We start from the raw sequence: 72,089 nt of genomic DNA on the forward strand, positions 1-72,089 counted from the left end.
GACCTGGGAGGATATAGTTTAAGGTCATATCCAGGACTTGGAGAATATTGCATTAATAGTAAATAATAGATTCCCAACAAATAAAGCAGATTCCATAACCAGATATTGAAACTGAAATCTTGGGATATTCAATATATGATGCTTTATTAACTGATCTAATCTGACTTTTTGTTTATAAATAGAACTTTTTTTGTTTATAAATAGAACTTTTTGTTTATAAATAGAACTTTTTGTTTATAAATAGAACTTTTTGTTTATAAATAGAACTTTTTGTTTATAAATAGAACTTTTTGTTTATAAATAGAACTTTTTTGTTTATAAATAGAACTTTTTTGTTTATAAATAGAACTTTTTGTTTATAAATAGAGCTAAAAACATGACATTAACAAAATAATTATAGCTTCTGATTTGACGACATGGATTTATGATTTTACATCGTGTTTTAAAACATGTAATCAAACATAAGCAATAATAAAAAATACATAAATGAATGCGTAAACATTACCAATAACGTTGGAAATTATTTTAATCGTCCCAAATAATTTATTTTGCTTTAACTGCATATTGTATGTAGTTCTTTCATAATTATATAATTCTCCCAGCCTAGCAAGGAATGTATATTTGTTAGTACTTAAATAAACAAAACGAATATGTTTTTCTTTATTCATTCATTTATAATTATAACCATTTGATTCTTTTTAAAAAACTTAATGTTCTATGCATTTTCAACATAAAATTAATTTTGAACTAAATATTTTTTCAAATCAATAAAATAAATCTCACTTTTTGAAATGTATTTATTTAAAATTGTACTGATTTAGTCGACAGGATGGCATAATTTGATTTTGGAACAATTCTTTTTAAAATATGTAAAGTCAAAATTAGTTTGCTAATCAGACGGTTTCAAATTTTTTATGTATGATTTAATATATGAACATGAAGCTTAGCATAACAATATGGAAATAGAAATAATATGTTGAATAGATGTTATTCTGTTTTAAAATTCTGTCTTAAAATATAGCTTTAATATTTGTTGTATTTTGTAGCGGTCTAAGGTATAGAAGGAAATGCGTGTTCCTTTCGCGTTCGGGTGTCACCAATTTGTGGTGGTAGTGCAAAATAGGGAAGATGAATTACATAGAGAAAGGAAAAATGAATTGCTTTGAGGAAGGAACGAACAACGCGTTTACTTGAATTAAACGAACTAGGATTTATTTTGTGAAGAAACAAGTGAAAGAAAAGGGTACTACACATGTTTAGTTTGGCGTGCATCTCTCGCTGTTTACTGGTGAGAAGGAAAGTCTATTGTCATAGAGAGAGAAAGAGAGAAAGTCAATCCAGTTTGGTGTGCGTCTCTCTGGTGAGGAGGAAAGTCTATTGTAGTATAGAGAGAGAATGAGAAAAAGTCAATCCAGGCCATGAAGATAGAAAACGTATAAAGTGTACATACTGTCTGTTAGCTCATGCCCCATACATAGTGACGCGTGCAAGCGCGTGCCTTCCGAAAGGGAGGCGGCTGGTTCACTGAACCTCTCAGCTTGAGAGCTGGTTCGAAAAGAAAGATGCTGCTTATTGCTCTTGCTTTTATAATTGTTTCCGGTGGTCTTTTGCGCATGTGTGGATTTCCTTTGAAAGGGGAAGTGACGTTGCCCATGTGTGCGTACGTGTGCACGTATGTGAGTATGTTAGCGTGTGTGTATACACGTGAATGTAAGTGTATATACGCGAACGTGAATATATCTACTTGTGTGTACATGTGCACGTATGTTTGTGTGCGCGTATGTATATGACAAGAAATATGGCTTGAGATGTGAACACGTGTTTTTGTGTGAGACTAGGAAAGGCTCCCACAGAACACAGAAAATTCACCTTCTCTTTTGCTACAGTTCTGACCACTGATGAACACATCTTACTAGAATGTTTGTGCTGTACACTTCGTGTTTCCTTCAACACACACACACACACACACACACGCACACACACACGCACACACACACACGCACGCACACACGCACACACACACACACACACACACACACACACACACACACACACTTTTTTCAGACTTTATTGTACATGTTCACATAAGCATATTTTCAAAGCAAACCCTATCAGATTTGTGATGAATAAATGTTTTTTTGCATACATCTGTAATATTTGTTTATTGGTTGTTATAACTGACAAAGTGGATACAAATATTAGCTTCATGGTAGTAGTATGTGGCCTGAAGTCACTTAGGTTCACTCCTACACATCTTTTCTGTGGTGTTGTTTTTTTTTTAATCATTTCTAAATGCTTGTCATAGGAACATGTAATAACAGAACTGATGCAGTCCAAGAGTTGAATAATCCTCTCTTATTTCATCAAATTTAAGCCTATCTTTAAAACTCACATTACACATCCATCACATGATTCTTATATCATTTCTTTTCAATGAAAGCATATCCTCATCCCTCACTAACCAGATTTCACTTCCATAAATCATCACACTGCACACACATGCCTCATAGACTCTTCCCATCGTCGACAGTGGTAATTCTCTGCTGATTAGTAATGGCAAAAGTTCTTGGAATTTAATCCATGCATTCTTAATTCTTGCTATTACATTAAAACCTACTCCACCCTGTGCTCCAAGGTAATAAAATTTCTGAATAACCTCAGTTACTTCGTCATCTACATATTTTTTTTTCCAAATCTGAATTCTCATTTATCTCCATTGTCTCACACTTCTTGCATGTGAACTGGTTATCATTCATTAACCTTAGAGTAATTCCATTGCACAACGCTTGCATGTATCACAAAAAATTGTATTATTACAAAAAATTGTATTATTAATTGAGAATGAGAATTTTCACCTTTCTGAGGGAATTTCCAACACTCCAATCATTGATCATGAGTTAGTGAAATTCACTCTCAGGCCTTAATTTTCCATATCATTTTTCGAAGTTTCGGATTTTATATTCTCCAAGAAAAGAAATCAAATCATAAATGTCTAAGATTATCAACATTTATATAGTACACACTTAAACGTTATCGCATATAGATGTGAGTGAACCAACTTGGAGATAAGGTGAAATTTTAGGTGAAAAGGCCTATTATTTATTTCCCACCAGATAGAACTGTAACTGTTTTAGATTTTGCTACATTGGGAATAATAGCAAACTTTATGGTACTTTTAGATAACAATCTATTCGATTTCAGTTTTTATGTTATGTTGAATTGTTAATGCATATAAATGTAATATTTTAAGTTTTAATGAAAACAAATAAATTGTTTTTCAATTAAGATTTTCAAATGGGATCAAATTTTGAATCAAAGGAATCGATCAGCTATTTTGAAGAAATATAGGTTACTACTTAAATTTGGGTTTGCATCATCATCGTCGTCATCATCATCATCATCATTGTCATCGTCATTATCATCATTGTGATATCTGTTTTATATGTTGGTATGCATGGGACAAGCCAGGGAGAAAATGGATTTCAAATCTCGAGCCGTGAGAATTAGCTCCTGCCTGTGATTGTAGCAAGTTTCGGCTGCTACAGTTTCATGTGAGCATTATCTGAAGATAGCAGTTTCAATCCTACCCAAGCAAGCCAGATGTTGACCAAAACATGATGACACAACAACTATGGAAGACAGTTATTACTGGGGATACAGTTACAAGACTCAGCATTCCTATCTTGTCGCGGTTAATCACCTGAAGAATGCCAGAGGATAAGTTGCCAAAACATGGTGAAACAGCAACAACTATGAAGACAAAGATAGCAGTCTACAAAAAGAATAAATACACAAATTATGAAGTCTCATCTCAAAGGATTACGCCCCCCCTCCGAAAACAGAAAATGACAAATAAAAAACATATAATAGCGTTATTGTTTAGAAATCCATTCTTAATATGAGGAGGGGATTTTGTTGATTATTCTATACCTTCAATTAATTTAATAATTAATTTCCAGATAACTTTAATATTTAACTAAGTCTTATTAATAGGGCCATGACAACAGCATATTCTTTTCATTGTTTTGACTCTCGAGGCGACACAGTTAATCAACCGATCACTCGATATAAAAGCATATAAGATATCAACTGATACACACTCGAGAGTCAAAACAATGAAAAGAGTATGATGTTGTCCTAGCTCTGCTTATTAATTACAATATCTATATTATGTATTTGTTAAATTTTCTGTGGTTCCTTGTTACCCTCTCCTTTCCGCATTGTACAAATTTGACCTTGTGGCCCCTGAATTCATGCCAGCCGCCAGGAGCAAAGTGTTACAGAGTGATCTCCCCTGTTACTCTTTTTTCACGTGAGACTGAAAAACTATATTGTTATGGCGGTCGTCTCTCAATTTTAATATCTCCATAAAGTTTATCCTATCTCAATTTAAACTATATTATTTTCATTATTTGTTGTTAGAATCAATTCCAAGGGTAAACCATGGCGATGCTTACCCAAGAAAAACTCAAGGAAATGGAGGAGGAGATGGATCGGTAAGTTATTTTGTATATTTATACGTACTTAAAAAGTGCATTTCATCACATGTTGTGTGTGCATTTTTTATTTTATTTATTTTTTGAGACGAAAAAAGTAATTTTTATGTTTATTTTACGGATATTTAAAAAAAAAAATCCGGTCCTCGTGTTGTGCTTTATTTATTTTAAATTAAATCAAAATATTTATTTATTATAAAAAGTGGTGTTTGTACAAAGAAAGCGACATAAAACAAGCGAGATAAATCGTGAAATAAGGGCGATTTTTTTTTTTTTTATTAAATTGGGTACTAGTGCAGGCAGAGAGTGATCCGGACGTAAATAATGTTATTATTAAAAAAGCCATTCTTAACATGGGGAGAGGAGGGTGTTTTGTACCTATTCTATACTTCAACTTTACAATTGAATAAAAAAAACATATTATAAAGCTTTAATTAAACTTGGAAATACGATTTAAAAAATAGCGCGGATCACTCTCTACACTAGCACCACCTTAAATTGTTAGATGAAAGTACAGAATAGTTACAAAACATCCTCCCCTCCCCATGTTAAAATGGTTTTCTAAATAATAACGTTATTATTTCAGCGCGTTACAATAAGTGCATAAGTACTAATTTAGTAAATAACAAACAGCAAACACAGTACTACTTTAATTAAATTAATGGTGCTAGTGCAAAGAGTGATCTGCGCTATTTTTTTAAATCATATTTCCAAGTTTAATTAAAGCTTTATATGTTTGTTTTTTTTTATTCAATTGTAAGGTTGAAGTATAGAATAGGTACAAAACACCCTCCCCATGTTAAGAATATATGTCAACCTATGTCACGGTAACATATATTGAGCGGGTTTTTAATAGTATTTTGTCTAGTTTTTTATTTATAACACCTTTTCCATAATTTACCGTGTTAAAGAGAGAGACAGGCGCCATCTTGAATTTTCCAATACATCGGTAAACACTGTATGGTTTTCGAGCTGAATAAACATGTTACATTGAATAAAAACACGAAAAATGTGTCCAGTTAGGTAGAAAAGTAACTTATCTTGCCTTTGATAGCATTTATTTGTTATATATTTGTTTTTTGACAACTTTCTCGAATCTATGTGTACAGTATACAACCCCAAATGTTTAATTCCTATTTTAATTACGGAAATTATTTAGGCAGTTAAAATGGATTTTAGCAATCCCCCCCTAAACCATTAAAGTTTAATAGTTATTTTAATTTTTTTATTGCTTAAACATGAATTAAACCTACTTGAACATGTTTTAAAGAAAAAATAGCATTAAAAACACTAAGCCATATTTGTAAACAAGGCGAGGAAGGGCAATAACTCATAAACTCAAGTTGGCGATTGATAATTTTAAGGTCTTAAAATTCTCATCCGATTCTATATTTAAGCATATGTGGATCTTATTTATAATTCAACCTAATAAAAAATAATTTAAAAAAAAAAAACGCCGAAAAATCTTTGATGTACGTATCCGTCATATTCCAAAAATTACGTAAATTGATCAAGTAGTTTTATTTTTTTAGAAAGCGATAGCATTACAAAGCTGATCCTACAAGTTTAAATTATTGTGGATTTATCTGTTTTTTTTTTGTTTTTTTTTTCCAAATCGAAATTTAAAAAATATTACTAATAACTGTCACCAACCGGCAAATAGTTCATTTTCCACTGATCTGTATATTTTTAACTTATTGAAACTGTTTTTAAGTTCTTCATTTCAAAATGTTTTGCACTACCGAACCATCCAAATGGTCGACATGCCTTTACAAGTCTTCTAAATGTTTGTTGTTGTATATGTTTATTTTAGATTTCTAAGCTTTTAATTTTTGCCGAAATATTTTTCATATTCCATTTAATTGTCTGTTTGACAAGCTGGCATGTTTTAGGCGTCTTTTAGAAATTGACTTACAAACGAATCCAATGCCAAGTCATTAAAGTTATATGGGTTTGTTTTACAATATGCAGAAGCTAAAAAATTGGTACAAAACAAGTGTTATCAAAGGCAAGATAAGTTACTCTTCTACCTATCTGCAAAAAGGTTTTAGTGGTTTTGCTCGCGTTAAAACGTTTATTCCATTTGTAAAACAAACATATAGGTGCTAATGCAGAGCGTGATCCGCGTTATTTTTTAAAATCGTATTTCCACGTTTAATTAAAATTTTATTGTTTTTTATTCAATTGTAAGGTTAAAGTACAGAATAGGTATAAAACACCCTCCCCGCCCCATGTTCAGAATGGCTTTTTAAATAACGTTATTATTTCAGCATGGATCACTCTCTGCATGAGTACCAACATATACAGGGTGGTAATCGTGAAGAAAGAGAGAGCCTGTTTCCTCCGTTACTCTCTGTCCACCCTGTTACGGAAGCACAAAATGTATATAATGGCACCCTTGAAATAAAAATGTTTTTGTTATATTTTAATTTTAAACACGTTTTTTTTTTTTTTTTTTTTTTTTTTTTGCAAACATATTTAAGTTTTATTTTTCCAAACATCTACGTTTTGATGCTTGTTTATTTTCAAACATTTACGTTTTTTTTTTGTTTTTTGCAAGCATAAACTAAATGTTTTTGCTATGTTTTTCTTTTAAACATATTTATAGGTACAACCGTTTTTCCGCGAGTATTTTTTACGCTCTTATAATAAAAAAAGAATTCACGTTCTTTTCTTTTATCTTTTTTTTTATGGACCCTCCCCCTTTTTTTCTTAATTTTTCTGCACTTATTTTACCTTTTCCGCGAGTATTTATATATATATATTTGAAAAAGGATATTGTAAAACCTGAATCTTACTTGAAACTACCATAAAAAAATAGTGCGGCACAATAAGTGCATAAGCAAACTTTTCAAAAATATTTAGTTTATGCTTGCAAAAAAAAAAAAAAAAAACCCCAAAATAAACCGTAAATGTTTGAAAATAAACAAGCAACAACACGTAAATGTTTGGAAAAATAAAACTTAAATATGTTTGCAAAAACAAACAAAAAAAAAACGTAAATATGTTTGAAAAAAATAAAACTTAAATATGTTTGCAAAAAAACAAAAAAAAACATATTTAAAATTAAAATATATCAAAAATATTTATTTTTATTTCAAGGGTGCCATTATATACATTTTGTGCTTCCGTAGCTGGGTGGACAGACAGTAACGCCACCGATAGTCAAACAGAGGAAACAGGCTCTCTCTTTCTTTACGATTACCTACAGGGTGACCCCCCAAAAGGAGGCCCCAACTCTAATTAGGCCCCGTTTCTTAGTGTTTTGTCTGAATGGAATGAAACTTTGGTCATAACTAGTTTATTATATTCAAAACATTACATCAAAACACTAGGGTCTTTGGTCTTTTTTTCTCCGTTCTACAGCATATGTTCTAGATGGCCTCCATTTAGCTTTTATTTTTTTGGGGGTCACCCTGTATTATCGAATGTTAGGTGAGAACAAGAAAAATGGCCGCTAATTGACACCTAAATATTTAAGGTTTTGATAATGACTTAAAAATAAAAAATTATACAAAATACTGTTAGAAACTCACCTAATCTATGTAACCGTGACATTTATTGAGTTTATAGGGATTGCCAAACGAATGTAAAAAAAAATATGCATGATTCTGTAACGTCAGATTTGTGTTAACGCTACGAACTATGGAAAAGCAGAAGCGATTTTTTAAAACCTTTGTTTATCTTCTTCAAACTGCAATTAATAATTAATCTTTGTTATAATTTTGTTAGGTTTTAAGATTTACACAGTTTAATGATTAATAATATTATAAACATTTGTATATTAAATATGAAATACGGTTTTACTGAATGTTCATTTGGTTAACTACCGGTTTCCATATTTTGTTAGGTAAAAAGAGACAAACAAGATATGAGGGGGGGGGATTACAAAATGCTTAATATTTGTGCAATAATATTTTCAAATCGGTTTTAATCTGGCAATAAAATAGCTGACAAGAGCCATGTTTATATTAAAACTTAATATTTAAAAAAAAATTTAAACACAATTAAAAATCTATGTTGTAACGGAACATTTTGAAATAATGGAGTTTTAATCTTTTAAAAATTAATTAACTTTTAGGAAGTTTCTTTTTCTTGGCAATTCAACTGATTATGGTATATATTAATTCGAAAAAACGCTATCTTTAAAAAAAACATAATATTAAATTTATATAATTTTTTTAATTTTAACTTCAAGGTAAGTTTTTGTTCAATACGTGTATTTAAATTTAAAAACAAATAAATATGTTTTACTTATTTGAATTCTTATGTTTCATAATAAATAGAAATTTCGATAGATTTAAATATATTTTGTTCAAATTTCGAAAAAATATATATGGGGGTGGGGGTGGACGCACTAAAAAAAAATATTTCCCCTTGTATATTTTACGGAAACATTTTATATGTAATTTCATTCTAAAATGGATAAGTATCGCAAATTTCATGAAAATCTGACCATTAGTTGATTTTTGCTAGATTTATTAAACACGGGTATGTTTTCACGAAATGCTTACTACATGGGAACGTTATTTTAAAGCGCTAATTATGTAAACACAATTTTTGTCTCGCAATTTCATTATTTTCATATGATGAAAAACATTTTTTAAAATTATTAGTAGTTTATTTTGCCCTTCTTCTTTTAAATGGTACAAAAGTTATATTGATAATATTAATCTGTATATATAAAAGCGAAAATGTATGTATGTATGTATGCTTTTCCTCGATGTCCACAAAAGGCTTCTTTCAGAGAAGCGCTTGCTCGGTTCACAACTTCTTAAAACTTTTTATATCATCTATAAATTGTAATATCTCAGAGTTACCCACGGAGCTCGCCTGTCTATTTAATTTTATTGACTTTCAAACGTTAATTATTCGACATTTCCCGCATCAGCACGCATTACATTCGGTTTTCGGTATAAAAAAAAGCGAAACTCAACTCTAATCACAGGCCGAAAGCCAGTTGTCTCAAGAGAGCTAAGTAACGTTTGTTCAATGTCGACTTCATCATATCAGACTGCAGCTTTCATTTCGCTCCTTCTAATAAACAGGGAGCGGGATTTTAAAAACAAACCGATTTATTCACCTCGTTCAAAACTGTCCCGCACAAAATGCTTACTGCTGAATATCTATCGCCGTCACGTCAATCAAAAACGCGCACCTGTTTTTTTTTTTTTTAACACTTTACTATTTTCCAACTGCGCATCGTGAAGGCTTCGTTTTTTTTTCACGGGCACCTGTTTTTTTTTCACATACCCCGAAAAACACCCGGGCAACGCCGGGTACCCCTGGCTAGTTTATAATAAAGTTACATTGTTTTACATATGGGGGGGGGTAATTCTGTGGTGACTTTTGGAGATGCCTAAGTTTCTAACAGTATTTTGCATAATATGAAAATATTGCAGATTGCATCAAATTTGATCCATAGTTATTAAGCACCAGTTAAATAAGATTCACTGAATATTAATTTCTTCTTAAGCCTACTTAAGCTTTAAATTTTAGAATTTATGAATTTTAATCACAATTGCAATTCTAGGCATATATTTAAGTATTATATCTTTATTTAAATTTTTGGAAAGACATAAAAGTGGTGCAAACTGTTCAGAGAATTATTTTTACTCATCCTTAAATGGGTATTCTTTTAGTAAGTCACCAAGTAATAGAACTGCTGGGTTTGTATTACTATACACATAGATTCGAAAAAGTTGTCAAAAAACAAATAACAAATAAATGTTATCAAAGGCAAGATAAGTTACTTTTCTACCTAACTGGATAATTTTTTAGTGTTTTATTTAAGATAAAATGTTTATTCAGCTCGAAAAATATAGTGTTTACCGATGTATTGGAAAATGTAAAATGACGTCAAACTCTCTGTTGAACATGGTAAGTTTGATAAAATGAGTTAAAAATCAAAAAATATAAAAACTACTATTAAAAACTCACTCAATATATGTTACTGTGACATAGGCGGACATATATGCGGTGGGTTTTTAACAGTTTTGTATATTTTTTATTTTTTATTCATTTTGCCAAACTTACCGCGTTCAACAGAGTCTGGCGCCATTTTACATTTTCCAATACATCGGTAAACACTGTATGTTTTTTGAGCTGAATAAACATGTTACATTAAATAAAACACTAAAAAATTATCCAGTTAGGTAGAAAAGTAACCTATCTTGCCTTTGATAACATTTATTTGTTATTTGTTTTTTGACAACTTTTACGAATCTATGTGTATAGTAAAACATACCTGAAGTTCTCTTTACATATTAGAAAACAAAAGGAAAACAGGTTTTATCGAAATGTTGAGTCTGTTTTACTATACTTATAGATTCGAAAAAGTTGTCAAATAACAAATAAATGTTATTAAAGGCAAGATAAGTTACTTTTCTACCTAACTGGATAAGCTTTTGGTGTTTTTATTTCTTGTAAAATGTTTAATCGGTTCGAAAATCATACAGTGTTTCGCTAATCTTTCACGAGAAACACCCGTCTGGCTGAAACTACTGTCAATAATTCTCCCCACTCTTTATCTGTGCCTAAATCCAAACGTAGATTCCATGAGCAAAGCTTCTTTCTTAGAACTGCACGCCAGTGGAACTCTCTGCCGCTTGCCTGTTTCCCACCTGACTACAACTTGGATGTCTTCAAGTCCAACATAAACAAACTCCTGACAAACCGCCCCCTTAAGTAAGGCACTCTATTAAAACCCCCAATACTAATGATTACTACAATACTATCTCATTGATTACTGTACATGCAATAACCCTTATCCCTGAGTGGCCTTCGGGCCTTGATAAGTGCTAATACCTATGTAAAAAAACAAAAAAAACACACAAATGGTGATGAGGTCTCTGTTGAATACGTTAAGTAAAGGAAAATTAGTTCAAACTAAAAAATTATATAAAATACTGTTAGAAACTCACTCAATATATGTCAGCCTATGTTATGGTAACATATATTGAGTGAGTTTCTAACAGTATTTTGTATAATTTTTTAGTTTGAACTCATTTTCCCAAACTTAGCATATTCAACAGAGACCTTGCAGCCATTTGTGTTTTTCACATATCCCGATAAACACTGTATGATTTTTTAACTGAATAAACATTTTACATTAAATAAAAACACTAAAAAGTTATCTAGTAAGGTAGAAAAGTAACTTATCTTGCCTTTGATAAGATTTATTTGTTATATATTTGTTTTTTGTTTTTTTGACAACTTTTTCGAATCTGGGTGTAGTAAAACAAACCCGAAATGTTTATTAAAATAATTGAAAATGCAAAAGTTGAAAACATTTTATTCCATTATCCTTAATACTCAGACACTCAATTATTTTTATGGTGAATTTTATCGTATATTTTCAAAAATCAAATAATAATTTCCATCCATGAATTCCTTGTAAAATCTTTCCCCCTGGAAAAGCTATTTAATTTTATTACAGGACTTAAAATTTTTTTTTTTGTTTTAATAATGTAAAGTGAAATGTTGTTATACCATCATTGAATTCGTCATTAATTTTTATTTGAAAAAAGTTGTTTGATCTTGTTTAAACTTGGTTATTTATTTGTTTCTCACAAAACAAAATGTGACACAAGGTCAGTTTAATGTAGAAGATAACCAGCTCCCCTCAAAAGGGGATTCTGCAAAAATAAAATTGCCTTAGTATAGAAGGGTTTCCCCCCTCTATTGACTAAGGACAATTAATTTGAGTGCAGCATCTGTGCAGACACCACACTTCAGCCATAGTACAGTACGAGTACTGGAGATCGGCTGTTTAAACTTTATTTTCAATTATATCATCAGACAGACACCAAATTTATAAAATATTTTTTAGTTTTCTTGTCTAATGTAATTTTGTTTTGGTTAATTTTGAGTTTTATATTTGTATAGTGCTATCTTATTTTCTTTACTTTAAAGAATAAAATCAAGACATATTTTTTTTTTCTTTTTGTACATTTGTAGATTAAGATCCTCTTTTTAGGCAACTATTTTTATTTAAGAATTTATCCTGGGAGTCAATTTCCTATATAAATTTAAAATAAATTGATCCTACCACTTATTTTGCGGCTATACAAGTGTTTTAGAGCAATTAACATTAATTTTTGCCACTAATCCTAAGGCCAAATAGCTGCCAGTTAGGATTAGGTCAGGAAACTAATAATAGTTTTGAAAAATAATTTATTGAAATGGTCGACATCACAAATTCAGCTGTATGAAAAATACCAATTACTTGCAGGAATTTTTTAGCTCCTGCTTTCTTTCTCACACAGTCATTCAATATGAATATGATTGCACTAAACAAATAGGGATAAAAAAGTAATATTGGTCATGAAAGAATTAAAAATATCTATTACAAATGATTGTTCTCTAAGTGTTATTAGGTGCAATATTATAATATCCATGAGATAATACAAAGCAGAATAATTGAAACAAAATTGATCCAATCAAGAAAGTTCAATGGCACCAGTTATAGTAGAAGATTGATTATATTTATAGCAACTTTTTCTATTTTTACTTTACTTCAGATTTTTGATGTTCGGTTTATTTCAGATTTTTTATGCTCTTTTCTTTTTTTTTATAACTTTTAGGTTTGAACAAGAAATTCTTGCCCCTTCTGATGAGCCACGGATGATTATTGGTGCAAATACTTATACCAAAGTTCAGGCCCGTTTAAAAATGGCATCTCATTCTGAAGATTACCATGAACATTCACCTCCTCATGTGCCGAATGAAACACATAGGCAGCCCCCAGTTCCAAACATGGAAATCCCACTTTCAGGTTTGTCCCCTTTGCATCTTCCTTTGTCTTTCTCTCTTTCTCCTGCAACATGATGGATTTCCAAAAGTAATTGTTGAGTCAAGCCACTTTGTCAAGCAAACGTGGTGGATTGTTAGCGATAAAATAATTGTTGATTGACACCAAACTTTAGCATCGAAAGGTAATATCCCATTGCTAAATAACTGCCCGAGGGACATAGTTACATTGGCACCAAAGGCGAAATCACACAGTAGGCTCTTGCAAGTGGATACATATCAAAAACTGTTGTATAATATCACCTCAAAATTGATATCTTTGGTTGATTGGTAATTTATTCTTGAGAAAACCACCCTGTTAGATTCCTCTGCACGCATTCTCTTTCCTCACTAACCCTCACTCGTTTACCATCACTGACAATAAAGATATACTAGCGGGACCTGTAGAAATTCCACAGGTGACTGATTCATATGTAATATATTGATGTTAGCATTCTGTAGATATTCAGTGTAAATCGAGATGCTCTAATATTATTGTAGCTATTTTGTTAAAACTGCAAAAGTATTTATCCAAGCTTGCAGGGACACTCAGCATAGCCAGATCGTAAAATATGCTTGAATATGATATTTTAATTCTTGAAAATTTTGTATATATTATTATAGAGTTAATGTTCTATCGATTTTTATATATTATAAAGTTGCGATTTCAAAAAGAAAAAATAAATCTATATGACTTAGATTTATCAACTTGAATTGAAATCGAATCCCAAACTTATGGATTTTAGTATATATATAAATAAATTATAAATGTCAACTGAATTTGGAATATAGTTTTTTGTCATTTATTCACTGTATATATATATTCATATATATATATAAACTTTAGTTCCGTCAGCTACGCTATAACCGAAACAAAAACTTATGAAAAATTCTTGATAAAATTATTTATAAAAATAATAGATTACTGAGGTGCCATTAGCTAAAACCAAAACCCAGACTTATGAAGAATTCTTGATAAAATTATTTAAAAAAAATAGATTATTGGAGTGCCATTAGCTATAAAACTTATGAGGAATTCTTGGTAAAATTATTTATAAAAAAAAAATAGATGACTTAAGTGCCATCTACTATAATCAAAACCGAAACCAAAATTATGAAGAATTCTTAGTAAAATCATTTATAAAAAACATTAAATGACTTGAGTGCCATCAGCTATAATTGAAACCGAAACCAAAACTTATGAAGAATTCTTGGTAAAATTATTTATCACAAGAAATGGAAGTACATAACAATTAAACGACCCGGATGTAAGTGTGACACAGAAAATAACACACATGCCGATAATATTAATATAGCAATACACATGAAAAAATTGAAATAGCTTAAAATATTTCGATATTGGTATACATAGAAAGAGCTTGATGAGTTAAGAAAGAATCTTTTTAAATTTTAAACATCTGATTAAAATTAAGGAAGTTATGACGATTTTTGTGCCTCACACGTTTGGATATTTTCCCCTCTTTAAGACCATATGCGTTTCCTCACATTTTTTACACTACTTTTTCAGTAAAAATGTCATATCTTTGTTAAAATACAAGACTAAGTAATGAAATTTACCATATAAGTGTATTTTTGTACAAGGAATCAGAATATGCAACTGAAAATATCCAAAAGTTCATGGTTTCCAAATAATCTGCAGTAAATGTGCATAAATATGCTGCAATTCCTTAAAAATGCCGGCCCTGTCGGTGGGGCATTAGAATACACCGACTGCCCCCCTGCATAGGGTAAAAGTCCCTCAATGGGATTTCTGGATATGACCTTAAACTATATCCAGTGGTGAGGCCCCAGCTTGCGGGCTTTGGGGAGTGTGGAGCCACCCTTTAATTACCATTGCTCCCAGTTCCACTCTGACCCGGAGTGGTAGTACCTGTTAGGGTTCCAACTATGGGTTAAATAGAAACCGACTTGAAAACAACAAATATATTCTATTAAAAATTTTTTCTTCAAAATCTTTGGATTCGGCATTAAATAACCCGAAAAGGGTTGATATGCTGTAAAACAAAAACAACCAACCAACCAATCCTTAAAAATGTCATATATCCATAAACAGAAAAGAAGTTGGAGAAGTCAAAGTTGAATTGTAATGTGCTTTATGTACAAAACACATAAATCTAAACATAGGATCATTTAAAAATGAATATATTGCTATATGTCTTTGGTATTATTGTAGATTAACACCTTCTGTTTAACCCCACCCAACCCCTTCTGACCACCCCTCCAAAATGTGATTCTACCTTTTTAGGCAATTATGTATGAAATGCCATGAAAAACTTTAATGAAAGATAAACAAATTATTTTAGAATTTAATGTAAAATAATTCCCCATTACGGGTCATTCTAGCGTTTTAGGGCAGTTAACTGGGATTTTTTTTTATGGGAGATAAATCCTGTATGCTTTTTGTTTTATGTTTTTAAAGACGATTATGTGTGGTTTTAAGAGGGTTTCTATGCAATGAGAATATGGGGAGGGTTGCCATTCGGACTTTGAATTAATTGTAGGGCTAAGGAAAATTATGTGTGAACATACTGAAGACTTGACAGAAACAAAAACAATTTTAGGGGGGGGCGGTTATTTCGCAAAAATTTAATGTAAAATAATTCACCATTTCCAGCATTTTAGGACAGTTAACCAATTTATTTTTTATATGCATTTTTCTTTAAGGAAGGATCTATTTTTTGTTTGTTTTAGATGCTTATATATGGCTTACTGAGGTATTTTGTTGGGGGGGGTTGCCACTCGAACTTAGTGTTATTGTTAGGGTTAAAGAGTGTTTTAGGAGGAGACTTGCCACATATAACTTTAGTAGGTGGTGTGCTAACAGTATTTTGTTTTACTATTTATTTTTAAGTCATTATCAAGACTTCAAATATTTAAGTGTCAACTAACTGACATTTGTCTTGTTCTCAGGAAATGCTTAACAGTCAACACTATTTGTGCATTTGTATTACTTGCCATAGAGGTACGAAAAAGTTGTCCAAAAAATAAAAAAAATAAAATAACAAATAAATGTTATGCAAAGCATGTTTTTATTTAATGTAACATGTTTATTCAGCTCGAAAAACATACAGTGCTTACCGATGTATTGGAAAGTTAAAAATGGCGGTCGACTATCTCTTTCACACGGTAAGTTTGGGAAAATGAGTTAAAAATAAAAAACTAGACAAAATGTTGTTAAAAACCTGCTGAATATATATCTGCCTATGTCACGGTAACATATATTGAGCGAGTTTCTAATAGTATTTTGTCTGGTTTTTTATTTATAACTCATTTTCCTAAACTTACCGCCTCAAAGAGAGAGTCGGCCGCCATTTTAAATTTTCGAATACATCGGTAAACACTGTTTTTCGAGCTGAATAAACATGTTACATTAAATATAAACACTAAAAACATATCCAGTTAGGTAGAAAAGTAACTTATCTTGCCTTTGATAACATTTATTTGATATATATTTGTTTTGACAACTTTTTCAAATCTATGTGTATAGTAATACAAATGAGATTTTCATACATCTTTTGATTTTGAAAAAAACATTTGTGGCTGTTCGCAGTAAAACATTGTTTTAATTCGCTGTTCAAAACTAATGCAATGAATAAAAGTGCATGCAAGCTATATATCTACAAAAGTTTATTTTTAACCATGTTTTTAAATTTGACACGAAATGTGAGAAATTATAATGGATTCATAATGCCGAATTGGTTGGGATTGTTGTTATTATACATTCTGAAAACCGAATAGTTCTAAACTAATGTTATTCTAATAACAAATTAAACATATCAGAACATTTATATTCATATTTTCATGTTTTTCTTAATTCGTTCGTGAATAAAAATTAAAGAACGCGTGTTTGTACTGTGCTATGACTAATACTACAACTGCTGCAGTGCTGCTGCTACTAATACTAACTTAATTTGACCAAACTCGAAAAATAAACATTTTTTTCAGGTAGGTCCTTTTAAATTATTATCAATTACCGCGGTCCTACTCAAAATAAAATAATACTTTTAATTGATAAAGATAGTAAAAAGAATGATTTATTTACTAGTGGGTGTCTGATGAAATTTTTTTTCAAAATGTTCGATACTCATCATATTAAAGTCTTATTTTTAACACAACAAAAAAAGAAATGGTCAAAAATATTTTGGACACCTGACAGTATTAAGATTAATACCTCTTCTGATTGGTTTCCAAATTTCATAACGAAATTCTTCATACAATCATGGTACGGACCTTTAGAAAACAGGGAGGGTCATTATAAAACCTTACCGAAAATGCCATTTTATGACGTTCACATTTTTATCACTTTATTTGCTTAAAACTCTTAAAATATATAATGCACATTCATATTTATTAATTCATTTGAAAGTATATTCATTTCTGAACAAAACAGTAGTAATTTGAAGACTTGAAGTGCTTTGGTTTAAAAAATATGGCTATTTTAGTAAACCTACCTTGAAATCTGTAAATATCCAAAACGTTTTTTTCGTCCGTGTGTATTACTAATTAATATATAGATTATTTTTATACATCACTGCTATTCTTTTAAGCATGATAGAAATATAATACATTTTTTATGATTTTCTAAAATATTGAGAGGTGGATTAATTATTACTGTTATCTATATATTAATATGACAGTATGTGTTATTTTGTGTGTCACGCTTACATTTTTTTTCCGAGTGACTGTCGTTGAATTGGTTTGACCTTCCATTTCTTGTAATAAATTATTTTACCAAAAATTCTTCATAAGTTTTGGTTTTGATTATAACTGATGAAACTCAAGTTATATATATAATTATTTTTTTTTGCTATAATGATTAAATACCTACAGACACTAGTGTTTCATCCTTTCGGGAATCTTCAGTGCAGGGTGTCACGATTAACACCAGTCGACAGATTTGAACTCGGCAACATGAGCCATCTCTGGCTCGATTAACAAAGACCGTATCCATTCGGCTACCATTAATCGCATGAAATAAAGTTGAATTTAAACATTTTAATTTTATGTTCTTTACATCAGTTATGTATATATGTGTGTGTGTGTATATATATATATATATATATATATATATATATATTTCTTCATAAGTTTTTGTTTTGGTTTCAATTCAAGCTAATATACCCAAGGCATATGGATATATTTTTTTGTTTTTGAAATCAGTTTTATAATATACAAGAAATGATAGAAAATTGACTCTATAATAATATATACGAAATCTGCATGAATTAAAATATATTCAAGCGTATTTTACTACTGGGCTGTGCCAGGCGTCCCTGCTAGCTTAGATAAATACTTTTGCGTTTTAAACAAAAGAGCTACAATAATATCAGGGTGTTTCCATTTACCCTGAACATCTACAGAATGCCAACATCAATATATTGCATATGAAAGAGTCCGCTGTAGAATTTCCACAGGTCCTGCTAGTTTGGATTATTCCAACAACTATTCTCGTCTTAAGTGTTCTCAAACAATGTTTTAGCCGATGTTTTGTAAAACTCAGGGATTTTTCAGTCAAACCTGGGAATCTGGATAGAATTTTTAATCACCATTCAAGATGAAAACAATAGTCCGAATAATCTAAATAACACATTTTGTGTTATCTTTTCCTTCTGTTAGTTTCTCCCCGTTTAGAGTTTTCTTTCTATTTTTCCTTCTTCTGCATTTATAATCTTATTGTCACATATTTAAATCTATATTTTATAATACGCTTATTACATTATATCACATATTTAAATCTATATTTTATAATACGCTTATTACATTATATCACATATTTAAATCTATATTTTATAATACGCTTATTACATTATGTGCCATATTTAAATCTATATTTTATAATACGCTTATTACATTATATCACTATTTAAATCTATATTTTATAATACGCTTATTACATTATATCACATATTTAAATCTATATTTTATAATACGCTTATTACATTATATCACATATTTAAATCTATATTTTATAATACGCTTATTACATTATGTGCCATATTTAAATCTATATTTTATAATACGCTTATTACATTATATCACTATTTAAATCTATATTTTATAATACGCTTATTACATTATATCACATATTTAAATCTATATTTTATAATATGCTTATTACATTATGTCCCATATTAAAATCTATATTTTATAATACGCTTATTTCATTATGTCCCATATTTAAATCTATATTTTATAATATGCTTTTTACATTATATCACATATTTAAATCTATATTTTATAATACGCTTATTACATTATGTCCCATATTTAAATCTATATTTTATAATACGCTTATTACATTATGTCCCATATTAAAATCTTTATTTTATAATACGCTTTTTACATTATATCACATATTTAAATCTATATTTTATAATATGCTTATTACATTATGTCCCATATTTAAATCTATATTTTATAATACGCTTATTACATTATGTCCCATATTTAAATCTATATTTTATAATACGCTTATTACATTATGTGCCATATTTAAATCTATATTTTATAATACGCTTATTACATTATATCACATATTTAAATCTATATTTTATAATACGCTTATTACATTATATTACATATTTAAATCTATATTTTATAATACGCTTATTACATTATGTCCCATATTTTAATCTATATTTTATAATATGCTTATTACATTATGTCCCATATTTAAATCTATATTTTATAATACGCTTATTACATTATGTGCCATATTTAAATCTATATTTTATAATACGCTTATTACATTATATCACATATTTAAATCTATATTTTATAATATGCTTATTACATTATATTACATATTTAAATCTATATTTTATAATACGCTTATTACATTATGTGCCATATTTAAATCTATATTTTATAATACGCTTATTACATTATATCACTATTTAAATCTATATTTTATAATACGCTTATTACATTATATCACATATTTAAATCTATATTTTATAATACGCTTATTACATTATATCACACATTTAAATCTATATTTTATAATACGCTTATTACATTATGTCCCATATTTAAATCTATATTTTATAATACGCTTATTTCATTATATCACATATTCAAATCTATATTTTATAATACGCTTATTACATTATATCACATATTTAAATCTATATTTTATAATACGCTTATTTCATTATATCACATATTTAAATCTATATTTTATAATATGCTTATTACATTATATCACATATTTAAATCTATATTTTATAATATGCTTATTACATTATGTCCCATATTTAAATCTATATTTTATAATACGCTTATTACATTATATCACATATTTAAATCTATATTTTATAATATGCTTATTACATTATATCACATATTTTAATCTATATTTTTTATTTCGGAACAAAATGGTGGTATTTTGAGGACTTACAATGTTTGAGTTTTTAAAATACAACTATTTTAATAGAACTACCTTGAAATCTAATTATCCAAAACATTTTATGGTTGATGGACATTATTTAAAATTAACAAATTATTTTTTGTATTGTTTATTTTTTTTCTAGTGCTGTCTGCTCCTCCACCACCGCCACCACCATCAGGCCAACGTCCACTTGAAAATCAGTTCACACGTTTGCCTCCACCTCCGCCTCCTCCACAGATGCCACCAATGGCCCGACCAACCACAGCCTTCCTGCCTCCTCAGCTCCGGCACAGGCCTCCTATGCCATTACGTCACCCAATGCATATGGCTCCCCGTTTGCCTTCAAATGCTGGACCTATGCCCCACTTTCAACCTCCCCCACCTCCACCGATGATGGGAGGTCCGGGACCAGGAGGCCCACCACCTCATCACATGCCTGGACCCATGATGATGCCTCCTCAAAGGCCTTTCATGGGTGGGCAACCTGGACCTATATTTAACCATGGTCAGCAGATTCGACCAGATCCAGTAATGCATCCAGGTATTAACATCGAAAAGCCAAAAGTCATCTACTCGGCACCTCCAACAAGCAAGAATCAAAAAGTGGAACCCCCACGTATACCAGAACCTCACATTGTGAACATAGTTGGACAGCCTTCATCATCTGTATCAGTATCATCATCAGCTCCAACAGTAACTTCTGTCCCTTCTATTGTCAACCAATATCAGTCCAGTGATCAGACTCATCCTGTAGCAAATGAATGTGGCACGGACGAAGAGACAGTGCCAATGGATTCCTCGAATGATCCAGATGCTTCGGGTCAGCAGAAGGAAAAGAAGAAAGAAAAGAAAAAGAAGTATGTTCGCACAGCTGCGGGGCAAATATGGGATGATCACACGCTTTCTGAATGGATAACCGGTAAGTATATAAGTGTCATCACGGATGGGTATTTTTTTTTCTTCTTTTATTAAGAGCTGAACATTCTTCGAAATGCATTCAGCTTTTTAACTAAGACTTTTGACATCTTTTTTTTTTTTTTTTTTTAGAATAGTTCTAAACAAGCTGAAATATCCATTGGATTTCTCAAACCTTTCTCTTCTGCATTTCAATTTAAATAAAAAAAAATTCACTTTAAATTGCAATAAAATAAGAAAAAAAATATACATTATTTAGAATTATGATCGTGATCGATATCGATTAGGCTATAACTGGAATTTTATAGCAAAAATCGTTATTTAGTGTCAGATTTAAAGATCCATGGCAAGTGCTTGTCTATGCTCCAAAATATAGTCCTCCCTTGCCAAACTTTCACGAAAAACACTCGTCTAGCCAAAACCACTATCAATAATTTCCCACACTCTTTATCTGTGCCTACTATGTCCCCCTAAGTAATCCAAATCACATTGACTAATGTATACCCATTAATCCTTATCCTCGAGTGGCCTCTGATAAGTGATGATTTCTATGTAAAAAAAACAACAAAAAAAAAACAAAACAAGCCGAAATATTTTTTAAAAAGATACAGAGACAGATGAAAACATAGGGTAATTAGTCTTCCTCGCTAACCATCAGGCCAAAGAGGATAGTGAAATCTATGAGTTGGTAATTAAGTTAAGAATCATAGGAGTCGCCATGCACACGCAGAAATGAACGTGACTTTTAAACCTGGCTGGGGGCCAGTTAAGCTTCCTACTTTCTGTCATTTTATTTATTTGTTACCCCACGAAAGCAAATTAGACAGAAGGTCTTTTTTAATGTTGGGGAAAACCAGCTCTCCCAAAAAAGGGGGTACTCTGGCAGTATCCAAATAAATTGTCTCAGTATATATTGATCAAGGACCAATTACTTAAGTCGGGAGCCAGGCAGTCGTTTGCATTCAAATAGTTTCACTTTATTATACGAAAAAGACAAACACACACTGGAGATGACGGCACAGTGGTAATTTTGTATAAATGATCATTTATAAAGAAAGGTAGCACAAAAATCTTTTGGCTCATTATGATTTGAACTTAATTTTTATCAATCATTACTTGAAGAAGTCCCCCGAAAATGGGGATGAAATGTTGATATTTTTTTAATGCCATAGGTTTTTCTCTTCTCTTTCTCGTACATATACTAGCAGGGGGTACCTGGCGTTGGAGGTGTGTGTGTTTGGGTGGGGTGGGTGGGTGATGGGTAAATCAGAACAAAAAGGAAACTTAACCCTGTTTAAATATAAAAAAATGATGTTAAACTTGTTAAAAATATAACGATAAAAACAGTGATTTTAAAAATGGGGGGAAAAAATAGGGGGGGGCTTGGTGGCAGGTAGGCTCAAACCCGGAGTCTTGAGGCCAATAGGCTAAGCCTGGACACCTGCGCTACGGCGACAGTAGCAATATAAGTGCGATTAAAAAGTGAATGTCAAACATCATGCTATTCCGCAGTTTTTAATGAGGTCAAATCGTTTTACTGCGGGATAGTTGTTTGAGTTTGTTTGCTCCACACATTTGCATCCGGTTTGAATCCAGTTTTGCTTGTTTTATACTGAAAAGTGAAAGCAACACGCAGCATTGCCCGGGTGTATGGAGGTGTGTGTGGCAATGTAAGACCGATTAAAAAGTGACAAACATCGAGCTTTTCCGCAGTTTTTAATGAGGTCAAATCCTTTTATTATTTAGAGTTTGTCTGGCTGATCGAATCCGATTTAGCTTTTTTTATAACGAAAAGCAAAGGCGGCGATCCAAAAAATGTGGAATATTAAGCGTTTCATAGCTGGGCTAATTAAATAGACAGGTGACCCCCCATTGCTAAGTCGTAGATATTATCATTTAGACAGCATATAAAACGTTTTAAGAATGAGCGACCCCTCCCCTCCTCCGGAAAAAAGCCTTTTGCAGACATACACAAAAAGCGAACATACATACACACACATTTTCGCTTTTATATATATAGATGTATATGTGTGTATGTATGTGTGTGTATATATATATATATATATATATATATATATATATATACACACACATGGCGTGTAGAGGGCTCCTGTAAGCCGTGGTGAAGGCAACCCCTCTAGGAGAAGTAAATCTCTGATTTAAAAAACCATAAAACAGGAGACCTGTATTCGCATTAAGCTGGTCTGCAGTTTAACTTGTTGCTGGCTATCTTGCTCTTGCTTGTTGCTGGATCTCAACATTTTGAACTGAGAGAGAGATTTAGCTGTCCTACAAGGCTAAATCTCTGTAACATTATCTTTGTATAGATACTCCCTCAGGCCTTTGTCTATAAAAGATAGTCCTATAGCAATGGAAAAGTTGTGATATGGTAGCACATCTAAGACAGTAAACGACCAAGTTCCCTCCAATTCTCTCTCCTCTGATCTTGAGCACGTAGTACAATGGGGAAAGGAGTGGCTGGTTACTTTTAATGCATCTAAAACCAAGCTTCTCTCTTTACATCATCAACATTCTGATCCACATCTGGCATCAATTGAAATGAATGGCTCTCGTCTTCAGGAGGCCTCAAGTTTTGACAAGCTTCTGGGCTTGACCATTACTCCTGATCTTAAATGGAACACGTACATCAAATCTGTTGCCAAGGCGGCTGGAAAAATGGTGGGATCTTTCTATCGATCCGGTAGATATCTCACTGCTGATACAATTCTCTATCTATATAAGAGCCAAGTACGTCCAAGGATGGAATACTGTTGCCACATCTGGGAAGGAGCTGCTAGAAAGGACTTGTCCTGCCTTGATAGAGTTCAAAATAGACTTCGTAGCCTCGTAGGAGATGTCCTTTTCTCTTCCCTGCAACCTCTATCTCACAGAAGAGATGTTGCGAGTTTGTCTCTGATGTATCGTTATTTTCATGGAAAGTGTTCGACTGAGCTTCAGTCTATGGTCCCCCCTCGCCTAACTTTCATAAGAAACACTCGCCTAGCTGAAAACACTATCAATAATTCCCCTCACTCTTTATCTGTGCCTAAACCTAAACGTAGATTCCATCAACAAAGCTTCTTTCTGCACGCCTGTGGAATTGTCTTCCGTTTTCCTGCTTTCCAGCTGACTGCAATATGGTTGTGTTCAAGTCTAACGTAAATAAGTTCTTGATGAGCCGTTCCATATAAGTTATCAAATTTACCAAATTTTCATTACTAATGATTACTATATTTTCCAATTTCTTCTGTACACTCTTTAACCCTTATCCTTGAGTGGTCTCTTGGCCTTGATAATGTGGTGATGCCTATGTAAAAAAAAAAAAAGGCTTGAAATGCTGGAAGCATGTAATAATTGATCTGCCATCATTATATGTATCCGTGTGTGTATGTACATATATGTGTACGCATGTTTATGTACATGTGTATGTGTATATATATATATATATATATATATCTGTGTATATGTATGTATATATGTTTATGTGTGTTTGTGTATATGTATGTATATATGTTTATGTGTGTTTGTGTATATGTATGTATATATGTTTATGTGTGTTTGTGTATATGTATTTATATATGTTTATGTGTGTTTGTGTATATGTATTTATATATGTTTATGTGTGTTTGTGTATATGTATGTATATATGTTTATGTGTGTTTGTATATATGTATGTATATATGTTTATGTGTGTTTGTATATATGTATATATATGTTTGTGTGTGTAGGTATGTATATGTATATATGTGTATGTTTGTGTATAAATGCATAGATATGTATGTATATGTAGTTAAATGTATGTGTATGTATGTATATGGGTATATATGTGTATGTATGTATATGGGTATATATGTGTACGTATTTGTATATGTATGTATATGTGTTTGTATATACATATGTATTTGTATTGTGTATGTATGTATATATATGTATGCATAGCAATGACCGTCTTCAGTGTCATGTCTGCTTGAGTGTATGAATTTGCCGGTGCCACTTTAAAAAAAAAAAAAAAAAAGTCATATTAGGACTCATGGACTTTAAGTGTCTGAGGGAGTGGCACTCGTCTGACAAGACGTTGCAATCATCATATATATATGTATGTGTGTGTGTGCGTATTTATATTTTATTAAACGAGCAAATATATGATCCCTCTGGTTGCATATTTAATATAGTAAACGAACATATACTACACTGACCCCTCAAAGGAATAGGTAAGAACTTAAAGGGTGTTATCATGACAAAAGAACAGATACTGTATTACTCCCTATTACTGGTGATAATAATCCTCTTCTTTACTTGCCAACTGACTATAAAATTGTAGGAATCACAATCTGTTGAACAATCACATCTTTATGTTATAGTTCAGCATGGCTATTAAGCTATTTGTTCTAAATGTGATCTGATCTGTAATAAGTAGCTGATCTAAAATTCACTTTAGACATAAACTTTGTATGTTCATACATGGAAAACAAAACAGGCAGAATTATAGATATGAGAACATATTCTAAATTTAAATGAATTAAATTTAGAATAAATTTAGTTCATTTAAACTGTAAAATACAAGATGAAAAGAAAATATTCACAATTCCGATATGTTCATTATTACAAATGTGTGGTGCGATTAAATTTAATTATTTGTAATTTTAAAACTATTTTAAACTCTTATAGTATTTCAAGAGTTATTTCCCTTTAATTCAAATTTACAAAGAAAAAAATCAGAAAATTTTATATTGTAATTCATATTATACATGCTATTTTGCACAAGTTATCCTGCAATTGAAAAGGGATCATCTAAAATTTTTACCGTTCAATTCTTGGGAAATATATTTTTCTCTTGTCTTTCCTTATCTTCATCTGACCTGTCATTTCTGGTCAAGCCCCATCCAATTTCTTAAGTTTTATCACAGTGAATCATTTTATCTTGTTAACTAGTGTATGGTTAATATAAATTAGCAGATACTCAGTCAATATCTGTGTCATCAGTCATCCATCCTTCATTCTAATATTAGTCTATGGTGAGTGTACTTCCAGGCATTACCTCAATTTTAGGGATTAGTGAGGGAGTTAACATTTTTCATCCTCCCCTCCACATCAGGAGATGAGAATTGGTTTATAATTGATTGCCTGAGACATCTCTACTTGAGAATCCTGTAGGTTCAATTCAGGCAATTTCTATGTATACTTGTGGTGCTCATGGCCTAGCTTGACTTTGTGTCACATCTGGTTGTTGTGAAGAGGTTGGTGAATTGAACTGGCACATGTTTTTGTATTTAAATCGCAAATATTACTTCATTTGAAAGGACGGGGTGATTTCAATGCCTTGAGGTACCCTCATTCTTTAGGAATTTCAGCCGGATCAACTACCTGGCTTTACCCAAGTCTAGAGTACCGTCATTTTAGGGTAGTAATCTGTATCACATCTGATATTGATCAGAAGGAAAGTAAATACTTATCAAACACAAATAAAGCTTATGATTTCAGGAAATTATCCTCCCAAGTAGTACCTCTCCAGGAAGAGCAGGTTAATTGCTTGTTACCTTGGGTGTTCTCACTCATGAAGGAATACTAATGGCATTAAAGTCAATTTTAGATGCAAGCTTAATCAGCCTTTAGTGTCTTTGTCATATTTTTTTGCTATACATGTTAACTTCAACAATGTCATATTCACTCCTCAAAGAAGCAAGTACTTACTTTCAACTGTTAGCAGTATGTCTATATTTTTTTTATTACTAATTTATTGAACGTTTATTGAAAATTTGTTTTTTTCTCCTTAGAATTATTGAATGTTTTAAAATGAAATTGCTTGGTTTTTAAAAAAACAATTTTTGGTGTTTTATAGATGACTTCCGAATATTCTGTGGTGATCTTGGGAATGAAGTTACAGATGAAGTATTAACCCGTGCATTCTCTAAATTCCCCTCTTTTGTCAAAGCAAAAGTTGTTCGAGATAAACGAAGCAATAAAACAAAGGGTTATGGTTTCGTTAGTTTCCGAGATCCCAATGATTTTGTGAGAGCAATGCGAGAAATGAATGGTAAATATCAAGTTTTTTTTTTTCTTTTTATCCAATTGTTTTGATCACATCTGAGGTGGCGTTATATACCATATTTGATGGCTTTTATAAGGCTCACATCAACTTTGGCAGTTGTTTTTGTTTTTTTTTAATAAATAGATAGAAACTATGAAATATCAGATAAAGGTTTTTTTCTGCCTGATATACATACCTTCACTTCTATCAGATTATTTTAAGTGTCATGTGTTACATTACAAGTTGATTTTTTTTTCTTTTTAGCTAATTATTGTCAACTTGGGTAAAAAAAAGCTGTGTAGAAGCTCAAAACTGTTTAAATTATGCAAATACCGTTAGTGGTTCAAAAGTTATAAGAAATTAAAGTACCAAAGTTTGTGTTTTTCATTGGATGTTTTTCTTTAAAAAAGTGGACCAAGATCTGGACCTCATCATTTCAAAAAATTCAGTAATGATTTATTTTTAAGCTTTCGGCTAGGGATTTTTATCCTGGGCCCCTAAAATCAACAGAAGTTAGACTATTACTGTAATGACATGGTCTCTGGTAATTTTGCAGTGGAAGTTTAGTCCTGTGCAGTTCTAAGAAGAAGTCAACTCCCCCTTTGTCTTCTCTTTTTGAGAAGGGGTCAGTTTATTGCTAATCACCTGAAGCGTCCTCACTGGGGAATTTCGGCGGTGCTCACTTCTCAATCTCACTTTCTGAACCTGGGGTCTAAGTTCTTGCAGCGAGAGAGAAATAAACAATGAAACTTGGTACTGTTATATAAAATTGTATTTTTTCTGGTTATTCCATCAGATTTTATGTATCATTACTGTAAGCCATGAATCATGAATTAAATGTGTAAATTTCCATGTTCTTAAAATTGACTCATTGTATTATACAGATTGTGAATTATTTCAATATAGCTTTAATTTCTTTTTAAGTTACGGCATAGTGTCTGTATTGCAGTAACTGCACTATTATTTGCTTTATAGAAATTGTGTAACTCAAGAACAAACATTTTTAAAGTGCTGCACTATTATATTTCTTTCAACAAGGTTGTATCAGTTTAGTTTCGTTGCTTCACGGTAAGGTCTTGTACATATTTCCTCCATGTGGAAAGAAAAATAAAATTGAATAAAATTTGTAATCCTAGCACTGTCACTCTAATAGTTAACTAAAATGGTTACACGTCATTCAAATGCTATCTGGTTAGAAAGTTGCTGATCATCTTCCACACAGGATTATGATTGTCTCTTAGTTATACAACCAACAACTAGTAATAGATAAATTATAAGAACCCATATTCCTAGTTTTGGATTCTGTTCATCACTGACATCAAAACTAATTCATCTTCCATACAGATCAGATATTTATTCTGCTTATCCCTCGTCTACTACTACATTTCATCTGTCCTCAGCCAGTGAAGAAATCTTAGTCGACAATGCTAACAAGCAAATTAAAATAATAAGCAGCAAGTGAAATATTAACATATAGAATATACTAGCGAGGGGTACCCGGCGTTACCTGGATGTTTAGAGGTGTGTGTGAAAAAAATGTTTTGGTAGATAACTATGAGGATCGAACACAAACCGTTGAGGCAAAGTTGGAAATTAAAGTGTGAAAAAAAAAAAAAAGAGTGCGACGGTTTTAACCATTGGGCCACTGCGAGATGCTAACGGAAACACGTTTGAATTTATTTAATTACTTAGATTTGGCAGGTGCACGTTTTAGTGACTTAATGAGGTCAAGTTTGACTGCGGGATTGCTTTTTTTATTTTTATTTTCCCAAGATGTTGAGGGGGGGGGGGCAGCTCCCCTTGTCCAAATTGAATAGCAATTGTTTGATATATGGAAAATATTTCCACATTGATCAAAGCTGATTGCTTTCGGACATTTCCGCTGATAGACGGAAAATACCGTCAGAATTAGTGTCGCTTTCATTATAGGAAAAAGACTAACCCACATGCGGTGAGCGACAAATGTTAAATATTTATCTTCCCAAAGTCGAGCAAATTAAATAGACAGGTGAGCTTCGTTGTTAACTGTGAGATATTACGATTTATATGTGATATAAAAAGTTTTAAAAAGTTGTGAACAGACAGACCGCTTCTCTGAAAAAAGCCTTTTGTAGACATACAGAAAAAGCGAACACACATACACACATTTTCGCTTTTATATTTATAGATTATATTTTAATATTAAAGATTTGTGTTTTGGAGTTTGTCTGTTCATACACAAATATAAGAACACATGATTGGTTGATGAAAAGGAATAGGCAAAGTACATATTACTGAGGCAGAAGTTTTTTAATGTCAGTACCTAAGTTTAAATCTTACATGTTAATTTTTTTGACGGAATATATTTTATAAATTTAAACAAATTAACATTGAAAATTTAATACATAAATATTTTTTATTTGATCCAAGTAACCTTATTTTTTATAATATGCAAAAACAATAGATATAGTATTCTGGATTAGTTTAAAGTGATTTATTTTTTCTTAAAAACATAATTTCTAATGTTTCTTAATAAAAAACTACATACTATGTACATTCCTCATAGTTACTCTCATTTAAATACGAAGTAACATTTTTTTTCCATCAAATTTCCCAAATATTTTTATTCATATTAGTTATAGAGGAGTAATAGCTAGATAAAGCTAATACCAATTAAAGAGACAAAAAAGCGAGAAATAAAATAAAAATATATCAAATAAGAGCAATTACTTGAGTAAGACATGTTAAAAATAATGTCACAATCCTTGGTTGATATCATGCAAAATATTCATCAAAGGTCAAGGAAAATGAAAAGACTGAACAGGGTAACGATTAACTAGACCTCTGTTGGAAAATGTACACGGACAGCTGGGGCCAAACAGAGGAGTGATGCCACCCAAACCCCAATGAAGATCAATGGTCAATGCCAATGAGAAATCAATAATAAACGGCTATTGTGATATTGCAAAATCCTTTGCAATTGTTATCAAAAGTAGAGAATACTGAAAATCGATGGGATTTATTGTTACCCAGACTCCAGAGAACATCACCAGTTATTATCAGTAAGCGATCATTGGTGATAAGCTATGTGAGAACTCTCGCTGAGTTGTTGAAGATGATAAGCTTTATTTCATTTAAATAAGGTAAAATTTGTTGATTTTAAATGAATGGAAGACAAATAGAACTGTGTGATCTTATTTCATGAGAGAATAAGGAGTGACAACCGACATCTTCTTTCATGAAGACAATGTTAAGATAAGCAGAAATGAGGATGAAAAAAATAAGTATTTTTTTTATTATTTAAAATTCAAAACTCAATAGTTGTCATCTTTAAATTCCAAACTAATTTCTTTTCTTTTTTCTTGATCATTTATTTAAATTTGTGGAATGATACATTAATTTTTGTTTTTATATTTCTGTCTAGGAAAATATGTTGGGAATCGTCCGATCAAACTGCGGAAAAGCTCTTGGAAAGAAAGAAACATTGAAATTGTCCGTAAGAAAGATAAAGAAAAGAAAAGATTGGGTTTACGATGATTGAATCATTTAATTGTAGTATTCATCTCCCAGGATATTTGCCTGTCATCGTATTTTTCTTTTTTTGCAAGTGAAAACTGTAAATAATAATAATGTTCATAATAAAACAAAGATAAAAAAAATCATCATTCTTGAATATTTTTGTTTTTTTCTTTTTGAATTTGGTCTGATTTGTCATAACTGATACAGGCCTTCAAGCATTTTGACCCAATTGCACTTGATGAGACTGTACTCAAGGTTATCGAAAACTTCAAATACCTTAGAGCATGGTCAGAAAGCACTGAAAAAGATTTTCGACTGAGAATAGCACTGGCATGGAATGCATGTCACAAGTCGAGGATGATATGGTAATCCACTCTCACAGAAAAGTTGAAAGTAAGACTCTTTGTTGCCACAGTAGAAACAGTCCTTCTCTATGGTGCTGAGGCATGGACTCTTACAAATGCACTGGAGAAGAGACTGGATGGCTGTTGCACATGGATGCTCAGGATCGGCCCTCAATACATCATGGAGGAGCCATGCAGCAAACCAATAGCTTTATGGTGACCTACCATCAGTATCGCTGAAAGTGCTGCAGAAAAGGCTGAGAGTAGCCGGTCACTGCATGAGACACAGCAAAGAGGAAGCCAGAAAGCTAGTTTTCTGGATACCAACAGATAGAAACCGTGGTAGAAGAAGAATGAGCTACATTAACAACTTGGTACAGGACAAAGGATTGGAAAATGTTCAGGGCCTGCAATCTGTCATGCAAGATCGAGAGAACTGGAGTAGTCGTGTGGATTCGGTGGTGAAACGTCCTGAAAGACGATGGAGATGAGAGATGATAAGATTGTCATATGATCTTATCTATCACGTTTCAATTCCAACTTCTAAAGTTATTCTGAAGTTCTATTTCCAAGCTCATTTAGTCCTATGTAAAAAAAACAAACAAAAAAAACAAGTGAAGCATACATGGTTCCCCTTGAATGAACAGAGAACAAGGCATAAAAAAAAATGACAAAGTTCAGCATTTGCTCCCCTCCCTATTTAGCCTCAAAAGTCCCCCAGGGGATGTCAAATCTTGGTACAAATGGACAAACAGTTTTAGGCCTTAATATATTTAAATTTGAGTTCAGCACCATGCAAAACTGCTAAAAAGACATACACAGAAAATTTTGGACAAACATAATAAAATATTCCCCAAAATGGAGTTTTTTTATTAGCCCTAAAAGAGCCCTTGGGGTACTCCTAAGAGTTATCTTGAAGTATAGACAAACAAAATTATTTAGAAATCAGTTAGTTACAACTTTTCAAAAAGTTTGATAAAAATCCAAGACATTAATTTTTTTTTAATAAGCACAAAAATTTTAGCCATTTTAACCCGAAAGGCACCTCTAGGGGATTAACCGGAGTTTTTCCAGAAAATCTGTTCTGTTACTTTTTTACTCATGTCATGTTTAATGTTTTTGCAAAATCTTTTAAAAATCCAAGGCATAGTTATTGAGAAAAGTGTGGACAGACAAACAGACAAGGGTGAATTTACAGGTCCATCCTCCTTTTGTTGTGGGACCAAAAACAAACTAAAATTTGCTTCTGAAAAAAATTTTAAAAGATTATAATTTTGGTAATACAGATAAATGGTTACTTGTTCTTTTCACTGATAGGATGCAAATACACAAATGGAGACTGAAAATTAGTCTGCCAACAAAAATGTGAGTGCCTACTTTTTGAAAGAAATTTAAAATATACTTTATATTTTGTTTCATATTTAAACTTTTGTTTTTGTGAAAATATAGCAGTTAAGTAGATTATTTTACTATATAAAAAAAATGTTGTTTTTGTAGTAGTATGTGAAAGTCCCCCTGAACCAAATTGAGATTCTAGTTTTTTCAGGTGATTACATATGAACACCTGGAAAAATTTGTCGGGGAAAGAAAATATTAATTCTTTTAGAGTTTCACATATAAATTTAACGTAAAAGGAGACTCTAGTTTCTCAGCTGTTCTAGTGTTTTAGGGCATTTAATAAATAAATTTGTTCAGATAAATTTTGAGCACTTGAGGGGGGGGCATATTAAATTTTTTAAATGAGTATGGTTTTATGATCATTTCAGTCAGACTTGGGATTAGTGGTAAAAAATTTTAAATAAGAAACTAATCACCCAGTCCAAATTCTAAAATAATTCTCTTTGCGGGATAAAAATAAAAAATTGCCTCAGTCTATAAGGATTTTTTTTTCACTGATCGAGGACAGAAAGATAAAGTGTAGTATCAGAAAAGGTACTACACTTTGAATTATTTATTTGCTTTTATATAACAGAACAAAGTCATCAAAAGTGTGGGAAAGTGAGGATCGTTGGTTATCCTCTATCTTACACTATCTTACTCTTAGCTAGAATTATTTTACTCACCACAATACCACATTTACTCATCTTCAAAATAGTGTCAATGTGTTGAATATATATATATATATATATATATATATACACAGTGATGATCATATTTATTGGCACGGTAAAATAAAAGTTAAATTTTGTCTAATAAATTCTAAAAAAGGGATTAAATTAAAGAAAATAACAAAGTATATTATGTATTTTTAACTGGCCTTTCCGATGCAGCAATCGGATTTTAGAAAAAATAAATAACAAGGGAACAACAAACATAATTGCAAAAGACCCTTGTTCAAAATTATTGGCACGATTTATTTAATAATCAATTGTATAGCCTTTGGCCTTGATTACCTTCCTCAGTCGCTTTTCATAGTTTGCAACCAAGTTGTTGCACTCTTCAGTAGTAATTTTAGCCCACTCTTCCTGACAATAATCCTCCAATTGAATAAGATTCTTAGGCTTCCTTTGCATTACCCTCAATTTTAATGTTCTCCATAAATTTTCAATTGGATTAAGGTCTGGGCTTTGTGATGGCCACTCCAAAACATTAATATGATTGTCCTCAAGCCATTTCTTAGTCAGTTTAGCCGAATGCTTTGGGTCATTATCTTGCATGAACCACCAACGACGACCAAGTGAGAGCTCTTTAGCAGAGTCTTTCAGGTTTTCATCCAATATTTTAACATAATCTTCCTTTTTTATGCTACCTGTGACCTTAACAAGTCGCCCTGGTCCAGAGGCAGCAAAGGATCCCCAAAACATCAAACTGCCTCCACCGTGCTTCACTGTGGGTATGGTGTTCTTAGGCAGGAAAGCTTCGCCAGATTTTCTGTAAATATAAGACACTTTATTATGGCCAAATAACTCTATTTTCGTTTCGTCAGTCCATAGAACACGTTTCCAGAATGCAACATCTTTATCAATATGACGTTTTGCAAAGGCTAGGTGCATAGGCTTCAATAAGGGAGTCTTTCTCGGACGACATGCTTTTAAACCAGCTCTCTTCAAAACTCTACCAACTGTATGTCGAGATACATTCACTCCAGAGGTGCTCTGTTCATCAACAATCTCCCCAACAGAGATCCTTGGGTTTTGTTTTACTTGTCGAACAATTTTCCGTTCATCTCTTGGGGAAAGAATCCTTTTTCTCCCTCTACCCTCTAAACTCATAACGTGGCCTTGCGATTTGAACTTGTTTATTATGGCTCTAACAGTGGATTTGGGAAGGTTTAGCTTCTTTGAAATCTTATCATAGCCCTCCCCATTGGTATGGCATGCTACAACAAGCTTCCTGACGTCTTTGCTGTGTTCCTTAGTTTTAACCATGGCGATTGAAAATTATAATTTAGTCACTTATAATAGTTTAAATAAATCGCTATCTAAAAATTATCTGAAAAAAATTATTCACTGAATTAGCGTTAAACAAGCATAATATGGCTATAAAAAAGTTCAGAAAGCACGTAAACCGGAAATTGATTGATATTATACTGATACTAAAAGAAAAACAAAGCCGTGCCAATAATTTTGAACAAGGGTTTTTTGCAATTATGTTTGTTGTTCCTTTGTTATTTATTTTTTCTAAAATCCGATTGCTGCATCGGAAAGGCCAGTTAAAAATACATAATATACTTTGTTATTTTCTTTAATTTAATCCCTTTTTTAGAATTTATTAGACAAAATTTAACTTTTATTTTACCGTGCCAATAAATATGATCATCACTGTATATATATATATATATATATATATATATATATATATATATAGTATTTTTCAATAAATATTAATGTTTTTATTAAAAAGATTTTCCATAAGATGGTTAAAAATATCAATGAATTGTTTGGCAATAATAAATTTATTAATCTAATCAATAAAATTTCATACAAAAATATCTGCCTGTCTCCCCCTTCCACCCAAAAAAATCCTCAGGTTTTAAAGAGAAAACTTATCAGTTTTGGGTCAAATTTTCTGGTGCCTTTATAAACTTGCTATAAATGCATATGTTTCTATCACATGAAAAGAATTTTGATTTATGTACGAGTTTCCTAATGTTTAGTTTGTATATAAATTAATAATGAATAAAAAAATGTCATATCCGTTATTTATAGATTTTGTTCCACCGCAAAATTATTAAACAGACAGAAACAAAACGGATGTAAACAAATTGTTGATTAAAAAAACAAACAAACAAAAAAACCATTAAACTCCTTATAAACGAACTTATATCGACACCATTTAATGAACTCTTTTGATAGGAGTGGCAGGAGTCTATATTACTCCTGTACTGTGGCTGTGTTTCTTTGAAGGAATTTGTTATTGGAATCAGAATCAGTAATTGTATCAGAATCAGAAATTTAGAAGAAAATCTGTAATTGTATTCAAATTGGGAAAAATATTGGAATTGTCCCATTACTAATATATATACATATAAATATGATGAGAATAATGGAAATAGTATTCCGACAAAATAGAGAAATAAAAAGGAGCAAACCGAGTTATGTGTTCATCAACGTTTCTTCTTTATTTCGAGACTTCCTCTGGATGAATGAGATTAAGATTTGTACTGGTGTTTATGTTTTCTTAATCTCATTCATCCAGAGGAATTCTTGAAATAAAGAAGAAACTGATGAACACATAACTCGGTTTGTTCCTTTTTTTTATTTCTCTACTTATAAATTTATAAATACATATAAATAATTAAAAATAGATTACTTATATAAATTTCAAGAATCAAGATGACAATTTTGCATACGATTGTTTGTAAAATGAATTGGAATATTTTATTTTTGAATATTTTAGATGATTCTAAAAAGTGTTTTCAGAATGTTCACATATCTAGTTCTCCAAAAACCTGCCGACTTCTCTAACTCACTCTCACTTTGAGTAATGTTAAGTCACAGTCGTTTCTATCAATTTCCAATGCTTTAGTAATTCTAAGTCTGAGAATAGCAACTGAACTTTCATTTTCTGTTGTTTTTAAATAACTATTTTTTATATATTAATTAGCCTGTGTGCCCAGCGTTACCCGGATGTTAGGATGTGTGTGTGTGTGTGTGTGGAGAAAAAAAAATTAATAATAGGCAGGCAGGCTCAAACTCATGTCGCGAAAGAGGAAAAGAATGTGAAAAACAACTAGTAGTAGGTAGGCAGGCTCAAACCCGTGTCGCGAAAGAGGAAAAGAATGTGAAAAACAACTAGTAGTAGGTAGGCAGGCTCAAACCCATGACGCAAAGGTGATAAAGAAAGTGGAGGTGTGTGTAAGGGAGTTGTTTGTGCAAAAAAAAAAAAAAATTACAAGCGCAAAAAAAAAGTGGGAGTAGGCAGGCAGGCTCGAAGGAGGATGAAAACGTTAAAAAAAACCCTGACATTTTTGCTGTTGCACCCATCGCACAACCGGAGGTGGCAAAGGTTTAAATTAAGGCTAAACAATCGAAAAGAGGGGATGACTTTTGAAAATATCGACAAAAAAAGTGATCCCTCCCTGTAAAAAAGTGCCCAGTTGAGGGTGAAGGAATAAATGTTTTTGGCCAATTTTTTGATATTTGTCGTCCGAAGGGCCAAGCTTCAAAATGATACCAATCTCATGAAAATCCGTCGCCCCTGTTGAAAGTTTTTGCAAGATATACAAACATACATGCATACATTTAAACAAACGGGTGAGATTTATATATATTTATACTTACCAAATATCAATGCTACGAATATTCTAAAGAATGGAGAATATCTCATTTGTACAGATATCTTTAACCTACATTGATCAGTAGAGAAGTGTCATTGTAATGAAGCCATTGACATGCATGCAAACGACCAAGCTGTGGTGCGAGCATCAGATCACAGCAGAATCAGAGGAAGACGAAGAAAACAAAATTGGGTCAAAAAACATGGTGGAGAGGAGACTATTAGGTATGTGTTGAGATTGCAGAGTTTTTTTGTTTTTTTTTTAAACAAGATGCAGGATTCATTTTATCCTCCAAACTTGTAACCAGATTTTCAGACGACCATATGCAATGGAACAAATTGCAGACATAACAGCTGGTTATAACTGCGGACTAAGAAATAATTGACCCCGAGAGGAAAAGTCGGAATGCGACCATATTTCTGCTGGCTTGGAAAATATGTGTCAGAGTCAGGGTTGATTTGAAAATGACAGTTATTAAATTCTATTCCTTTCAACAACAACAACAAAAAAACTTATGTTGAATTTCTTTTTTTTTTCTTTGCAAAACTTTCATACACAACGTTGGATCCATGTTAAAATGTAAATGATTTCATTACAATGCTGAATGCAATCTCGGGTTCTGCTTTCTAAAACATTCACAGCAAGCACTACTCCACAACTGCAAAGAAATTTTGATTCTTCCTCCATGCACCTAACATAAACCAGAATTTCCATGAACAGAGTTTCTTTTCAAGAACTTCTCATATGTGAAGCATGTTGCCTCAGCATTATAAATAAAATTGTTTTGTAATTTCCCATATGTTGATTGTGTGCCATGTTTTTTGAAAAAAATAAAAAGTGGTCTAGTGTAAGATTTGAACCCACAAATAAAATATTGGAACTGAAGATAAACATTTTATTCACAAGGTCATTGATCGAACAAAAATATTTTGTCTTTAATCTACATAAATGAGTTTCGCATTGGGATTTTTTTACCATAGATCTAAAATAGTGTGATCGTATAACATATAGAAACATGAATATAATATTAAAAAATTTGGAGTAAAAACATTTTAGTGAATATTTATTTCATAAAAACAACAAATGTTTCTCTTCAAAATAAAAATGTCAAATATATGCAAAATGTATATGAAAAGTAGTTGTTTGCTAAAAATTAATGTTAACACTGCAACTTTTGTTTCTAATATTATTTTTTACATATTTTTAATAAGACCTTGTGGTTGAAAACTTATTCATTCATTTCTTTAAGGCAAAAATAATACCATTTTATTTTTCTTAAATTTCTAATAATATTTACAAATTCCAAGGAATATCCCTAAAGGGCAAATATTATTTCATTAAACATGTCACGTAAGCCAGGTATTGCACAAAAAAAGTTAGGTTAGACGATCTGCAATCAAAATTCTTGACAGATTTTTATATCTGATTGGAAATGTAGGTTTTGTGTCATGTTCTTAAAAATACATAATAATATAATAATAATAATAATATACTAATATGCACGTGATAATAATATAATAATATACTAATATGCACATAATAATAATATAATAATATACTAATATGCACATTATAATAATAATATAATAATATACTAATATGCACATGATAATAATATAATAATATACTAATATGCACATAATAATATAATAATATACTAATATGCACATGATAATAATATAATAATATACTAATATGCACATGATAATAATATAATAATAATATACTAATATGCACATAATAATAATATAATAATATATTAATATGCACATAATAATATAATAATATACTAGTATGCACATAATAATAATATAATAATATACTAATATGCACATGATAATAATATAATAATATACTAATATGCACATGATAATAATATAACAATAATATACTAATATGCACATGATAATAATATAATAATATACTAATATGCACATAATAATAATATAATAATATACTAATGAACACATGATAATAATATAATAATAATATATTAATATGCACAAAATAATAATATAATTATATAATAATATGCACATAATAATAATATAATAATATACTAATATGCACATAACAATAATATAATAATATACTAATATGCTAATGATAATAATATAATAATATACTAATATACACATAATAATAATATAATAATATACTAATATGCACATAATAATAATATAATAATATACTAATATGCTAATGATAATAATATAATAATATACTAATATGCACATGATAATAATATAATAATATACTAATATGCACATAATAATAATATAATAATATACTAATATGCACATGATAATAATATAATAATAATATACTAATATGCACATGATAATAATATACTAATATGCACATGATAATAATATAATAATAATATACTAATATGCACATAATTATTATATAATAATATACTAATATGCACATGATAATAATATAATAATAATATACTAATATGCACATGATAATAATATAATAATATACTAATATGCACATGATAATAATATAATAATATACTAATATGCACATGATAATAAATATAATAAGAATATACTAATATGCACATAATAATAAAATAATATACTAATATGCACATAATAATAATATAATAATATACTAATATGCGCATGATAATAATATAATAATATACTAATATGCACATGATAATAATATAATAATATACTAATATGCACATAATAATAATATAATAATATACTAATATGCGCATGATAATAATATAATAATATACTAATATGCACATGATAATAATATAATAATATACTAATATGCACATAATGATAATATAATAATATACTAATATGCACATGATAATAATATTATAATATACTAATATGCACATGATAATAATATAATAATATACTAATATGAACATACCAATAATATAATAATATACTAATATACACATAATGATAATATAATAATATACTAATATGCACATAATAATAATATAATAATATACTAAGATGCACATGATAATAATATAATAATAATATACTAATATGAACATAATAATATAATAATATACTAATATGCACATAATGATAATATAATAATATACTAATATGCACGTAATAATAATATAATAATATACTAATATGCACATAATAATAATATAATAATATACTAATATGCACATGATAATAATATAATAATAATATACTAATATGCACATAATAATAATATAATAATATACTAATATGCACATAATAATAATATAATAATATACTAATATGCACATGATAATAATATAATAATATACTAATATGCACATAATAATAATATAATAATATACAAATATGCACATAATAATATAATAATATACTAATATTCACATGATAATAATATAATAATATACAAATATGCACATAATAATAATATAATAATATAGTAATATTTACATGATAATAATATAATAATATACTAATATGCACATAATAATAATATAATAATATACTAATATGCACATTATAATAATAATATAATAATATACTAATATGCACATGATAATAATATAATAATATACAAATATGCACATAATAAGAATAATATAATAATATACTAATATGCACATGATAATAATATAATAATAATATACTAATATGCACATGATAATAATATAATAATATACTAATATGCACATGGTAATAATATAATAATAATATACTAATATGCACATAATAATAATAGAATAATATACTAATATGCACATGATAATAATATAATAATAATATACTAATATGCACATAATAATAATATAATAATATACAAATATGCACATGATAAGAATATAATAATATACTAATATGCAGATGATAATAATATAATGATATACTAATATGCACATGATAATAAATATAATAAGAATATACTAATATGCACATAATAATAATATAATAATATACTAATATGCGAATGATAATATAATAATAATATACTAATATGCACATAATAATAATATAATAATATACTAATATGCACAAAATAATATAATAATATACCAATATGCACATGATAATAATATAATAATATACTAATATGCACAAATAATAATATTATAATATACTAATATGCACATGATAATAATATAATAATATACTAATATGCACATACTAATAATATAATAATATACTAATATACACATAATAATAATATAATAATATACTAATATGCACATGATAATAATATAATAATAATATACTAATATGCACATAATAATAATACAATAATATACTAATAATCACATAATCATTATATAATAATATACTAATATATACATAATAATAATATAATAATATACTAATATGCACATGATAATAATATAACAATATACTAATATGCACATAATAACAATATAATAATATACTAAAATGCACATAATAATAATATAATAATATAATAATATTCACATAATAATAATAAATAATATACTAATATGCACATGATAATAGTATAATAATATACTAATATGCACATAATAATGATATAATAATATACTAATATGCACATAATGATAATATAATAATAATATACTAATATGCACATAATAATAATATAATAATATACTAATCTGCACATGATAATAATATAATAATATACTAATATTCACATAATAATAATATAATAATATACTAATATGCACATAATAATAATATAATAATATACTAATATGCACATGATAATAATATAATAATAATATACTAATATGCACATAATAATATAATAATAATATACTAATATGAACATAATAATAATATAATAATATACTAATATGCACATAATAATAATATAATAATATACTAATATGCACATGATAATAATATAATAATATACTAATATGCACATAATAATATAATAATATACTAATATGCACATGATAATAATATAATAATATACTAATATGCACATAAAAATAATATAATAATATACTAATATGCACATAATAATAATATAATAATAATATACTAATATGCACATAATAATAATATAATAATATAGTAATATGCACATAATAATAATATAATAATAATATACTAATATGCACATAATAATAATATAATAATATACTAATATGCACATGATAATAATATAATAATATACCAATATGCACATAATAATATAATAATATAGTAATATGCACATGATAATAATATAATAATATACTAATATGCACATAATAATAATATAATAATATACTAATATGCACATGATAATAATATAATAATATACTAATATGCACATAATAATAATATAATAATATACTAATATGCACATGATAATAATATAATAATATACTAATATGCACATGATAATAATATAATAATATACTAATATGCACATAATAATAATATAATAATATACTAATATGCACATGATAATAATATAATAATATACTAATAGGCACATAATAATAATAATATAATAATATAGTAATATGCACATGATAATAATATAATAATATACTAATATGCACATAATAATAATATAATAATATACTAATATGCACATGATAATAATATAATAATATACTAATATGCACATGGTAATAATACAATAATATACTAATATACACATGATAATAATATAATAATATACTAATATGCACATGATAATAATATAATAATATACTAATATGCACATAATAATAATATAATAATATACTAATATGCACATAATAATAATATAATAATATACTAATATGCACATAATAATAATATAATAATATACTAATATGCACATAATAATAATATAATAATATAGTAATATGCACGTGATAATAATATAATAATATACTAATATGCACATAATAATAATATAATAATATACTAATATGCACATGATAATAATATAATAATATACTAATATGCACATAATAATAATATAATAATATACTAATATGCACATAATAATAATATAATAACATACTAATATGCACATAATAATAATATAATAATATACTAATATGCACATAATTATAATATAATAATATACTAATATGCACATAATAATAATATAATAATATACTAATATGCACATGATAATAATATACTAATATGCTCATTAATATAGAGAACTTGAATGCCTACTAGACACCTTCCTCGGATGTCTAAGGTCTCTGTACAGGGATTTGTCAGGCAACCTGGCATTAGAATACTTTAACCTCTGATTTAAATGTTTAAAATCACATAATATTCATGGCTCAAATAATATCTCATCAGTATGGCTAACCACACTAGCTTTTACAAAGAAACTAGCCTGGGTGCCCAGCATTGCTCGGGTGTTTGGTGGTGTGTGTTGAGCAAAAAAAAAAAAAAAAAAATTGGTAGTAGGCAGGCAGGCTCGAACCCGTACTGCAATGGAGGTAAAGAATGTTAAAAAAAGTGACGTCTTTGCTGTTGCGCCCATCGCCAAACCGAAAATGAGAAATTTTTAAATTAAGACTAGTCAATCAAAAGGAGGAGATGACTTTTGAAAATATCGGCGAAAAAAAACGAACCCTCCCTGTAGAAAAGTGCCCAGTTTAGGGCGAAGGAATTAATGTTTTTACCCAATTTTTCGATATTTGCCGTTCGAAGGGTCGAACTTCAAAACGATACGGATCTTGTGAAAATCCGTCGCCTCTGCTGAAAGTTTTAGGCAGACATACATACATACATACATACATACATACATTTAAAAAGAGAGATGAGATTTATATTATAGACTAGCGGGGGTACCCGGCATTGCCCGGATGTTTGGAGGTGTGTGTGGTGTTAAATAAAAAAGAAACCCGGGGGGGGGGGTAGGGTCGAACCCGAAGCCCTGAGGCGAAGTTTAAAAATAAAATCGGCCAGCCAGAATGAGTTATGAAAGATGTTTGTAATTTATTTAAGTAAGAACCAAATTGACAGGTGCACGCACGGAATTTGTCGAGTGTTATGACGACGATGACGACAATGATGGAAGCTATTCAACAAATGAGGTCAATGACCAGATTTGTTTGTTATAACCGAAGTAAAAAAACAAAACAATGTTAAAACTTAAGCGGGAAAAAAAAACATAAAAAAAACTAATGTAAGGCAAATGAACAATGAAAACAGAAAAACGAACACGTGAAAAATGGCTTAAATAAGCCTGTTTCGATATTAAAATTTAAAAAATCGGTGGTTACCCGGGTGTTTTTGGGTGTGTTGTCGGAGGTGGATAAGCGAAGTAAAAAAAAAAAACAGAAAAACGAACGTGATGTGAAAAATGGCTTAAATAACACTGGTTCAATATTTAAATTAAAAAATCGAAAAAAAAAGAAAGACATCTCACACCACGATTCGAACACAAAACGTTTAGATGATGAACCAACGCGCTATCCGACTGACCTAACATGACGTACATAAAATGTGTTCAGTTTTTCAAGTATTTAAAGTAAATCAGGTCATGATGTCATCTGACGCATGCGTTGAACCAGTCGTCATAATGAGAGGACCGTTTTTGTTGACCCCGCCTCTGTCGAAAATTATCGTTTAACGTTTTTGGCCAATTTTTCAATATTTTTCGAGCGAAGGATTGAACTTCAATATGATACGGAGTTTGTGAATTTTCGTCCTGTCTGTCGAAAGTTTTTAGCAGACACACAAACATACACACATACATACATACATTTTCGCTTTTATATATATATAGACTAGTGAGGGGTATCCGGCATTGCCCAGGTGTTTGGAGGTGCGTGTAGAAACTCCAGGGATGGTGGGGTGGGGGTTTAAAAAATGTTTTAGTAGGTAAGTATGAGGATTGAACCCGAACCATTGATGCAAAGTTGGAAATTAAAGTGTGAAAAAAAGAACGTGCGACATTAACCATTGCCCCACCGCAAGATGCTAACAGAAACCTGTTTGAATTTATTTAATTACTTGGATTTGGTAGGTGCCGGTTTTAATGACTTAATGAGGTCAAGTTTGAATGCGGGATAGTATTTCATTTACTGTGGGAACGCTTCCCAAGATGTTATAGGAAAAAGACTAACCCACATGCGGCGAGCGACAAATGTTGAATATTTATCTTCCTAAAGTCGAACAAATTAAATAGACAGGCGAGCTTCGTTGTTAACTGTGAGATATTACGATTTATATGTGATATAAAAAGTTTTAAAAAGTTGTTAGGCGACCGACGGCTTCTCTGAAAAAAGCCTTTTGCAGACATACAGAAAAAGCAAACACACATACAAACATACATACATTTTCGCTTTTATATTTATAGACAGTGCACCTTCTCCAAGTGAATTTACCTTAAATAATAGCATGCAACCAAATACCCTATTAAACTAGCTTAATTTTCGTCCTGGAATCCGGTAAGATCAAGAGACCACAAAAACGATATACTATAACATATTTAAATAGTCAGTTGGGGAGAGGAAAATTATGTTCTCAATTTCGTTAATAACTCAGTACTTGAGAGGTAAAGTAGAACTTTAATAGAATATTTGAATATCTATGCTTTTTTTTTCACCATATAGTCACCATTCATCAAGGCCCAAAGGCCACTCAAGGATAAGGGTAAATGAACGCTGTAATAGAAATTTTATCATTTATTTTAGAAAACGGCTCTTCAAGAATATTTTCATGCTGGACTTGAAGGCGACTATGTCATAATCAACCGGGAGGCAGTTTTGTGGTATTGTATTTCACAGAAGAGCAGTATTAGGAAAAAATTGTTCATAGAATTTTCGCTCAGATTTAGGCACAGATAAAGAGTAAGGAAAATTGTTGATAGTTGTTGTAGCTAGTCGAGTGTTTGCCTCAAAAAACTTACCAGGAGGAACAATAGAGCGAAGCTCAGTTGAGCACCTACCATGAAAATGATGATGGAGTAGAAAGAGGCTTGCAACGTCTCTTCTATGAGAAAGAGAAGGGGAGAAAAGGACATTGCTCACCAGATTTCGAAGTTGGTTTTGTAATCTGTCGAGACAGGAAAGGATGCTCTGAGCAGCTCCTCCTCAGATGTGGCAACAGTACTCCATACTCGAATGTACTTGGATCTTATAGAGGTAAAGGATTGCATTGGAAATGAAATATATACTGGACCGGTAGAATGATCCAAACATTTTCCTGGCAATATTGACAACAGATTTGATGTATGTGTTCTATTTCAGATCAGGAGTAAAGGTCAGTCTTAGAAAATAATCAAAACATGGCGCCTCCTTAAGATGAGTGCCATTCATTTCAATTGGGGTCAGAGCGTTGATGATTGAAGAGAGAAGCTTGATTTTAGACGTTTTAAAATTAACCAGCCACCTTTTTCCCAATTACACCACGTGCTTAAGGTCAGAAGAGAGAGAATCAGAAAGATCTTGGTCATTGCCGGCCTATGATATGTTACCAGAGATGGTAGTGTTGTCTGCATAAATGTCAACAAATGATGTAAGAATGTGATTTGAGAGATTATTGATAAAGATCAGGAAGAGAGTTGGGCCCATGATGGACCCTGAGGGATGCCAGCATTGATACTATGAACTTTTGATTTCTGCCCATCGATGACTACTCTTATAAACCTGTCACAAAGAAAGGATTTCGTAATTGAGAGGACATTTTTAGCTATTCCATATTCCATAGCTGGAAATCTTGTGAAGTAGAATTTTATCCCATTTCCTCTCAAAAGCTTTTGATATGTCAAAACAATTGCACTAGAAATGAAACTCCCATCAAGAGATTCATTAACCCTGTGTGATATTACAGTAAGCAGATCAGCTGTAGATCTAACCATATTGTATGTCACTGAGGTTATATTTGCTGAGGTGGTTGACCACTTCTCTATTTATCACGGATTCCAACAACTTACTCATGATGCGCAGGAGACTGATTGGTCTGTACTGAGGAGTACATGATCGATCTCCAGAATTTTTAAATACAAGGCAGACTGATTAAGTTTTCCAAGATGTTGGGAAGCATTTCAACGTTTAAACTTCTTTGTAAGTATGGGAGCTTTGGTTGAAGCTTTTTGAGCGTTATGATTGGAATGCCATCAGGGCCAGTTGCTTTACTGGAATTAGGATTTTTGGTAAGTTTGGTGACATCACGCATAAATGTATGTTGCATAACATATTTTCAGGCACAGGAGGAAATAGTGGAGGCTCTAATCATAAAGGGTTGAATTTGCTGCAAAGTTCCTAGCAAACAGTTTGGCTTTGTCAGATGCTGACGAAATAGAGATCAAGTTGGAAGTGGGGGGGGGGTTGATATCTGTGAACTTCGACCAAAATAATATGAAACAAAAAAGATACTAATACATACCAATATTAATACACATATTTACACAATATAATGATGTAATAATATGCTAAGGCATTTAATGTTCATGCAGACATTATCACCTTTAACACATTTTAAAAAAATATGACTATTCAATAAGAAAAGATAGTGATTGATGATTAATTTGATGTCGCTAAGGTAATCAATCCTGACTGTAACAGTTAGCACATCATTATCATTATAAAATTAAGTGTTGCAAAATCAAATTGTTATTCTAACTGGTTCTACCAGATCAGGCTGTCTGAAGATATTGGCTTCCTGAGACGAAATGCCCCTAACAGTGATGCTTTTTGTTTTTCTACTTCCTTTTGCAAAACTTAATTATGTTCTACAAAATCAAAAACAAAACAATGACCCACTTTTTCCTCACTTTTCCTTTTTTCCCTTTCTCTTTCTACCCCCCCCCTACTTCCCGACTGGTAACTTAAATTGTACCAAACATGAATAGTGTAACCCTTTTCCCTCTTTCATTGCTAAACTCATTCATGTTCTGCAAACGATAAAATCCACTATAAAACAACCAAACCAAACACTACAAACAAGTTATTGAAGATACAAAATGATTGAAGAATAAAACCTTTCTTCAAAATAACTGGATTCAGCAATAAATAACCCTTTTCGGGTTATCAATTGCTGAATCCAATTATACTGTAAAACAAAACAACTAAACCATACACTGCAAATTAGTGATTGAAGATACAAAGAGCTTGAAAAATAAAAAAACGTCTACAAAATAACTGGATGCAACATGAATACTATTTCCAAAATAACTGGATTTGGCATTAAATAACCTGAAAAGGGTTGATATGCCGTAAAACAAAACAATGAAACGACCAAACTGTGTTATTCTAAAACAGGACAATTTTAAAGAAATACATTTATACATCATAACTATGTTTACACACCGGTTCCAGTTAGATCAAAGTTGAGCAGATTCAGTACTAAAATGGATGACTATTTGGGAATATCAAATGCTGTATGTGCTCTCTGCTTATCTCAATATTTTTTCCAGTTATCCTGGATCTTTGTTGTCTCTTGTGATTGAATGGAGGCATCCTGTTGGTCAGGGACTCTGACTGTTTCTTATAGTTTGCAAACTCAGTCTCCAAGCTTGGCGTTCTTAATGATTGACTCTGTTCAAATTCCATTATTAAAGATCCTTTTTGACAGATTGTATCCAAGTTTTGTTTAATCATGTAATTTCCCTCCAGGCTTCCAACTAAATGTTTCTGCATTTTCTGATCCATGAGTCACTCCTCTCAACATGGCAAAAAAAATGCAGCCAACTAATTATCAGAGATCATCAAACTTTAGTATTTTCAGTCTCACCAACAAGATATTAGAGCTGATAGATGAGATTTTATCTGACTTAACATTACATATCTACCTGATTAATCTGACTCAATATTACATATCTACCTGATTAATCTGACTCAACATTACATATCTACCTGATCATTGCTCTGTGATTAAACTGAAGACGGTCAAGTGAGGTCTAAGAGCCCAGCACCCACTTCCATACAACATCATGCACTTAGCATATCTGCTATATACTCCTTCCCTGGTAATTTGTGATGATTAAAATTGTTTTTAAGAAAAATAATTAAAAAAAAAAAAAACTTAATCTGTAGCCTTGCATTTTAACTAGATTTTCTGGGATTGCATTCAAATAACCACCTGTGCAGCCTGAGAGCTTACTACATTAAACATCTATAAGCATCATTGATTTTCTTTAATTAATGCAATTACACTATGTCGAATATATCAATACAAACATTTTTTATTGCATTTTGTCTGTGCCTAATAATGATGGGGAGGACTAACCAGAGATAACAAAGGCTCTGATTGGTTGAATAGGATCAGGTGTTAGAACAAAGCAGCATTCTTGAAACAGTCACTAGTTAAATAGTTACCCAGTAAAAGATAGTGTCTACATTAAGTTGGCTATCACTAGGGCTGTGACAACAGCATATTCTTTTCATTGTTTTGACCCTCAAGTGTGTATCTGTTGATATCTTATATGTTTTTATATAGAGTGATGTGGTTCTCGGTTGATTAACTATGTTTATCTGTATCGGATATATACTCGAGAGTCAAAATAATGATAAGAATATGCTGTTATCATAGCCCAAGTTATCACACTCTTTCCATGGAAAACCTAAAAATAACTGGTAATAGCATAATGCTGTAGAATTCCCTCATTGCCTTTATAGTATTTGGTAACTAGCTTAGGATGATTGTATGAACATAAGCACACTAAATATTCATGACACCTATATATAATCTCATACATTTGCTTATCCCCTATTTTGTCCTTTAATCCTCAAATTCTATGAATAATATTTCTGAAAAATTACCGTTTACTAGGTTGGTTGTTGTTTTATATATATATATATATATATATATATATATATATATATATATATATATATATATATATATGGAAATGTTAATCCTTTCATAGCATTCATTATCCTTAGTTGTCAATCTATCTTTCTTATTAAATCTTATCCTCCAATGTTTTTATTTTTTATTTATTTTTTTTTTTTACATAGGCATCACCACATTATCAAGGCCAAGAGGCCACTCAAGGATAAGGGTTAAAGAGTGTACAGAAGAAATTGGACAATATAGTAATCATTAGTAATGAAAATTTGGTAAATTTGATAACTTATATGGAACGGCTCATCAAGAACTTATTTACGTTAGACTTGAACACAACCATATTGTAGTCAGCCAGAAAGCAGGAAAACGGAAGACAATTCCACAGGCGTGCAGTTCTAAGAAAGAAGCTTTGTTCATGGAATCTACGTTTAGGTTTAGGCACAGATAAAGAGTGGGGGGAATTATTGATAGTGTTTACAGCTAGACGAGTGTTTCTTGTGGAAGTTAGGCGAGGGAGGACCATAGACTGAAGCTCAGTCGAACACTTTCCATGAAAATAACGATACATCAGAGACAAACTCGCAACATCTCTTCTGTGAGATAGAGGTTGCAGGGAAGAGAAAAGGACATCTCCTACGAGGCTACAAAGTCTATTTTGAACTCTATCAAGGCAGGACAAGTCCTTTCTAGCAGCTCCTTCCCATATGTGGCAACAGTATTCCATCCTTGGACGTACCTGGCTCTTATATAGATAGAGAATTGTATCAGCAGTGAGATATCTACTGGATCGATAGAAAGATCCCACCATTTTTCTAGCTGCCTTGGCAACAGATTTGATGTACGTGTTCCATTTAAGATCAGGAGTAATGGTCAAGCCCAGAAGCTTGTCAAAACTTGAGGCCTCCTGAAGACGAGAGCCATTCATTTCAATTGATGCCAGATGTGGATCAGAATGTTGATGATGTAAAGAGAGAAGCTTGGTTTTAGATGCATTAAAAGTAACCAGCCACTCCTTTCCCCATTGTACTACGTGCTCAAGATCAGAGGAGAGAGAATTGGAGAGAACTTGGTCGTTTACTGTCTTAGATTGCTACCATAAATGGTAGTGTCGTCAAAATTAGTCTACAAATGATGTAAGGATGTGATTTGGAAGATCATTAATGTAGATCAGGAAAAGAGTTGGGCCCAGGATGGACCCCTGAGGGACACCGGCATTAATATTGTGAGCTTCTGATTTTTGTCCCTCAACTACTACTCTTATGAACCTATCAGAGCTTTGATAATTGGTGACTAATTAGTAATACAAGGGTATTCCTTAATCATCATTATTATTTTTTGTTTGACATCAGTTTCACATGCTGGCATGTCTTGAATGACTTTTAGAAATTGACTTTTAAACTAACCTATATCTAACCATATTTTTTAATCCCTTTTTCTCTCAAATTTATCCTTAACACTTTTTTCTACATTTCTTTTGCTTTTCCTTGCCAATTGACCCTATTACCTCAACTGTTCTACATCTATTCACCCAAGAATTGTCATCCAATTTTTCAATGTAACCATATCAACAAAGTGTTCTGTTCTGTAGACGTCTTCCTATAATCTCGAGATTCACTCTTCCTCTGAGCTCATCATAAGCTAAATATCTGCTGCTAGAGTTATTGGTTGTATTAGATCCATAAGAATTTCCTATAATGTAACTATGCCCGTGTCTCTGACTAACTGGTTTACCCCCAAACATATATATTCCATGGTTTTTCTTTGTCATTTTCTTATGAGATGTGTTGTGTCTAGATTTCTAATGTTGACAATCGACGTGTGTGAAATTTGCAGTTTTCATGCATAATAAAAAACAAGGCACAAATAAAAATATTTTATGTATGTGACTTGTTGAACATGTGTGCTGTTGGGTCTTGTCACTAGTGTTCCTATATCTAATCGCAATTCTCATCTCTCAACTTCTGTATCTCAGCTAAGTGTTGTATAGGGAGGTGGGTCAGCATCCAAAACAGTCATATTACATAGTGAAGTGGGAGATATTGTTTTTATAACGGGATCAGATAAAAACATATCAATTGTATGTATTGTTATTTAGCCAGGGTATATGATATCAACGTATAAACTGAGTTATGTTGTATGAGAGAGTTATCACATGGGTATATATTACAGTTCATATTTATATAAGGTATCATTTATTTTATAAGAAGAATAATACATGCTTCATACCTTTCTTTCTCCAAGGGTTCTATCTTCACTGTTGAGCTCTGTAACGGAACATGAAATGACCAACACTATCCAATTGAGATATCTGTTCTTCCTTCTTTTGTGAAACCACAGAACAACACTTTATATTTTTAAAATATTAATTTATTTCAGTTGTCTCAAATGTCTTCACAGAGTCTGCATTTCTTGTCTACATGCTTGTTCTACCCAGCCTCGCTTCCTGACTGTCTGTTCACTCCCATAACCAAGCTCCAACTCTCGTCTGTTCACTCTCGTGATCAAACTCCAACTCTCGACTGACTAAAACTCCCGACCTCTAGACCTCAGTTCCGTTACATCAACATTCAAAAAGCACATATATCCCTTATGTTTCACGTTTGCCTGCCCAAGGTTATTTTGTTTATATTTAACCTAGCTAATTTATGTAAACATCCTCAGTTAAACCCTTTGCTACACTTTATTCTATAAACAATAAATGACTCCCAATAAAAACTATTTTAAGAATATCATTGGATAGATAGATAAATAGATAGATAGACAGATCGATAATAACTAATTAACTTTTAACAATGTTATTATCTAACATAAGTACTACCTCTCTCATTTGCAACTCTTCTCCATCCTTCACTGTTATCATTATCCACCTAACAGCCATCATTTTCTGAATATATTTACTTTTCCTCAAAATCAGACAACCATTTTATATAAGCTTTCTTTGAATGGAAACTAGAGACGTGCATTCTCTTTCACTTTTTTCTGCATTCCTTATCTTGACTCCCTGGCTGTTAACATTCTCTGCATAATACGATGGAACCCGCGCTTTTAATGATTTTCTTTTAATGTCTTTTTACTGTCATTCATTTTCTAGCTAATTTCTCCTGATGCTCCTGGAGGGAATTCTACAGTATCATGCTGTTACCAGTTATTTTTAGGTTTTCCATGGAAAGAGTGTGATAACTAGGGCTATGACAACAGCATATTGTCTTCATTGCTTTGACTCTCGAACATATATCCGAAACAGTTAGACACAGTTAATCAACCAAGAGAACCACATCACTTTATATAAAAGCATATAAGATATCAACGGATACACACTCGAGGGTCAAACCAATGAAAAGAATATGCTGTTGTCCTAGCCCTAGTGATAACCAACCTAATGTAGGCACTATCATTTACCGGGTAACTATTTAACTGATGACTATTTAAAGAATGCTGCTTTATTCTAACACCTGATCCGATTTGACCAATCAGAGCCTTTGTTATCTCTGGTTAGTTCTTCCCATAATTATTTAACAAGACCTGATGGAATGTAATGCAATTGGAATTTGTTTAAAAATATTTTTCAAACGCCAAAGTCAAACGCAGAAGATAATATAAAAAAACTTTTAAAAAATGCAATATTTCTACCCAATTTCGGAATTTTTTTTGTGAAATGAGGATTGATAATTTCGATTATTTTGATTATTTTGATAATTTCGATTATTTTGATTATTTTGATAATTTTGATTATTTCGATAATTTTGATAATTTTGATTATTTTGATGATTTTGATTATTTTGATTATTTTGATAATTTTGATTATTTTGATTATTTTGATAATTTTGATTATTTTGATTATTTTGATAATTTTGATAATTTTTATTATTTTTATGATTTTGATTATTTTGATAATTTTGATTATTTTGATAATTTGGATTATTTTGATTATTTTTATAATTTTGATTATTTTGATAATTTTGATAATTTTTATTATTTTGATGATTTTGATTATTTTGATAATTTTGATTATTTTGATTATTTTGATAATTTTGATTATTTTGATTATTTTGATAATTTTGATAATTTTGATTATTTTAATAATTTTGATTATTTTGATAATTTTGATTATTTTGATTATTTTGATTATTTCGATAATATTGATTATTTTGATAATTTTGATAATCTTGATTATTTTTATTATTTTGATAATTTTGATTATTTTGATTATTTTGATAATTTTGATTATTTTGATTATTTTGATTATTGTCCTAATCTTGAATATTATTTTATATTGATGAACATGTGGTGCAACGGATAAAGTGCTAATGTAATCAATTCTAGGTAAAACGTTTCTAAAGGTTAAATGTTCTATCCTCAAAACAGCTGATACTAAAAATCTAATTAAGAATTACTTGAAACTTCTACTCGGACATCATGATAGAATGATAGCAGTGAATAGACTTCGTAGTCTAGTTGGTGATGCTCTCTTTTCTTCCCTGCAACCTTTTTCTCACAGAAGAGACGTTGCGAGCCTTTCTCTGCTTTATCTTTATCTTCATGGCAAGTGCTCATATGAGTTCCAATCTATGGTTCTCCCTCACCAAACATTCAGGAGAAACACTCGTTTGGCTGCAAACACTATCAATAATTTCCCCCATCAGTGCCTAAGCCTAAACGTAGATTCCATGAACAAAGCTTCTTTCCTAGAATTGCCCATCTGTGGAACTATCTTCCGTTTACCTGCTTTCCAGCTGACTACAGTATGGCCGTCTTCAAGTCCAATGTAAACAAGTTCTTGATGAGCCGTTCCCCTTAAGTAATCCAATTTACCAAATTTACACTTCTAACGATTACTAAGATTATGTCCTTTTGACCAACGTACACTCTTTAACCCTTATCCTCGAGTGGCCTCTGGGCCTCTCGAGTGGTGATTCCTTTGTAAAAAGTGGTGATTCCTTTGTAAAAAAAAAAATTAAATAAAGAGTTCTGTTTGAAATTCCACAAAGATTCTTAAGCTCAAGAATATGCACATGAAGAAAATTGAAGGTTACATCGGTCAAAACGTTTTGAGAATAACATTTGAGACAAAAACAGTCATCTGAATAATCTAAATAATATTTCTACCTAAGTTTTACTGTTTAAACAATTGATTTCTTTAGCATACAAATATTTCCTTTCATTTCTTTCCGTTGTTTTTTTGGCAACGTTTTACTCTCTTACATTTTTTTTATGATAGAAAATCAAAATATTGACAATTTTCCATCAAAGGCTAAATTATTAGATTATTTTTTTTTTTTTTTAATCTTTGTTTCACATTAATTTAGTGAAAACATTTATTTTTCGTTTTTGTAAAAGAGAAACATAACAAAATAAATCGGCCAATCTGATGATCAGCTTTATTTATAAAAATATTTCAGATCTAGTACCAGTCTTGAATATTGAAAAATATTGCACCATATGCATATTTTAAGGTGAGGTTTGGGTTCAAGGATATATGTCGTCACCCACCCCTGGCCTTTTAGATCCTTTAGAAAATTCTACTCAGAAGATGACCCTTTGAAATAGGAGACAAGGTTGTTGCCAGAAACAGTAATGTCCACATCAGATGAACACCCTATGCTGAGATATTTTTTTAATCTTCAATATACAATCTGATACTAATCTTTTGTATTCTCAAGAGGAAATGCTGGTTTGAGATAATTGAAAACACATTTTCAAAGCCCATATGAGTTAACTTGACTTAGAGGCTAGAGCAGAGTTGAGCAAGCCATTTGAAAGTGAAGTTTTGGCTTCTTGCTAGACATTGGAACTCTGAGTAGGAGTTGAGATGATCACTACGAATGGTGTTAAAAAGAACCACACAAGTTTGTGAATTTCTGCTGAAATGAGAAGATTAATTTTTAACTTTTAATTCCTGACTCATTAATTCTATTGTTTTTTCAATTTATGAAGTTCAAACAATTGAGTGGAGGCATCCAATCATATTCAAACAATTTTCCTTTCTCATAATATTTCTCTGTACTAGGACTTATACTTGAGTCTTAAGGGCATACAATGAAAGGGTTAACCCTAGTCATGACCAGGGAATCAGTAAACTGGATCAACATTTTTTTTTTCAGGTATGAGTTGTCTGTTTATTTTTGTTTTAATTTTGCTCATTTACTCCCATCAGCCATTTTGACATTTCTCTGAATTAATTCATATAGAGAAAATATTTCCATTCTTGGGTGTATATTTCATTGAAAAATCTTATTAAAAAACTGAGTTTGCAATAAAGTCGAATGTTAAAATTTAAATCTTATAAATACATTTCAGCTTTTTTATTTTTTAGAATGAAATAGGCATGTTGTATATTTTTTCAAACAACTGCTGTGTATCCTTTTTTTCAAAATCAGAAGTCAAGTTTAATAATACATACGTGAACACATACTCATTGAGAGTGTAGGCCACTTGATCTCTAGTTGCAAACTCTTACTTTGAGATGGCTACTATACAGATCGCTATAATGGAGTTTGCAAATATCTTCATTGGAAGGTATGTAACAAGCTAAACATTCAGTGTAGTAAGAAATCCTGGGAACATATACCTGAGTGAACAGTTGGGAATGACACTATAACTAGGTAATTCCTAATGGCACATATCTAGAAAACGCAGCTGTTAAACCAGATATAGTGATTTAGGACAGAGTGAATAAAAAAGCGACCATAATAGAGGCCAGTGTACCTAATGATACAGGGCTTAACAGACCTTAGAGGGAAAAGATAACAAAGTATCAAGGACTTATGTATGACATGAAACGAAATTAGAAACTAAAAGAGGTTTCAGTTATACTAATCATCATAGGAGCAACTGGGCTTTTTGGATAAGAATCGAAAAAGAAGAAACCATGGGAGAGGAAAGAAAAGTAGACAATATTATGGGCCATGGAATATGCTCAAGACAAACATATCAAACAAATAAAGAAACCTAGAAGGAAATATTCTTGCACTTCTGTCCAGTCAAGAGAAATGTACCCCCTAAAAGTAAATCGTCTCAAAGATATAACAGCATGAAATTACAGTCCTCATAGAAATGAAAAGAATTCACAAATCCCATTTCAATTTCCATCATTGATGAACACACCGCACCACAAGTAGAGCCAGAACTATTTCATTATTCACCTGCAGATCCAGTTGAACAATTGAGGTATATGACTTTCCATCATAGATCCCTTTCACCGGCAAAATCTCCTTTTTCAGGTGTATCCCTGACAAGTCTCCACCACCATCACCAGGTAACCCCTCAGTGAAGAACCCTCTTCTTCCTCACCAATATCACGAGATCACAGCCAAAACCTTTGCCTGAACAACCATTATTACCTCTCAAATTGGCTAAGTCAGATGATGAAGAGTTGGTTTTAGAGGAAGAACTTAGTTACACCCTTGAGGAAGTCCAAATGATGAGGCTGGAAGAAAAACATCAACTGCCAAGCCTCAGAAGCTACCAAGGCAATCACAAAAAGAACAAACAGGGTCTCCAAAAACTTGAGCCAACACATCTCTCGCGGAATTGAACCAGGTTATGTATGCTGTAAGACTGTACATTGTTAAGATGACACTTTCTCAATTTCCAAAGCAATGAAACTCCAGAGTACCAAGAAAAAGACCATCTTGGAAACTGGTTCTTTAAAATTCCTTCAGCCCCATATAGAGGAGGGGCGGCTGAAGGATATCATCTACAAGCTCAGTTCAAATTATAAACAAATATAAATTGAATAAAAACGTTACAAAATGAACTGGAAGGCAGAATATCTGCATTAGTCAAAAGGATAAAAACAAAAAAAAACAATTTGGTTTGAACAGAACTGAAAAGGAGGCGATAACTAAATACCAAGGTCTTATTTATGACATGAAAAGAAGCTGGAATCTTAGGAAGATATCTATTATTCTAGTAATAATAGGCACAACAGGGTTCATGAAAAGATTTAAAAAAAATACCTGGCAAATATTCTTTGCTAACCAAGTACAAGAAAGATAAAAACAATTGTATTTAAATAGACAGTTAGAATCGTAAAACGATCTCTCGGGTGAAGTCTCTAAAATAGTAGGTGAATATCTGGCTTCTGAGAGGATGTCCCTATCCCAAATGAAAACAAAATAAGAGAATTAAATAAAAAAAGAGAGATGCTAGCTTATGTAAAGTATATCTATGACAACCGTTGAAAATTTGTTAAATATAATTGAATAATGTATATTATTAGTTTTGGAATTTTTCATGCGGACTAAATTTTTTATTTAATTTAGTTCTCGTTTCCTCAGCCATGAATAAGTAGTTTATTCTCATTCTGTCAAGCATTATCAGATAGAAGTCTATATTCTTAGTATCGCCTGTACTGGGTATTTAACCTTCAATCTCTGTGACACAATGGATAAAGTGCTAAGTAATTATCAGTTCTTTTTGAGGTTGAAAGTTTAATCCACGGTACAAGGTACTGACAGAACGGGAACAAACTACCTCTATTGATCAAACAGAAGGTTTCATTCACAACCCTATACACATTCCTAAATTCGTCATTAATATTCCCACGCATGACAAGATGGTATAAAAATTTTCATAGATAGAGGTTTTGCTCTCTATAGCTATAACTGAAACATATTTTGCAATTGTAAAGCTAAATAATGTTTTTAATACTCTTTACACACGTGTATATATATATATATATATAAATTACTAACTAGCTCTACCTACGTATTGAGCACTTTTGAAGTAAATACTTAAAGTTTACGCATAAATCTATACTTTCGTATATTAAATTTATGTGAGTAAATGAAGTAGTTATATATATATATATATATATATATATATATATGTTTTACACACACACACACACACATATATATATATATACTAGCAGATATGATGATGATTGCAAACGTCTTGTCAGACGAGTGCCACTCCCTCAGACACTTAATGTCCATGAGCCCAGAAATGACTTTTTTTTTTCTTAGTTCTACTGGTGAATTCACACGCTCACGCAGGCATGATACTGAAGACGGTCATTGAGATCAATTATTACATGTTTCCAGCATTTCAAGCCTCCATGCGTCATAACTTTTCCATCGCCAGGACCATTTTTATAGACAAATGCCTGAGGGAGTATCTATACACAGGTGATGTTACAGAGTCTTAGCTTTGTACGACAGCTAAGTATCTCTCTCGGTTCAAAATGTTGAGATCCAGCAACAAGCAAGAGCAAGATAGCCAGCAACAAATTAAACTGCAGACCAGCTTAATGCGGGTACTGGTCTCCCGCTTTATGGTTTTTTAAATCAGAGATTTGCTTCTCCTAGAAAGGTTGCCTTCACCACGGCTTATAGGAGCCCTCTCCACCCCAACACACAAACACACATGGTGCTAGTTGGGCGTTGACCCCGAAAAAGGGTTCATTCGCCCTTTGGAAGGTCTTGTTTTTAATCCTTCAGGGAGACTAGCCACCCTCCTCACCAAACAAGTCTGGTGGGGGAACCAGTTTAGACGCCGGTGACCCGACCATGAGGCAGGTAGTACTGGGTTACATGGTACCAGTAGCATATGACATGACCTGACACACACTAGCAGATATATATATATATATATATATACTAGCGCTGCCCAGTACTAAACATAGCGTTATATTTCTTTAAAAAAATGAAGTAAAAAAACGGAAAGAAACCGAGACATGTGCATGCGAGTATTATGTTTTTTCTAAACAGTTCACTTCTTGTACATAAAAACAAAAGTACTCGAACTGAGATCGAAACTAAAACCTAAAGACAGCGAGTAAAGTACGATAACCATTAGGCCAACTTGACATGTTCTTTAAAATGTGCTTTCAAACCTACTTATTCTTAGCATAAGGAACTGTCATGCAAATGATTCGCACAGGTACAGCCGTGAAACAGTTGACAAACAGATAAAAATCCAATGACCCCCCCCCCAACCTGCCAAGTAACAATTTTTCAGTTTTGACTTTTAGTGGCCCTTTTTCTAAATGAAAGCCGATTAAAAAGTTTTCCATCTGTCTGAATACCTATATATCAAATTTCAAGTCTGTGGATCAAAAATTTGTTGCGTATATAGGTTGAGAATTATCCTCTCACACACACACATTCTCAATTATATATATATATATATATATATATATATATATATATATATATATATATATATATATATATATATGGAAAAAGTAAATATAAAAATTCCCCTATATATTAAAAAGATGTTGGTCTAAATAATCAACGCCTAGAAAACATTCTTTTTATGCTGAGTGGCAACAGTTAATTTCTCTAAAAGAAATATCACTACACAAATATGCATTAAAATTTTCTGTAGTTGAATTAATTAACATTATTATCTCAAGCACTTCTGATCTGCAAAGGCTTTGGCATAATGACCATGAAATGATCAGGTTGTTGTGTGACTGCATCAATCCCTTCAACTGTGTTTCACCAGAAACTTGTATTAACTTGTATTAACTTGTATTAACTCTATAACATGCCTGTACATCCCAGACACAAGGGAGTTTGTTAGACTGATGAAGACCTGGCTTGAATGCATAAAAAATGATATCACTGCATGCAATCTCACTTATATCAACCCTTTAGATTGTGCTACATGGAAAGATAGCATAACTGATGTTGTCCAGCTCAGTGTCTAGGATACTTACAACAACATATATACGAATACCAGAAGAAGAAGAAAAAGAAGAAGAAGAAGAAGAAGCTTTTATATATTTTTTTGTCAAAATACCGAAGTTGCAATTGATGATCTACTTTAAGATAATGAATTTTCGAAAACATGGTTTCAATTTCTATTCAAAAAGCATAGACTAATCAAAGATGATTGATTTAATTTTATTTAAATGATGAACGAATTAATCAGACACAAATATTCAGTAAACATCATTTGATTTTGTTAATTACCATGATTAAATATAATATTAGTGAGCATTTATTAATAATTGAAATAATAACAATCTTTGGTAGACTTTCAGGAAATTAGCTTGGAATAATTCGCTATTAGTTTAAAATCAAATTAAACTTTATCAGCGTTTATTATTAGTACTTATAGTATTATACTACCGGCACCTACAGTTAACGTTCATAACATATCTTGCCGGCTGGTCGGTCCTTATAATGATTTGAACCGACTGAGAGAATTCTGCTTGCAATCAAGATCATTTATACACCGACAAAAATGACTTAGACAAGGCAAACAATTGAGGACAAAAATTGTTTATTCGTTTTGTTATTGGACCAGTAGAGCGGGTAAACGAAAGATAGTGGTCGATTATTATTACTTAATCGTACCTTAACTAGACATCTCTTGAACACCACATACATACACGTGTGTTTCCAAGTGAACAGACGACTTATCTCCTTCACACGCACGCACGCACGCACGCACGCACACACACACACACACACACACACACACACACACACACACACACACTCTCTCTCTCTCTCTCTCTCTCTCTCTCTCTCTCTCTCTCTCTCTCTGGGTCGTGTGATGTTCCTATTTACTTTGCCTCTCCAGAACAGAGTTAGACACCAGGGTTGTTTTTTTAACGTGGTGAAAAGAAACAAAAATAAAAATTCTCCCAATCGTGAAGGATTTCTCCTTCACTAACTGAGAAATATTACATTCGTTTCTCGCAAGCAAAAGCTTGAGCTAACATCTCAGTACAGTGTTTACCTCAATCGAACCCTGTTTTTTGTTATTCTTGTTACTGTTTCTTGTTATTCGTAACTAAGAAAATTACACTCACCAAATATTTAACACTAATGGGGGAGAGGGGCTGCTTTGCTCAGTCATAAAATAGGCTTAAATATATTTTAATTCATGAAGATTTCGTATTTATCATTACAGAACCAATTCTCTATTGAATATTATATTGTACCTAATATATAGCTAGTACTGATTTCAAAAGATTAAAAAAATGACTTGAGTGCCATCAGCTAGAATTGAAGCTAAAACATTTAGCACTCCAAACGCGTTCCCTACTGTTTAAGCTATTGACAGAGACATAAGAATGATTTAAAATTAAGCTACTTCAAGCGATGAAATGATTTGTACATGCACAAAAGCAATAGAAACATCTCAGCAATTTGAAATGAACATTTTGCATTTCAATTTGCCGGCATATTTCTGTACGTATTATTCATCCATCTAAACAAAGATTTTACTCATTATAAACCCTCCCTGGTGTATGATTACTATTTCCTGTTAATTTCAATGTCATGTGACCAATAGTTTAAGAGTTTATCGGTTAAATATTTTCACACAAACACACACATATACATTCATCTACTGTTTTATTTATATAGATTAGCACCAATACTAATATTATTAGTATCTATAATATTATGCTTTTGTATATGGCAGAATCCTATTCACACACCAGTTCCCATCAGATTACTGAAGTTAAGCAACATTGAGCCTGGTCAGTACTAAAAATGGGTGACCATTTGGGAATTCCACGTGCTGTATGCGCTCTCTGCTTATCTCAGCATTGTTTCCAGTCAGTCTTGGGCCCCTTCTTGCCAGTGGACTCCAGCAGTACCGATTTAGGAGGGGTGTGGTTGGGGGATTGTGCAACCCTTGCTTCACAATTACACACGCAGATACCCTTACAAGAGTGGCCATTGTCTCTTGAGATTGAATGGAGACATCGATACTCTTAGTACATTTTTCTACTATTTCTATGGATCATGCAAAACTATCAATAACTCTGACGCACTCCTCTTTAGGCACTGCCCCGATTATATCTGGAGGGAGGTGCACAACTATATCTGATCTTTTTAAAAAATATTCTATAAAATTATCATTTAGTCGTTGGGTTCTATATTTTTAGGATTCTTGAGACAAGGTGATGAATATATCCTGTTGCTAAAATAGTTCGAGTGAGATTATTGGGGCTATTTTTAGATTCAGCAGCCACAAATCAATTAAAAACAATTATAAGAAACTTTTCTAATCATTGATTGCTGTTGCTGATAACACCCTTCCTGAAAGTTCGGGGTTCAAACTCCTTGGCTTAACATTCACAGGCAACATTAATTAGAATAAATACATAGAAGATACTGCCAAGTTTGCTGCAAAATAGGGGGATTTCATTTACCAGGCTAGAAAACTTTTCCCATTTGCCAGTATCCTATATATACCACCATTCACCCATCCAGGGAGTATTATTGTCACATCTGGGCTGGCGCACAAACCTCTAGCCTCTCCTTTTGGACTGTCAGAAAAAGTTGCTAACCTAATAATTGCCACCCTGTCTTTGAAGCACGTGCCCCATCGCCACAGTATTCCATCCTTGTGCTTGTTTAACAGAATGTATTCCAATTCTTATTTGTACCCCTCAACGTAAATGCACTGGAACTACCTGATTAGCAACAAAATCCCACCCCTTAAATTGTAGTGGTGCCCAGATGCCCGAAAGCTTTCTTTCCTAATAGCTTCCTTTTTTTTTCTTTTTGATGGGGGCTCGTTTGCTTTTTGGATTTCTCCCTCCTTTTTTTTATGTTTCTCCAGCTGTAGCAAAATGCAGATGTTTAAATGTAATGTGAATAAATATCTTGCTGCACAACTTTTCACTTAGTATGTTCCCCTGTAAATCTGGCTTATAATGACAGTAGTTCCTTACTATCAGTGGTAATATGCCTTGTTCGGGGTGAACGAAAATAAATAAATAAATGAAGTAAAGGAAAATTCTATTCTCCTGAATATCATCAAGTTGATATTTTCAGTTTGCGATTTCACATTCTACTTTATTTAATTTTTTAATTTTTTTTTTTACATAAATTCAATTAATTCTGCAAGGAAACTTTGTTTACATTTGGTGTTTTGTTTGTCTTTAACTTTCATTGAATTTTCTTTATCTTTTCAATCGGGCTTCTGACAGAGAAATATAAAACAAGAAAATTAACCAGAATTTAAGACAATTAACAGGGTTTTTTTTTCTGATTCATGAATAATTTCAGGATTTTCCTTTTTTCAATTCTTGTACATTTTTCATGTGTGTTGTTCGTACACATCTTGATGATGATCTGTTGTGTCATCACTTTAGATTTATTGCAAACCTTTTCCCATCAACGTTCGTTATAATCTTGCCTATGAAAGTATAACATGCAATCCTTCACTTTTCTTTGTCTTTTTAGATTCAAACAAACTATAATTTCGTTTGTGATTTATTTGCTTGTCTTTGCTACTTGCAAGAATTATTTTCTTTTTGAATATCTTTTTTAATTTAGCGTCTGTTGATTAATTTTCTGATTAATTAAAAGTAAGAAAGAAAACATCTTCAGTTATTTTTTTATATCTTTTTCCCTTTTATTCTTGTTACTGTTTCTTGTATGTGTTTTAAAAAATCATTTTTTTCATAAAAAATCATTTATTGTAAATGAATCATTTATCAACAGTAAAATGGGTAAATGTGTTTATTTTTTAGTAAGTAAGTAGCATAAGTGTATAAGAACAATTAACATATAGCCGAGTGGTCCTAGACGTTGTATCAAAGTTTACAGTTACCCAAAAGGTGCTGAGTTCAATCCTGAACGAAGGCAGTAAAAAAATAACATTCAAAACAGAGAATCAACAACTATGTCCCAGAGCCTAGCTGCAGTCCGAACACGGTACCCCTGTAATAATAATAAAGGGTTGGGTTCGAGACTCCTAACAAACGGTTCCCCAGTTCGAGACATAACACCTGATGAAGGCCGGATGGTAAAACGGCCGAAACGTAACAACCAAGATGAGGAAGTCAGTCCGACAATCTCAATTAACATCTTCGATATATTTAATGTAAAATTAAAAGTTTTTTTTTTTTACTTATAAACGTGTCTCGATGTGTCGCAAAACATTTTTATTAATAAAATCTACAATTTATTGTTACAGAAAAAGAATTTAAGGCCAATCGTACTGAAAAAAACAAAAATTTTTTTTATTTAGATTAACAAAAAATATTGTTTGGTTTATAAATGTGTGTCCATGTGTCGCAAAACATTATTTGTTAACAACATCAATGATTTATATAAAACAAAAAAGATTTAATACGGCAGATATAAGTGCATGAGAACAATTATCATCTACTATATATTTAATGTAAAATTAAAAGGTTTTTTTTACTTATAAACATGTCTTGATGTGTCGCAAAATATTTTTTTATTATTAACATCTATGATCTTTACGATTGTTTCCGACATGCAAGCAAAAACGAAACAGATGTTCTGTATATATTTTTTTTACTTGTGCACATTTGTTTCAGTAATTAAGGGTAACAGTATTTAAGTGTTTGTGTATGAGCGGTTAATATGTATGTACTTGTTTTTCTGTTAGCAATAATGTCTCTTGTAGAGAGCAACATTATTTTTGAGAATTTTTGAAGTGTTCGTTAGGTGGGCAATATACTCATTAGAGCGACGACATTTTTGAAAATTTTTGAAGTGTTCGTTTATGTAGCCAATATATTAATTCCAGAATATAAGAATATCAGGCCTTAAACAATCAGATTTGGCGGATTATGGCTAGGCATAGGTTGTTATTTATGAATCGGAAAAGGGAAAGTTAATGGTATGTGTTTATGATCAAGTTACGAAGGGTGAAACCCCATATCTGTCGAAAGTGTAGAATTCCTCCTGGTGATGACTGGGAGCACTAGGAGGACTTGACATTTAGAGGAAAAATAGGAACCACTTCCGCTAAAGATGGTTGCGATTGTGCTTCTAGGATGAAATGTAAGATTTTATTATAACGACTAATTGTGTCCAAAATAGCGTTCTAAAGTTACATAAGATTGTGGCTAATAGTGTAGATATAATAAATTTATATGTGGCATTTGTTGTTGCAAACCTATGGTACTTTAGTCCAGATGAGAATTTCTGCAATCAAAATATTATATATGGAGATAAGAGACCATTAGTTGTATATGGGTAAATTTTTAATAATAGATTGTATATTGTAAACGTGTTTATTTTTTAATAAGAGTAAAAATGTTAAATTTTTAAAAGGAGATTTTATGTTTTAAATGTATTTATATTTTAATAAATGTAAAATTGTTAAATTTTTTACAAGAGATCATATATTGTAAATGTATTTATTTTTTTTATGAGAATGAAATTGGTAAATTTTTAACAAAGAGATTGTATTCTAAATGTATTTATTTTTAATAAAGTAAAATTGGTAAAGTTTTTACAAAAGATCATATATTGTAAGTGTATTTTTTTAATAAGGGTGAAATTAATAAGTTTTTTACAAGAGATTATATATTGTAAATGTTTTTATTTTTTATGAGAGTGAAATTGGTAAATTTTTAACAAAGAGATCATATATTGTAAATGCATTTATTTTTTTAATAAAGTAAAATTGTAAAAATTTTAACAAGGGATCATATATTGTAAATGTATTTATTTTTCAATAAGGTAAGATTGTTAAAATTTTAACAAGACATCATATATTGTAAATGTATTTATTTTTTTAAAAAAAGGTAAAATTGGTAAATTTTTAACAAGTGATCATATATTTTAATTGTATTTATTTTTTTAATAAGGATAAAAATGGGTAAATTTTAACAAGAGATCATATATTTTAAATATGATTATTTTTAATAAGGTTAAAATTGGTAAATTTTAACACATGACCATATGTTTTAAATGTATTTATTTTTTAATAAGAGTAAAATTGTTAAATTTTTAACAAGCGATCATATATTGTAAATGTGGTTATTTTTTAATAAGGATAAAATTGGTAAGTTTTAACAATAAATCATATATTGTAAATGTATTTAATTTTTAATAAGGGTAAAATTTGGTGAATTTTTGACTATATATCGTAAATGTATTTAGTTTGTAAATAAATCATTTGTTGCAAACTTTTAAAGATCATTTTTTCATAAAAGATCATTTATTGCAAATGAATCATTTATCAACAGTAAAATGGGTACATTTTTAATAAGATATTTTTTATTGTAAATGTGTCCTGTACGTTCAATAAGTGACTATTGACTATGAATGGGTTCTTCTAAATAATATATCAATTTTTTGAAAATATGTAATATGGGTTTGTATTACTGTACACATAGATTCGAAAAAGTTGTCAAAAAACAAATATATAACAAATAAATGTTATCAAAGGCAAGATAAGTTACTTTTCTACCAAACTGGATACATTTTTTTTTGTTTTTATTCAATGTAACATGTTTATTCAGCTCGAAAAACATGCAGTGTTTACCGATGTATTGGAAAATTCAAAATGGCGCCCGACACTCTCTTTAACATGGTAAGTTTGGGAAAAGGTGTTATAAATAATAAACTAGACAAAATACTATTAAAAAAAACACCGAATATATGTCAACTTATGTCACGGTAACATATAATGAGCAAATTTCTAGCAGTATTTTGTCTAGTTTATAATTTATAACATCTTTTCCTGAACTTACCGTGTTAAAGAGAGTCGGGCGCCATTTTGAATTTTCCAATACATCGGTAAACACTGTATGCTTTTCGAGCTGAATAAACATGTTACATTGAATAAAAACACGAAAAATATATCCAGTTAGGTAGAAAAGTAACTTATCTTGCCTTTGATAACATTTATTTGTTATATATTTGTTTTTTTTGACAACTTTTTCGAATCTATGTGTACAGTAATACAAACCCTGTAATTTTTAAAAAATAAGAATTACTTCTTTTATATAACACTATTATAGAATTATCCAATTAATTATATTATATATAGATAACTACTATATTTGGATTGCAAAATTGTTATTTATATTATTAATGATTCCATGGGTGGTTGACATTGTATTTGGTTTACTATGTGTGTACTATAGCAACAACCGAATATTCAGTCCCATCCTGCAAATATGCTGACTCATTCAGCTGCTTTTGATCGACATCTACTGTAAGATAGAAATGGGATGTTGAGGCTACATTATTCAGAAAAGGAAGGAACTTTCTGATGATGAACGTACATGCTTACATGATAAGTTATATCAGGAGATACAAAATTTTAAAATTTTGTACCTCTTTGCTGAATAATAAAATAGTTGTAATTTTTTAATTTACCAGATTTCACTGCAAATTTTCATATATATATATATATATAAAGCTGAATGTCTGTGTGAACAGGTATGGTATAATAAATTATGTGGTTTATCTATTTTATTTTGCTTTGGTTTTGATACCCCCAAATTCGAAGCTATCTCTTTACAACCCTTCCTTTTCATAACCTATCATACTTTAATAAATCAGAGTCCATTTTCTGTAGGCTGCTTTTGAACCCAGTCAACGATGGGTACTTTTGCTAGTACATATATAAAACTTGATATTGAAAATTTATTCAAATTTTCAAAAAACTTTATAAACCTTTAAGGAAGGTATACAAAAGTTTAATTATTAAACAAGGAGTACAAAAAAACAAAAACAAAAACAAAAAAAAAAACAAGAAAAACCTTATTCCATGGAGTTTCGAAGAGTGCAGGTCTTCTTATCGGAGGCCAAACACAACACCATGCCCACTTATGTACTGACGAACTTTAAAACAAATTTTCTAATGCAACTAAATAAGGATCCACCTTACTTACGACAAAAATGCTAGTTTTATTTTGGTGTCTTAAACTCCCCTCCACCCCACCCCTCTTAGTGCTAATGAAGAAATTATGTTAAAAAACAATCTTGTCAGTTATTGTCAATGTTTATTGCTAATTTTAATAAAATGAATCTCATTTTCGAAACGATCGTACACTCAATTTGATTTTGCTTGTTCATCCTTTTGAAACTGATTTATGATTTACAATTATTAATCTTTAGACTCAATATTAATATAGCTTTAGGATACATATACCTAGTGAACTTATTATATATCTCGATGCTTCTGTTCAGTCTCGAAAGACAAAGGATAGCTCCTGTAGAGGCAGCTGCGTGAGTAATTGTGAGGCAAGGTTTGCGCAATCACTAACCCCACCTCTCTTGATTTGGTTTGGGTCCAGTGACAAGTCCATGACAAGTGGAAACAATGCCGAGATAAGCAAAGAGCACATACAGCACCTAGAAGTCTCAAATAGTCACCCATTTAGTACTGACCAGGTTCAACGTTGCTTAACTTCGGTGATCCAGTGGGAACTGGTGTGTCAACGTGATTATGCTGTATGTTATTATATATCTACAGTACTGTATCGAATTCAACTTCAATCGTCACCAACGCTCGCAATAGTAACACAATAACCTCGTGACTGTAAACGACACTGTTTGTTCCTCTCACTCAAGCTTTTTATGCAGTTTTCATCCTGTCTCATTTGCATGTGTGCCCTCTGCTTTCTCGTGATCTCGCGAGACCACAGTTTATAAAACACCAGGCGCCATCTTTTTTCTCTCTTCCCACCCAACACTTCCCTGCGGCAAGTCCACCCCTCCTCCATCACGCTACCACTCGCATGCACATCTACACAATGCACAAATATGCAGACACTTGCTACTCTCGTGAGTATTACACTCCCCCCTGATACATACAAAGTGCACTGCAGGGTTGGTCTCCTAGTCTGCTTACTTCTGTGAAGGGGCACATTCATAGGTTCTGGTTCTGGTTCTGGTTCTGATTCAGATTCAGGTTCAGGTTCAGGTTCTGGTTCTGATTCTGTTTCCACCGCGTCAGATAAACTATAATCATCATTCTCTGGTCTGTTGATTTCGTTCATAAGTAGCTCATCACTTGAGGATTCATTGCTCTCCTCTGTAGATGTATGATGCACCTCAGAAGCCGGGCAAAGATTGCGCACATGGCGCGGGGTTCCGTCAACTAGGACCGACTGCTGGCTGATCACCCCAGAGATTCGTCCCTGCTTGAATTTGGTGGTGAACCGGTTTCCAGGTGGTCTCACCCAAACTGGATCCCCTACCTCATATTTGGCATGTCTTTTCTGGTTGACTGGCTGTGCAGCATCAATTCCCTTTAGTCTAACACTATATGTGTATATGGCATTGGCTGGTGCTGTTGTAGGTAATTTCCCATCCTTTGATGTGACGTTATACCAATACATGGTTTCTGTAATGGTACATTGCTTTCTGGCAGCAATTCTCTTAATGCTACAGTGGCTCCTCTCAGCAATGCCATTTCCTGCTGGCACATGAGCGCATCACAGCCGTAGTCAGTCATCTAACAGCTGCCAAACTTGTTGACTGCAAAAAGCAGCATCAGTATCCGTCAAGATCTCTTCCAGTGCTACCCACTCAAAAAAGATGGATGAGAAGATGTGAACAACACTTGCCGAGTCCTGTCTAATCATGTGTTGCCATACCGCAAAACGTGTGGGTCCACAATCGATAAGAGTTAGAAAGGGTTTACCACTGTAATGGGTAATGTTCATTGCCACCCACTGCCACACTTTCTTGACGTCCAATCATCCTTTTCGCCATTGCTCTGGTGCAGAATCAATAGACTGACACGCCTCACAGTGCCTGACAATCTGCCTGACATCTGCCTTTGTCACTGCTGGGTCCACCCGCCTCGCCGAATACACTGTTCTCTTTACACCTGGATGTCCGCTCTGAGCACGAATCTTTTGTATTTGACACGGGCTAATTGCACCAATTGCAATTGTGCGAGATCAAGCAATGTGCTCCACACCAATCTTCACTGTTCCATACCATCTATGAGGTACGCGGGTAAGTTGGTCGGCACGATTACAATGTAATGTTACCAGCGTTACCCCCACTGATAGTTCATACTCAGAGACCAGACTCTTCAGCATATCTAGCCTTCGCTGGATCAACATCTCGCTGGCTGCCTTAGTGCAGATTCTTGTCCATCCTGAAAGTGTGTCAGACACCCAGTGGTAGACACAGAGAGAATCCGTGTACAGGTGCAGTTTCTTCGATTGCCATTGCAGTGCGAGATTTATTCCATTTACAATAGCTTCCAGCTCTGCTAAGTTAATGTGCTGAGCATCACTCATGGGTCGCAGCCAACATGCGTCTTCAAACACATTCCCTCCTTGCTCTAATGCGACTCCCAATGCCAATGAATTAGCGTCGACCCACACATTTACATGGTCTGCATCAACACACCATTTTCCATGGGCAGGGTGCTCCTTGTTGACTCTCTCCAGGGTCTCAGTTACCATCAGTTAGAAGAGCATCGTCAAGCACATCGTCCCAACCGGTGGTTACTAAATTTGCTCTGCATTTGATGACACCCACAGCTACACGGAGTCAGCCACAGGCTGGTAAGTGTCCAACAAGTTTCCCACGCCAGGAAAAAAACGGTCCGCCTCGTAACAACATCAGAGATGCCTGGAATCCCACTGCTTTTTATGCAGGTTTTCATCCCGTCTCATTTGCATGTGTGCCCTCGGTTTTCTCGTAATCTTGCAATCTCGCGAGACCACAGTTTATAAAACACCAGGCGCTATCTTTTTCCTCTTTTCCTACCCAACACTTCCCTGCAGCAAGTCCACCCCTCCTCCATCACGCCACCTCTTACATGCACATTTACACAATGCACAAATACGCGGACGCTTGCTACTCTGGTGAGTATTACAAGTACTATGAGCACCGTTCTTTTAAAGTATTAATACATTAAAATAAACTTTTCTCTTTAGACTCCAGGTCTAATTCCCTCGATATATATATATATATATATATATATATATATATATATATATATATATATATATATATATATATTGAGGGAATTATATATATATATATATATATATATATATATATATATATATATATATATATATATGTGTGTGTGTGTGTGTGTGTGCACACACAGGATGTGTAAGGTATTTGACGGCATTTATATTTTTGTAATTTAAATAAAAATGATATTAAGTAATGTTTTTTTTTTTTTGCTTTCAGAAGATCCCATGACTATAATTAATAAAATGAAAAGACACGCTGTAATAGTGCGTATAAAAGAGGAAGAAGGCAATTCAGAAATTGCAAGATTTTAAAAAGTCGTCAGATCTTTCATTTGAAAAGTTTGAAAGGAGCTAAATAAAAACAATGGTGATGAATTGGCTACGAGCAAAGTAAAACAGCGTTGCCAACGTTCTGACTCACTTAGAACAACTGAGTTTGCATGGCATGATCGGCGAACATCGCGTGTCATCAATACCACATTTAGCCAAAGATCTTCAAGTGTCTGAAAGAACAATAAGAAATCTTGTTCATCAAGACCTCAGATACAAATCA

The 72,089-nt window shown here is 31.4% G+C and overlaps 1 protein-coding gene across 1 annotated transcript; it reads left to right on the forward strand.

The window, feature by feature from the left end:
- Positions 1 to 4,271: 4,271 nt before the first annotated feature.
- On the forward strand, positions 4,272 to 31,292 carry LOC145268531 (uncharacterized). Its single transcript, XM_080124029.1, has 5 exons — positions 4,272 to 4,496; positions 13,082 to 13,272; positions 20,840 to 21,616; positions 27,452 to 27,646; positions 31,044 to 31,292. The coding sequence occupies exons 1-5, from the start codon at positions 4,444 to 4,446 to the stop codon at positions 31,154 to 31,156; spliced, it is 1,329 nt and encodes a 442-aa protein (XP_079980155.1). The 5' UTR covers positions 4,272 to 4,443; the 3' UTR covers positions 31,157 to 31,292.
- Positions 31,293 to 72,089: the final 40,797 nt, after the last annotated feature.

Source organism: Euprymna scolopes, chromosome 4, assembly GCF_053919585.1.
Source record: "Euprymna scolopes isolate OS-2025 chromosome 4, ASM5391958v1, whole genome shotgun sequence".
Lineage (NCBI taxonomy): Eukaryota > Metazoa > Mollusca > Cephalopoda > Sepiida > Sepiolidae > Euprymna > Euprymna scolopes.

What these genes read in the sequence shown, in the direction of transcription:
- LOC145268531 (XM_080124029.1), top strand. Translation starts at nt 4,444, where the DNA reads ATGGCGATGCTTACCCAAGAAAAACTCAAGGAAATGGAGGAGGAGATG. An exon ending in CATGGAAATCCCACTTTCAG is followed by an intron (nt 13,273 to 20,839) that starts GTTTGTCCCCTT and finishes TTTTTTTTCTAG; the next exon opens with TGCTGTCTGCTCCTCCACCA. An exon ending in GCTTTCTGAATGGATAACCG is followed by an intron (nt 21,617 to 27,451) that starts GTAAGTATATAA and finishes GGTGTTTTATAG; the next exon opens with ATGACTTCCGAATATTCTGT.